General features: G+C 34.3%; 3 protein-coding genes, 3 long non-coding RNA genes, 4 other non-coding genes and 1 pseudogene across 13 annotated transcripts; 5 read left to right on the top strand and 6 right to left on the bottom strand.

Annotated features, from left to right (window-relative positions):
- Window positions 1-6,021: 6,021 nt before the first annotated feature.
- LOC145587929 (uncharacterized) lies at window positions 6,022-9,058 on the top strand. The gene is made up of 4 exons (XR_014101497.1): window positions 6,022-6,407; window positions 7,508-7,748; window positions 8,128-8,311; window positions 8,732-9,058. It is a non-coding gene; the product is annotated as an uncharacterized LOC145587929 (long non-coding RNA).
- Window positions 9,059-11,049: 1,991 nt separating this feature from the next.
- On the bottom strand, window positions 11,050-12,880 carry LOC145587928 (uncharacterized). The gene is made up of 2 exons (XR_014101496.1): window positions 12,544-12,880; window positions 11,050-11,328 (listed from the first exon to the last, which is right to left on the bottom strand). It is a non-coding gene; the product is annotated as an uncharacterized LOC145587928 (long non-coding RNA).
- A 4,641-nt stretch (window positions 12,881-17,521) lies between these two features.
- LOC145587927 (uncharacterized) lies at window positions 17,522-19,907 on the top strand. 3 transcript variants are annotated; one of them, XR_014101495.1, is made up of 4 exons: window positions 17,522-17,705; window positions 17,807-18,017; window positions 18,847-18,951; window positions 19,662-19,907. It is a non-coding gene; the product is annotated as an uncharacterized LOC145587927 (long non-coding RNA). The 3 variants fall into 3 exon arrangements; XR_014101493.1 differs by lacking the exon at window positions 18,847-18,951 and having other exon boundaries at window positions 17,845-18,017; XR_014101494.1 differs by lacking the exon at window positions 18,847-18,951 and having other exon boundaries at window positions 17,523-17,705.
- A 7,626-nt stretch (window positions 19,908-27,533) lies between these two features.
- On the top strand, window positions 27,534-32,078 carry LOC145587926 (uncharacterized). Of its 2 annotated transcripts, XM_081644571.1 has the most exons (8): window positions 27,536-28,021; window positions 28,453-28,520; window positions 29,411-29,477; window positions 29,564-29,712; window positions 29,803-29,873; window positions 30,483-30,551; window positions 30,693-30,793; window positions 31,695-32,078. In XM_081644571.1, the coding sequence occupies exons 1-8, from the start codon at window positions 27,752-27,754 to the stop codon at window positions 31,992-31,994; spliced, it is 1,095 nt and encodes a 364-aa protein (XP_081500697.1). In that variant the 5' UTR covers window positions 27,536-27,751; the 3' UTR covers window positions 31,995-32,078. The 2 variants fall into 2 exon arrangements, with proteins under 2 accessions (XP_081500698.1, XP_081500697.1); XM_081644572.1 differs by lacking the exon at window positions 28,453-28,520 and having other exon boundaries at window positions 27,534-28,021; window positions 29,451-29,477.
- A 541-nt stretch (window positions 32,079-32,619) lies between these two features.
- On the bottom strand, window positions 32,620-33,292 carry LOC145588939 (heavy metal-associated isoprenylated plant protein 2-like). The gene is made up of 3 exons (XM_081645522.1): window positions 33,281-33,292; window positions 33,090-33,165; window positions 32,620-33,001 (listed from the first exon to the last, which is right to left on the bottom strand). Exons 1-3 carry the CDS (start codon window positions 33,290-33,292, stop codon window positions 32,673-32,675), a joined length of 417 nt encoding a protein of 138 aa, XP_081501648.1. The 3' UTR covers window positions 32,620-32,672.
- Window positions 33,293-41,816: 8,524 nt separating this feature from the next.
- LOC145590455 (small nucleolar RNA Z103) lies at window positions 41,817-41,912 on the bottom strand. The gene has a single exon (XR_014102050.1). It is a non-coding gene; the product is annotated as a small nucleolar RNA Z103 (small nucleolar RNA).
- Window positions 41,913-41,960: 48 nt separating this feature from the next.
- Window positions 41,961-42,101, bottom strand: LOC145590471 (small nucleolar RNA snoR135). The gene has a single exon (XR_014102065.1). It is a non-coding gene; the product is annotated as a small nucleolar RNA snoR135 (small nucleolar RNA).
- A 388-nt stretch (window positions 42,102-42,489) lies between these two features.
- LOC145590454 (small nucleolar RNA Z103) lies at window positions 42,490-42,583 on the bottom strand. Its single transcript, XR_014102049.1, has one exon. It is a non-coding gene; the product is annotated as a small nucleolar RNA Z103 (small nucleolar RNA).
- Window positions 42,584-42,688: 105 nt separating this feature from the next.
- On the bottom strand, window positions 42,689-42,835 carry LOC145590470 (small nucleolar RNA snoR135). The gene has a single exon (XR_014102064.1). It is a non-coding gene; the product is annotated as a small nucleolar RNA snoR135 (small nucleolar RNA).
- Window positions 42,836-53,861: 11,026 nt separating this feature from the next.
- On the top strand, window positions 53,862-54,281 carry LOC145588938 (acid phosphatase 1-like). Its single transcript, XM_081645521.1, has one exon. The coding sequence runs from the start codon at window positions 53,862-53,864 to the stop codon at window positions 54,279-54,281; it is 420 nt and encodes a 139-aa protein (XP_081501647.1).
- Window positions 54,282-69,781: 15,500 nt separating this feature from the next.
- Window positions 69,782-71,706, top strand: LOC145589646 (acid phosphatase 1-like; annotated as a pseudogene).
- Window positions 71,707-72,089: the final 383 nt, after the last annotated feature.

The following is a 72,089-nucleotide window of genomic DNA, read 5'->3' as shown; positions in this document are numbered from 1 at the left end:
TCACAAGTCATACAACATTTTTCTTTTTTGGTGTGAAGAGAGCTAGAAGGATAAATGACTTAAACGTGATTTGATGCCAAATCTTGATCTGAGTATCATTCCTCAAGATTAGAACCAGCTAATATGCTAACTAGTTGCTAATCCATATACATATTTTTTGTAGTATCATATTGTACTATTTTCGTAGCTAGCATATGTGTGACTGTGTGTAACATTTTTGTAATGTATCCGTCTAAAAAAAACAAGAAAATAAAAAACATTTTAGTAACATATAGGTTGACCGGTTGATTAAGGATAATGAATTACTTAATATAAGTAATGTAGATGTTGATCGAATGATTACTCCCTCTCACCCTCTGTTCCCTTTTATTCGCACCATGAGTCCACTTTATACAAGAAGTTTTATGAGTTATTCGATGCAAATATAAAGGGATGGAGGGAGTGAAATTTATCAAGTTAAGTACGTTAACAGTGGTGACTGAAAAAATGCATGGATACTCCAAAGGCCAAAAGCCCAAAACCCATGCTATCATATTAACATTGCTACCATTGCAGGCTTGTAGCACGGCCATGCATGATGCACTGCCCTTGCAGTCGTTCCTATAATATTGGCCCCTTTAGCTGAAGCTATAGCCCTCTGGGCCTGGAATGTCTTCTTATGGCCATAGGCCCATAGCCCATGACATTTTCCACATTTTGATAATCTTCTAATTATTAAAATTTGCAGGGAGAGTTTTTTTTTTTCATGCATGGAAGATCCAACTTTTGATGGAAGAGATTAACATATCTACAGATAAGGCAACCGAGCAGCATACTAGTCACTTCCTTGAACTACTTTATACATGTCAAATCATCAAAATATATGAGTCTTTTCTATATATCAGTACCTCCATTTCATTTTATTTGTAATAATTAGACATTTTATACTCACATTTTATGATAAATCGTTGCAAATAATTTGAAACGAATTTAGTATTTTTTTTCTTCTTTTTGTTAAGTTGGGATTTGGGATATAGTCTTGATAGGAGACAATCTTAACTTTTGTTTACCTTTCTTTATCAAATCAAACAAAAATGATGCATTGGCCTAAAACAAATTGAAAAAATTCACTCTAATAATCCCAACATTAATTTGGTTGATTTACTTTGAATAGTCCCAACTTTTGATTATTTTGCAATAATCCGAATTTTCACTTAAATCTATACTAATATATTAAAAGGCGTTTATAAAAACGTCCATGCGCCATGTAGACTCTTCCAAATTACGCCATGACACTTCACTAACAATTCATGACGCCACGTCAGTTCACAAACACTTGATGACGCCACGTCACCTACCCAACATCGATTACAACATGCCACATCATCACTAAATATAAAAAATATGAAGATAAGAGGATTCGAACCCCAAACCACTTACAACTATTTAACCATCTAAGCTAATTATCAAACATGTTATAAATATAAAAAAAAAAATATATATATATATATACATATATATATATATATATATATATATATATATATATATATATATATATATATAAGTATAAACCACATGGTTTAATTATTTTTTTTAAAAAAAATACATGTTCATTCAAAGAAAATTAAATCATAAATTACAACGTATATTAATGATCAGTTAGTTTCATGTAATAATGCGGGGCATCGCCCGGACCAAAAAACTAGTTTTCTTTTTTAAATCCTGATCACCAACTACTTGAAGAAAAAGTAGAGTTGGACTTGCACATTTGCCAAGACACATTATTTGCCACGTGTAGCATGTTACTCCCACTGTTGTTTTTATAAGCTAGAGCTGAATTTGTACATTTGCCGAGACACAACTTTGACAATTAATATCTTTAATTAGAGGTTAGTTTAAATTATAAAAAAATTAACTTATAAAAGTAGACATTATGACAAATCCAACAACATATTATATGATCATATTTATATATTATATATTGTTAAAAAAATAAGAATTGTGGAAAATCCCAACTCTAGCTTATTAAAAAAAACGGAGGGAGTAATTGGTTAAAATAATTAAAAAAGAATTAAATTAAAAAACCAAAATAATTATTAAAAAAATAAAAATCACCTACCTGCCACCAAATTAAATGCTGGTGGCAACCCATCCTCCATCCGACAGCCTCACTCCCAAACTACCCTCTTCAATCCCCCAACCCCACATTTTAGACCTCCCTCCCTTCCCCCCATACTGAATTCCTTCCCTCACCCCTTTTGATTGCGTTTTCCGACACATGAAGAAGAGAGAAAAGGAATTGCGAAGGGGTTGTATTTGGTGGTTTAATTTCAGGGGTAGGGACAGTGATATCGAGGGTTGTAATTAGTGTTACAGGTGGTATCAGGAGTGGGGGGAGGGTAAGGCGACAGTTTTTGGGCCGAGGGCTTTGGTTATGGGTGGTTTCAGGGTTATGGTTGGCGGTTTTGAGGCAAAGGTTTTGGTTATGGGTGGTTTAGGGTGTTGGGGGGGGGGGGGGGGGGGGGGAGGGGCCAGTTTCACTGTGGTGGGGCTTGTGAGGGGGCGGATTTAGGGGCTGGGGGTAGGGAAGGGGTGGTTCGAGGTGGGCTGGGCTGGGGGTGGGCATCGCTAGATTGTGAGTTAATGGTAGTTGAGTTTGGGTTTTTTTTCCTATTTTTTTCAATTGATTTTTTCTTTAATTTTGTTTTTCGGTTTTTGGACGACTTGACACGTGTCAAGTTACCTAGAATATTAGGTCGTTGGTTTTTGTTTATTGATTTGGGATTTTTTTTTTATTATTATTATTATCATTATTATTGATTTGGGATTGTTAGAAGAAAAGACAAGTGAAAGTTTGGATTATTGCATAATAATCAAGAGTTGGGATCATTCAAATTACACTGGTTAAAGTTGGGATAATTTAAAGTAAAAAATTGGCCAAAGTTGGGATTATACTAAAGTGAATTTTTCCAATTTAATTTTGCCCCATGATGCACCAACAAATCCATCCTAAAATGAAAGAAGGGGCAATCACCTAAGGTTCGAGGACCAAAGGCACAGCTTTGCTTTTAAATCTTTGATAGATAAGCTTTAGCCTTTAGAGCTTTACAATTTGTGTGTTTTAATTTTATTAGGCTCAAATATTGTTAAGTTATGTAAACTCACTGCTTGAGAGAGGCAAGAAGATTAAAGGGTTTTTGGGATTGCCCTTTATTTTATTTTTTTTAAATGAATTTTAGTTCACATAGTTGTGTAAAGTATGTCACTAAATCAGTTCATCTTAGTACAATAGTTGTTTCCGGGTATACAAAGTGTTTTTAAAAGAGCAAAACCGATTAATCGAGCAAAATTAACCCTTGTGTACACCTAGAACTAAATGTGCTCAGGAGCAAGATAGAGGTGCTCTAATTTTAGTAGGATGGAATTCACAAATATGAGGTACGATGTTATCACTATTTATAAGAAAGAGTGTGCTTTGTTATTTACTTTGTATTTTACTAGGTGTCTAAGTGGTATGTCCTAAAGTGGTTTGTAATAGTGCTTGTTTAATTTATGAATTATGATGGAGTACTTGTACAATGTATGGATAGGAAAGCCAAAATGAAACTTGTCTTGAAAACCCTAAGCTAAGCCCAGAGAATTCTGTAGTTATGGTCACAATTAGTGCCAAGCCCTAGCAAGCTTACTGAGGCAGCTGAGCAACCTATGGGCTGGCAGTTCTTACACTCATTCGTACATTGGGTATTGACAATGTAATCTAGCAAGCTGCAGTAGTGAACTTTACAAACTATCTTAAATTCTTAAGTATAGCAGCAAGGCACTATGAAGTCAATGTTTCCTTGTGTTAGAATCCGCCTCTCTTTCTCTATGTATCCCCTTTCCTTTTCCTTGTATTTTCCTTATGTTGTACCGTCTAAGTCTTTTCTTTTTACTTTCTAGACTCTAGGGAGAATTATTGTGTTACTGTAGTTTAAGTGTTCACTAGTATCTCTCTATGCAATCAATATAAATCTCTTTAAGGAGTGAATGGTTAATGAATCAAAGCTCTTTACCCCATTGCTATTGCTTTAAGACTTATGTGTTGTTTTAAGCCTTTGTAGATATTGTGCTTGCCTTGTTTTAAAGCATCTCCCACCAAGCTTACTGAGGCAGCTGAGCAACCTAGGACCGTGACAGTTGGTATCAGAGCCGAGGCTCATCCTTGAGACGCCAAGCATGGTGATGCCGGAATATGCTGATACGTGGGAAGAAAGAATTTCCTGGCTTGAAGGCGAGTCAGAGCTTTGGGTTGTACTCGAAGAAAGAGTACCCAAGCTCGAAGATATAGTGATAAAGCAAGCTGAGCAAATGGAGAGGCTTGCGTCAAAGGTGGATGGGTTGACGGAGTAACTCAATTTCATTCAAGGAGTAGCGGACGAAGCTCAGGACAAATGTGCTACCTTGATGCGTGCCCAAAGAGGGCTCATGGGAAGTGGAAGTAAAATAAAACCTCCTAAACCTCGGACCTTTAACGGCATGAGAAACTCAAAAGAAGTCGATAATTTCATCTTCGATATTGAACAATACTTTCGCATATGCCAATTAGAAGATGAGCTTAAGGTCGACACGACCACAATGTACTTGGTGGACGATGCGAAACTCTGGTGGCGAACCAAGTATGCCGACATCACTAGTGGAAAAAATGCTATTAACAGCACCTTATTAGCAACTGACGTTAAATGCGTTTGTTACTAAAACACTAATTGCAATTGGCATATTTAATGTCAGTTGCAAATATTATACCACTTGCAACTGGCGTAGAAATGCCCGTTGCTAATAACAAGTACTTTAAAATTGGTATTATTATTAGTAGATGGCCCGTTTAATGACAACTACAAATACTAGGTCAAATAAAAATTTACCATAATAATTGTAACTAACCCTAAAGTGCCCGCTACTAAAGAAATTAAAAGGTTTTTTTTTCTTTTTTTGAGAAAGAAATTAAAGGTTAAAACTCCATTTTCTCACTCCTCCATTTCGCAGTTCGCTGAGCCTCACTCTCCTCCATTTCCCCACAGCTTCGCTCTCCTCCAATTTCGCGCATCTTCGCTCTTCAATTTCGCACATCTTCTCCTATCACTCTTAACCCTCTTTCTCTATTGAGGTCGTACTTTGAATTCTCTATTGAAGCCGCACTCTTAATTATCCATTGAAGCCGTAGGCTTAATTCTCCCTTGAAACGACTAATGAGCCTTTTGTTCTCGATTGAATCAGCTTCTCAAGTAGATTTTGTTTTTTTTCCTGTTAAATCGTCATCGACCATCATTTTCACAATCTAGGGTTTGCTTTAATTTTATTTTCATTATCTTTTTTAATTTTAGGTGACTGATTTGTAAGTTATTATTAAGATATTGCTGCAAACCTCAATTGGAGACTAGGGTTTATCGAACCCCCAAATTAATTTTTATCTGCAGGGTGTTCACTACTTTAATTGCAGTTGCTATCATTGAGGCTTGTTACCATATCTTCCGAGAGAAGTGAAATTGAGAAACTAGGTTTTTTTTTTTTTTTTTTTTTGGAAATTATCTTTAATTAATTTCTCTATGAAGCGCTTGTTTGTGAATTTCTAGGTGTCGCATTTGCTGAGTATTGGATCTTCTTCTTCTTAGGTTAAATGTTATGTGTTGTCATATGTTATTTAATCAATCAATCAATCAATCAATCAAAGCCTTAATCCCAAAAGTGGGGTCGGCTAACATGAACCAAATTTGATTATTCCGTGTAGTCATCAACATAAATCTTTCTCCTCCATCCCTTACGATCCAAAACTTCATCCTCACGTAAATCCATGCACTTCATATCCTTCCTCACTCCTTCCAACCAAGTCATCTTTGGTCTCCCTCTTCCTCGTTTAATCCCTCCATGGTCCCACTCTTCCACTCTTCGCACCGGTGCACCCTCGGGTCTCCGTCTTACATGTCCAAACCAACGCAGACGATTTTCCCTTAATTTATCTACAATGCCCGCCACACCTACTTTCTTGCGAATAAATTAGTTACTTCTGTTAACAGATTAATTAGTTACTTCTGTTTTAGGGTGTTTAAGATATTGAAGGTGAGGTATCAAACTATCAATTGTTTTCCCATCTTTTTAAACTCAATTTTGCTGTTGATTGCTATGCCATATGATATTAACACAATAATAACACAACTCATCCAAATTATCAAAGAAATTTCTTCATTTCCTGAATGCAAAAACACTTCCAAGAGATTATACTCGATTTTGGTGCGTAGAGTTAAGCTATTGAGCCCACTTTTCGAGGAATTAGTTGATAGAGAAGATGATGAAATTGAGTTGCTTCCTGTTGACCAAGAATCACTTTTAATCGTGCTGAAATCTGCCAAAGATTTGTTCAAATGGGTTCAGGAATCCAGTAAACTTATAAGGTATAATTTAATTTATGTGTCATTTTGTTGGGTTTTTGTTAATTTTTTATTTAATGATATGGGGTTACGGTTTTTTATTGAGTATTTTGATTTGATTTGGATTTTAATGCAATTCAATTAGAAATAGTGCATTTTTTAGGTGGTTTGAGAAGTACATATTTGCTTGATTATTGATGATATCTTCATTTAATCAATTATATTTGCACAATTTGATCCATGTTAGTAAAGTTATTCTGTGTTCTATGGAAAATTTGTTGTGCTTGATTTTGTATGTGAATAAAGGAGATATGAACTTGGTTTATGTACATAACACAAGGCAAATCTCGATCTAAGAATGAAGCACAATTATATTGTTCTAATCTAGAATGAACTGAATATGTTGAATTAGCTCATTGAAAGGAATCGGTATCATCTGAAGAAATGAAGAAATTTCTTTGATAATAACACAATGTAAGATTGCTATTATCTGTCTCTTTTTAGTAATTTATACGAAGATGTTCTCAATTAAGGATGGGCTTTTTCCATGCTCAAATTTTCCTATTTGGGTTAGCTTTAATAATGTCGGTTTAGCTGTAAAAACCTGTTGATCTTTATTGTAATTGCAATGCCTTGGTTTATGCCCACCAACTGTTCAACAAAATGCCCAAAATATTTTGTTTTTATGGAATGTTATGATTCATGTATGCGTAGGATAGGCAAAGCACATCCCTATTAAACCAATTCATGCCAAATTTATGCCCGTCATCATTCTACTCATTTCAATTTATTTAAGCTTCTTGATTAGACAAGTGTTTTGGTTTACTTCTCACTTTATACACTTATAGGTTATAGATACTCGATCGTTATCAAATATGTATATTAATTTATATTTGGTTTATTTGAAGGGAAGGGATATGGATCCCTCCCCTGCCCTCTGCCCCAAATTATTTCCCCTTCTCTCTCACGTTCTCTTCCTTTTCATTCCCTTATCTTTCTCACACTGTTATAGACTAGTTGTAATAAGATTTGCAGAGATTTATGATTTTATTCTTATATTTTATCTTATTCTTGAGTGACAATTTGACATTGATTATTTTTTATTTTAATGGTTCTTTATGCAGGCTAATAAATAGGAGTTGTAAGCTAGTGGGTAGTTGGGTTGCTGTACCCAAGCTGTAGATCTCTAATGATGAATGGATATCTACTCGAAATTAGGTGAAACTGAGATTCATCACTCTCAACTTCAGCAAAATGGGCACTTCCCATGTCTTCAAATGCTTCTCACTCCTCTGTTTCCCCTGATGTTTTAAATCCTCTCATTGGCTTTCTCTCTCTTTCCCAAGTTACCTTTGGTCCCAAGAGGTCTGCTTTCTTCTATCTCTTTTTTCTTTTATGATCATCATATTTGTGCTAATGTATTTTATATATTATATTTGTTTTTTTTAATTAATGTATCAAATTTATGTGCTCATCTCATTTTTGGGATTCGGGGGATAGGTTAATTAGATATAGTTCTTTTCTTTGGAAATATTAGCCACTGATTACTATAATTGTGAAACCATCTACTTTTATTTTTACTTTAATATGTAGGAAAATTGAAGCAATTTTATAGTATGTTTATACTATAATACAGCTTCAAATTCTAACTTGAAGGTGTAGTATGATAAAAATCAAATGAGTAGTATCTTACACTGTCCTGCATTGCCACAGAGGTTTTGTCTTATCAATGTTTTTCATGTAGAGAATATTGCAAAGGGCAATGATATAAAGATGATCAGAGTCAACGTCATGGTTTGGATGCAAGTGGCAATTGCCGATAGCGCAATCATCAGTTACAGCATCAACAGCTAATGACTTACGCCTCCAACATCAAACACACATCAATCTTGAAAAAGCAAGAGCTGCAGTCGAAGGTCTTGTACACAGTATGCATTCTTTTCCTTGTTACTTGCCTTCATCATTTAGTCATTTCTGCCTCTAAATTTTGTTTCTTGAATTGAGTTTTATATAGCAAACCCCATGCTACATTGAGTAGATATGATATATGCTATCTGCAGAAGAAGAACATGTCAAAGAATTGGATTTTAAAACATTCTGTATGCCCATTCGTTTAGTAATATGCTAATTAATTAATTTTGCTTGTAGTTAGGACTTGCTATTGTGTATACCTAACTAAATTGTGCTAGGTCATCAAGACCCTTGATCTGATTGTAAACTCATGAATTTCAGTAGGAGTTGTACTAGCTGAGAGAGATAGGGATTCTGGTTGTCTGCTTACGATTTATTCCTTGAATTATTAGTTTGTATACCTGTCCGATTTTTAGGTTTTTGTTTTTATATTGTAGGTGAGGATACCTTGGTAGGCTTGGCCACCGAACCTGCAAGGAATGCTCTTCAGATGGCAAATGTTGAGCTTGATGATATTGATCTTGTTTTAATGTGCACCTCTACACCCAAGTGCTCTTGATGTCAACTACTCTTGAGTTTATTTATTTCAACTTTGTTGGTTGTGTAAACTTTTAACATTCAACTTAATGTAACTGTTAGTTATTATCTGGTGGAGTATCTAAGCCTATTAAAAGCCTTGTAATTATTTTTTAATTTGTAATTAATGTATACTTTATAATTAACATAAATTTTGTTAAAATAGTATTAAATATAGTTTGTATATCATTTTGGAAAAATTGCATTTTTTTTTTTAAAAAAGAAAAGACTATTTGCAACTGGCATAGTCCTTAGCCAGCTGGCCTAATACTATGCCAGCTGCAAATAACCACTATTAGCAGCTGGCCTAATACTACGCCAGCTGCAAATAACCACTATTAGCAACTGGCCTAGCACTATGCCAATTGCGAATAATGACTATTAGCAATGAACAAGCGCCAGTCGCAAATAATACTCATTAGTAGCCCCTGCAATAGCAGCCCCACGTGCCAGTTGCTAAAAACCACTTTTTGCCAGTTGCTAATAGCATTTTTTCCACTAGTGCATACAAGCAAAGACGACGTCGGTAGATACTTGGGAGGATCTAATACTAGTAGAAAAATGCTATTTGTAACTGACGAAATTGACTTTTTGTAACTGGCATTGTTGGTTGCTATTGCCACCGTTACAACTAGTAAAAATTATTTGTAACTGACTTATGTTAGTTACTAATAATGTACTATTCGTAACTGACTTAACCTAACGCCAGTTACAAATAGTCTATTTTCCAAGTTAGAAAGCATACTATTCATAACTGACGTTAAGTTACGCCGGTTACAAATAGGGTATTATTGTAACTGGCATAACCTAACGCCAATTATGAATAGTGTATTATTAGTAACTAGCAATTGTTAATGCCGGTTACTAATAGTGCTTAATATTTTTTAAAAAAAAATTTAAATGGCAGCAGTAGCTGACGCCACTACTTCCACCACCCATATGCTACTTTTTTTTTCACGTAAAGCAACATAAATTATTAATCAACTCTTGTAATGAATATCAATATAACCAATGTAAGACCAAATTTAATAGACATCTAGAAATACATCAACTATAATTACAAACATATACATGTCACTAATTCTCAACTATAAAGGACATATTATTATCCTGCAAGAATGATAAGAGATGTACAATGAAATGAACAAAACAGATTAATCTGAGAAAGTCTTGTAATCATCCTCTCGTAAGCTCATTCACCCTTTTGAAGTTGCTTAATTGTAGAATAACCTTGAAATATTATTGACCCCTGCATCCAATACCTGCCTGCCTAATGGTTATCACACAAATCAATCTCAAAGAATCTCAAGAATCTTAGCTCATTGGATATCCTAAAAAGTTCTAACAATAAAACTTAAGTTTTAACTAAATCAAGTAGTGATAGTGGATTTCTTTACTTTTTGAATCTTGAGAAGCTTTGGTGTTCAGTATTAAGAGTGCCTAAATGCTATGTGATTAGAAACATGTAAACTATTCATGATGCATGCAAGGAACTATAAAATGCAATTAATCAAGTTGCATGATAAGGGGGGACATCACCCAAATGCATCATATCCAATACAGGCACACATAATAAGTTCTACCAAGAGCCATTATTATAAGCAAGTTCAGAGCTTAAATTCAACATTCACCTCTAGGGTAGATGCAACATAAAACTATACAAGTATATTCTCAGAATAATGGGATCTATCCGTCAAATAAAAAAAATTAAAAAAACGAATGATGGGCCCAACCTCAACATCTCAGGATATAGAGCACAAAGTATCAAACCGCGTTCATGGCACCATCATCTCACTAAATTTTCTGTAAAAAAATCTTGTTGAATAGAGAAAAGCAATACATGATTAGGAATTTAAGGTACATACTCGTAATCTCTATGTCTCTTAGTCGAAAGAAATTAATCATAATAGTACACTAATATTAGCATAATAAAGAAAAACAAATTCGTGTAATGTAATCACCAGGTCAATCTGAAAACTTATGCAAGTTCTTCATGACACACGCACTAATTTGTCTTTATGGCTTCAACTCATGTCTTACACTCGACACCACAATTTCTGTAGTTCATATATTCACTATAACAAAACAAACTAACACTTATTTGGTAGAAAAAAGTTTTCAGTATAGTGAGCAAATAGTTATAAAATAACACATTATATACCAGGAGCAAAGCATATAGTTATAAATTAACTCGTACATTTTATATCAAGAGCATACATACAATGAGCAAATAGATACTCTGCATTGTGCATAGTAGCTGCTCAAAATTTTACATTCAGCATTTTTATCTTACATGTAAAAACAGAATATTTACCATTCAAATGATGTAGTTTTAGCTCTTAAGAGCCATCCAAATTATCTATAAACTGCCAGCATTAATTGCCAGCAAACTGAATAGCTCAATTGTGGAAGCTAGCCCATCAAAACATCACCATTATCGCCCTCACCACATCCACACCTAATGCAACATCATAAAATAAAGAGCAAAAAGACTGGAGTATAAATAAATATTGACAGATTGGAGTATAAATAAATATTGACACACTACTTAATTTTAACTAGTAATTAACTTTTTTTACTATAAATGTTTGCACAGTTGCATGTTAATCTTTTACTTAACTTTCACAAACCCTTGATTATTTGTTCTTCAAATTATTTTTGAATTTATCCAACAAAAACATTCAAATGCCACGATTTAGTTCGAATAAAACTTAATATATTTAATGAACAAAGCTCCACCTAATTAAAACACAACACTTGTTGTAAGTACCTGAAAGAAACAGAATTAAGAAAATTAAGCAAGATATAGCCAGATTAGTACTGCCTTTGTTAGTTATGAGGGCAGTAAAACAGTCATACAGGAAAATGTCATCAATGATACAGGATAAATTAAAACTAACGAATTTTAATCATACGTCAATACTTAAGTCGTCTCAACTTATAATATCGCCTTCATACTGATTGAAATCATTTAACATCTGAACTCTAGTTATGTACTCCTATTTCTTGACTTCATTTTTAAGATATCCAAGTTTCCAAAACATAAATAAATTTCACTAAAGTTAATATCAATATACTATACATAGTTTTGAGTTTTTGACTTTTGAGGAATCTGAGTACAGAGATGTGAATAATATCTCCAAGCTCACATTTTGTATGGATTGTCCAATACTCCAATTCCTTTATTTTATTGAACTAGAAGTAGAATTTGTCTCACAAGAACAAGAACTATCAACATATCTGAATTCTAATCATTTAAGTGGTTAAAAAAAATTCTGAGCATTTGTCAGATAATGAAATTAATTATAAAATTGAGTTTTGAAGCAGGGTGTCTCAAACTCTCTACAGAGGTTCTAATCACGAATTCACAACCCAAGTTCATATTGATTCAACATTTTTGATTCACTCACGGCACCCTAGCACTAGCAAAGAAAAAATTGACTTAAAATTTTTCGAAACCTTATCAAAAACCACATTTCATCAGAAACTCCCAAAACATCAAAGCCTAAAACATACAAACTAATAATCTCAAGATCAAATTCCCGATCAAAATAATTTAACCAGCTCCAAATTCAATCAATTAGATGAATTACTGGAAATAATAATTTAACCAAATCCAAATTCAAAATAATGAAAACCTAATTACTGGAAAAAAAGGAGGGAGATCAACGACCATGTTTCCTGGCATGCTTAAGATGACGGCGTTCCTCGGGAAGAGCAACAAGGTAAGAGAAAGCCATAACACCAAAGCAAACATCGTAAAGAGGCATGATTGAATCAGTCTCGATGTATTTGGCATGGTAACTGTCGATTCCTTTGGCGAATGATTCCTTAAGGTAGGAGAAAGATAGCATCACCTTGTCGGGAACTTCCTTCACTGTAACACCTCGAAGCTTGTTGATGAATCTACGCACGCCATTGTTTGTTCGATGAAAGAGAAAGACAGAGAAATTGGGGATCGAATTTAGATGGTAATCCTAGGTCAAAGATCGAATTTTGATTGTAACCCTCCAGAAAGTGAATGATGGGGCAGTGCAAAAGGTAAAAAAGAGGGAAGGGGCAAAAATGTACTTGTACTTTTTGAGGGGCAAAAAAGTCACTACACTATTACTAAGGGATTTGCATATGGAAAACTTAACGCTTGTTTGGCATCATTTTTGGTTTTCAGTTTCCTATTTTTTGAAAACCAAAAACAGGAAACAAGAAAAAGGTGTTTCCACTTTTTTATTGTCAGGTTTCAAAATTATCATGATTTTAATAAGTTTAAATAATTTTTGATTCATTATAGGGCATATATCATATACTTTTAAAAAACAAAAAACCAAAAAACAGAAAACCACAGCAATGCCAAACGAATCCTTAGCTTCTCACTTTTAATAGTTATAGTTATAGATAAATATGTAAAAAGGGTTTTAGACAGATAGATTTCAACGAGAAATTCCCTTAAAAAAAATTCCAACGAGAAATTGTTTCCTTTCTTTTAAAAAAATAAATAAATTGTTTTCAGTAACTTAATATTTGTAACCGACGTTTGTAAGTTAGTTACAAACTTTTTGGTCAAAGTTTCTTTGACTTAATTTTTGTACCTGGCGTTTGTAAGCTAGCTACAAACGCTTTGGTCAAAATTTCTTTGACCTAATATTTGTAACTGGCATTTGTAAGCTAGTTACAAACTTTTTAGTCAAAGTTTCTTTGACTTAATATTTGTAACTAGCATTTATTTAGTCAGATACTAATAAAACTTCAAACAATGATAAACCACATATTAGTAACTGACATTTACTAAGCCGGTTACTAATGTCATGAAATACGCGGAAGCTCGCCCGATCTACGGTATCTCAACGAATGTGAAAGAAAAACTTGGAGAATGGAGTGGTACTCTTGACTTCACCGTGGCAGCAATGGATGACTTTGAGATGGTATTGGGAATGGAGTTCCTCCATGCTAGTAAGGTGGTCCCGATACCCCACCTGGGCTCCTTACTTGTTGTAGCAACCATCCCTGTCTCTTATGAACATGCTCGCAAGTTGAAGCGGGGAAAGGTCAGAAAGGACCCTTCTTGTCAGCGATGCAACTCAAGAAAGGATTGAAGAGGAATGAGCTAACATTCCTTGCTACTCTCTCGATGAATAAAGATGAGACGGCGATAAACCTTCCTCCTTCCATGGAAGGGTTACTCAAAGAGTTTGCGGACCTCCTCCCTAAAGAACTCCCGAAAACTCTCCCTCCTCGGAGAGCCATCGATCATACCATAGAGTTGGTGCCTGGAGCCAGACCTCCTGCGAGAAGCCCTTACCGAATGGCGCCTCCCGAATAAGTGGAACTACGTAGACAGTTGGATGAGTTACTCGAATCCGGGTTCATTCGACCCTCTAGAGCCCCCTTTGGTGCACCAGTTCCTTTTTCAGAAGAAACAAGATTGGAGCTTGAGATTATGCATCAACTACCGGGCTTTAAACAAGCTGGCGGTGAGGAATCATTTCCCCATACCTTTGGTGGCCGATTTATTCGACCAACTGGGTGATGCTATTTACTTCACCAAACTGGATCTTTGGTCGGGTTATCATCAAGTTCGAATTGCCCAAGGAGACGAGCAGAAGACAGCCTGCATCACCAAATATGGAGCTTTTGAATGGTTGGTTATGCCGTTTGGGTTGACTAACTCTCTAGCAACATTCTGCACGTTGATGAACCAAGTCGTCCATGAGTACCTTGATAAATTTTTAGTTGTCTACTTGGATGACATTGTGATCTTTAGCCGCACCCTTAAAGACCGCCTAGATCACTTGAGGAAAGTATTTTTGAAATTAAGAGAACATCCTTTGTTCGTGAAACGGGAGAAGTGAGCTTTTGCGCAGAAAGAAGTGAGCTTCCTCAGACATTCTGTGGGCGGAGGGTGCATCAGAATGAATCCGAAGAAAATTGAAGTTATTAGCGATTGGCAGGCACCGAAGAATGTTTCAGAGTTAAGATCTTTCTTGGGGATAGCTAATTACTATCGTCGTTTCATACAGGGATATTCGACAACCGTAAGTCCCCTCACAAATTTGTTGAAGAAGGACAGAAAATGAAGCTGGGCAAACAAGCAGCATGGAGCTTTTCTCAATCTTAAGGAAGCAGTGACGAAAGAGCCTGTCCTAACTCTTCCGAAAACCAACAAACCATTCGAAGTTGAGACTGATGCATCAAATTTTGCGCTAGGTGGGGTCCTTCTGCAGGAAGGCCACCCGGTCGCTTATGAGAGCCGGAAGCTAAGTGGAGCCGAGAAAAGATATGCTGCTCAAGAAAAGGAACTTTTGGCTGTCGTCCACTGCTTGAGAGGGTGGAGACACTATCTGCTGGGAGCCAAGTTCCTTGTTCACACAAAAAAGATTGCAGCAAGCCACTTCCTTACCCAACCGAAGCTAACAGGGAAGCAAGCACGATGGCAGGAAGTGCTCGCTGATTTTGATGTGGAGTTCACCTATAGAACAAGAGTCAATAATCAAGTAGCGGATGCATTGAGTCGGCGAGCTGACCTGGATTCAGTGCAAAAGTTTTCCCCTCTGGCCGCCAGCAATGTTTCGACCTCAGTAAAAGAACAGGTTAAACAACACCTCCCCGAAGACCCCATGACGAGCACCATCAAGGGATTGATTGAAGAAGGGAAGACAAGACGCTTCTGGATGGACGTTGATCTTATTTACACCAAAGGCAACAAACTATTCATACCAAAGGCGAGAGGCCTGCGAAGGATGCTTCTGAAAGAATGCCACGATACCCTATGGGCCGGAAACCCCGGTTGGCAGAGGACATTGAGCTTATTTTCCATGGGGTATTACTGGCCAGCAATGAAGGAGGAGTCATCAACTACACCCGAACTTGCTTGGTTTGTTAACAGGATAAAGTTGATCGTCAGAAGCCTGGAGGTCTTTTAGACCCTCTGCCCATTCCAGCACGTCCGTGGGAGAATGTATCTATGGATTTTATTAGTGGTCTACCTAAGGTGGATCAATATTCAGTTGTAATGGTGGTGATCGACAGGTTTTCAAAGTATGCTACTTTCGTCCCCGTGCAAAAGGCTTGCGGTGCTAAGGAGACAGCGGCGCTGTTTTTCAAACACATTGTGAAGTATTGGAAGTTGCCTCAAAGCATCATCAGCGACAGAGATACAAGATTCACGAGCATATTTTGGATGGAGTTGTTCAAGCTAATGGGGTCGAACTTAAACATGTCTTCAAGTCACCACCCCCAATCCGATGAGCAAACAGAGAGATTCAACGGGATCTTAGAGGAATACTTGAGGCATTTCTTCAGCGCCAATCAGAGGACTGGGTAAAACTTCTTGACGTTGCTCAACTCTGCTTCAACGCCGAAAAGAGCTCCGCATCTAACAGAAGTTCGTTTGAGTTGGTGATGGGCCAACAACCTCTTTTACCTCACACCATAACAATGTCAAAAGAAGGGAAAAGTCGCGAACCTCGAGAGTTCAAGAAAAAGTGGCAACAAAACATGGAAGTTGCTCGCGCTTACCTGGAGCGGGCAGCAAGGAGAATGAAGAAGTGGGACGATCAAAACAGAAGGCCACAAGAGTTTGTTGTCGGGGACATGGTAATGGTTAAGGTCCTATTGGAGCAGTTGAAGTTCCTCAGAGGGAGAGATCGCAGACTAATCAGGAAATATGAAGGCCCCATCCGCATTACTAAACGGATTGGGAAAAATGCATATAAGGTTGAACCCCCAACATGGATGAAGATACACACTGTCTTCCACGTCAGTCGTCTCAAGCCCTATCATCCAGATCAAGAGGACAGCAACCGTAACACCAGCAATCGCGCCAACATCCGAACCAGGACGAGGACCAAACCGGCAACAGAAGATTAATCTTTTATGTTTTTTCTTTGTAAGTCGACGAGGTCGTCGACAGCTTAAGTGGGGAGGATGTTAGAATCTGCCTCTCTCTCTATGTATCCCCTTTCCTTTTCCTTGTATTTTCCTTATGTTGTACCGTCTAAGTCTTTTCTTTTTACTTTCTAAACACTAGGGAGAATTATTGTGTTACTGTAGTTTAAGTGTTCACTAGTATTTCTCTATGCAATCAATATAAAGCTCTTTAAGGAGTGAATGGTTAATGAATCAAAACTCCTTACCCTATTGCTATTGCTTTAAGACTTGTATGTTGTTTTAAGCCTTTGTAGATATTGTGCTTGTCTTGTTTTAAAGCATCCCCCACCAAACCAAGAAACCTCAAAAGACGCTTTCACCTCGTCAATCCCGCTTGTGCCCACTTTGAAGTATCAGCCTTCACAAGCCCCGATTCCACACCCGTTGTTGACGAGTGCTTCTTTGAGATACCCTTGGTCCGTGTTGCTGTGTGCTCATGAACCTTTTTCGCGACTAGTGGAAAAAACTTCATTTGTAACGCTTATTTGTAACAGGCATAATAAAATCCCGTTACGAAAAGACTATTCGTAACGGGCAATATGTATGACTGATACAAATAACAACTATTTGTATGGGAAAAATAATGCCCGTTACGAATATACATTTAATTGTAACGGGCAAATAAAGTCCATACGAATAACCATTTAATTGTATCCGGCAAAATATTGCCCAATACAAATAGACTTGTGATGGGGGCGGAATTCGCTAAAAGTTGTAAGCCCATTATATTAGAGTATTAGGGTTTCAACACATAGCCGTCAAACTTTCACTTCCTCTCTCATTTCACTTCTCTCTCTGTCTCGCTCTCTCTCTCCTCACTCAATCTTCTTCCTCTGTTTTTGTTCAGTTTTGCGCGATAATGTTAGAGATTCGAAATAACGACGAGAATAATTTCTTATCTTCTTCTGTAAGGTATGATATCTTTAATTATCCTTTTGAACTATAATGTTTTTAGCTTACAATATTTGGGATTTTGTGAAGTTTTTTTTTATAAATTTTGTTGGATTTTGAAGATCTGAGTTGATCTGATGAATTATGAGGACTGGATTAGTGTTGATTGGGATAATGAAGATGGTAAAAATAACGGTTCAATTGACGGTGTTCAATGTTTTCAAGCCAAATTGGAGAACTCCGCTTTTTCTTCGCCCTCTCACTACCCGGCTTCCCCCTTTCCATGCAACCTCTTCAAGAGAAAGTGTACAAACCATCCATCAAAGAAATTGGGTAATTATTCTCACTTTCTCTCTCCCCTTTTCTCTACTTTTTCTCGATTTTTATTTTCATTTTATATTTATGGGTGTCGTTATTAACTTGCAAATTTTCAAGGTTAAAATTTTGCAATTTCAACCAAAAAAAAAAAAGCCATTTTTAACAATTTTGCAATTTTCAACGCCAAATCTTTCATTTGTCTAGCTTTTCTCCATGGATCCGATCCAAGTCATCTCTCTTTCTCTCTCTATCTAAAGATTCAATTTGATTTGCGTATGTTAAAATTCTAAGGTTAATTTGATGAATTCAATTGCTGATTGAGTTTGATTTTGATTATGATTGTAATTTTTCATTACTTAGATCTGACATTGAACTTGGTTTGATTATTAATCTTTATTTGTTGCTAATCTTAGTGCTTCATCTTGAATTTTGCGCTAAATCTGTGTTTTACGATTATGATTTTGTAGTAATTGTAGCGTGAACGTTTTCTGAGAAGATAATGTTAGAAGTTTGGTCAATGTAGTAGGAAGTATTAAGAAATTTTGTTGATCTGCAAATTATTGTTTTTTAAGGAATGGATTTTTTGCTAGTAATTTGTTTTGATGCTATAATTTTGTTGTATTGTCTGTGTTGACCATGATAATTGACTTAATAGCTTAGATGTGTTTCGGGCAGGATAGGATAGTGATTTGTTAATGAATCTATATTAAGTTAGAGTGAATACTCCATATAGTTTTAATTTTATGCTGATTTGTAAACAATGATCTAATCTTGCCGCTTTATTAACATTTATAAGTTGGTGTTTGATTTACTTATATTGAGGTTTTTTGTATGCAAATTTAAGTCACCTTGAGAGTTTTGGTGACATGATGAAAACTAAGCTGAATGAGTCAACTCACTAGTCAGCCTGCTTTCAACATGCAATCTCCCTTGGATAAAAAGAGATGGGGTAAGAATTTGTTGTGTGATTCAATACAATAGTAACTTGAAGCAACTAGCAGCGTGCAATCTTATGTGATAATTGAGTAAATTGAATGATTTTAAGTGAACTTATTCTTGCAATGTACCGTTCTTCTGGATAACAGGGATGCCATGTTCTTTTTCCCTAGCTTCTAAGATTCTGAATAACTAGTTTGAGGTAACCTTGAGTTTTACCTCTGAAGACAACCCAATTTAGCTTAAAAAAGACTTCCAACCACATCCTTTTGGTAATAAAGCTAAGGATTTGTTGGTGGGTTGCTTGAATGAGTTGTACTCCCAAATTAACCCTCCTGGTTTGATATGTTCACTATGAGAGAGTTTTTGTGCAAGTACTCTTAAGCAAGGTTAGATTAAAGTAACTAGAATAATCAAAATACAGTATATGATTACATTGAATATTTAATGTCATGTGTTAGGTTTTATGAACTATGAAGTATATATACTAGTGTTATGAGTATCCTACCTAGCCTCTTAAAAGTTTAAATCTCATAGTCATTAATATGTATTTTCTGTCCTAGTCAATAATCAACCTTCTTTTTTGCTCTTATTACATGAACCTTTGTATTAATTAAGCTTAGTTAAGCTTTTCCTACGCAATGATATTGGTTTCCTATTTCAAATTTTGTTCATGTTTTTTATATAATTTTGAGTTCTGACTTTTATCATCTAATATTGCAGGGAAAGAAAAGGAAGGACACAATTTGCATTGCCCTTGCTGATGAAACATGTGAAAAACCTAAGATTCAAAACTACTTCGCACTTACCTTCAAAACTATTTCCTATTTTGCTACTTGAGCAGCACCAAGTTTGTAAATTTTACTAGTGTTGGAAGGAAAAAAAAAATTTGTTTCATGGATTTTTATTAGTTTTGTGGCCAAATGTATTAATTAAAAATTGTGGATAAATAAAAATTTGCATTGAATAATGAAGCACACTGCTAACCTAGCGATTTATGCTGGGATTTTTTTTTTTTTTTTAAATTGGGGCTAAATGTATTTGTAACGGGCAGTTGGAACTGTCCGTTACAAATAACCCATTATTTGTAACGGGCATTTCAATTGCCCGTTACAAGCAACCCGTTATTCGTAACGGACATTGCCCGTTACAAATAACATTGGCTATCCGTAACGGTGGCATATGTAACTCCCGCTGCCTGTTACGGATAGCTATTTTTCCACTAGTGCGCTCTAGGCTTGCGTCCTTGTCGCCAATAGACAAGAGCGCGCCGCACGATCCGGTGTCAGAACCCTCGGACCATGACACCTTGCCAAACCCTGTTTATGATGATGAGAAGAAGCTAATTAATTATAAAGCACATTGTGTCTTTGATGTTGGAGTCAGTGCCTCTTCTCAGCTTAGTGAGGCATTGGTAGTCATTGTAAAACTTGATTTTCCTTCACGGTGGCCAAAGTTGCTTCAGATGCTCAATAGTAGGCTTCCACAGCTTATTATGTAATACCCTGTATTTTTATATGTATTTTAAATTAAATAAGTAATTTTTAAAGTATATAAATAATTAAGTTAAAGTTGCTTCAGATGCTCAATAGTAGGCTTCCACAGCTTATTATGTAATACCCTGTATTTTTATATGTATTTTAAATTAAATAAGTAATTCTTAAAGTATATAAATAATAGTTGAAATGAATTATTTATGATACTTTATTAATTTAAAGAGTTTTATTTTTAATTAAAGGTCCAATTTATTTATTTAATAATTTTGAAAATACTTTATTTTATAATTTAAAAACATTGGGGCATATAATTTTATAAAAAGGAAAATTTTTAAAGTCAATGGTATTTAAGGAAAGTCAAAATGTTAGTTTAAATAGGAAAGGGATCAATAAGGATAGAAAGGGAAATTAAGCCTAGGAGGGTTTTAGAGAGGGAGTATAATTTCTCATCACATGGGCAAATTAAACTTTGCCCAAGGCGGAGAATATCCAAGGTAACTCTCTCTTTCTCTCTCCTCTTATTCTCTCTCTTTCTCTTATTTTCCCCTTCCCCTTTATTTTTATTTTGTTTCACCACCACACACATACACCACCGCCGGCCACCACCACACGCCGCCGGCCACCACCACAGCCACCGGCGACTGCAGCGGCACCACCAACAGGCGTGCGGCAGCAGCCATGCTGTGGTGTCATGCGCCGGTGGTCGAACAAAAAAAATCTTCTTTTTGATTTTTAATTTAATCCACCCTTGATATAATTATTGTTTTTGGGTTTTGTGATGATTTTTATGATGTTTGATTTTAAGTATGATATATATAAATTTTTAGATTTGGTTTTGAATTAAAAAGCCCCAAATTACAAACCCTAGGTTTCTTAGTTTATGTATATTGATGGAAATTGTTTATGGATGATTTAAATTATTGAAATAAGTGTTTTAAAACACAATTACAGCAATTTTAAATGATTTAATAAAGATGGAATTTTTGTATATAAGCTACATTTAAGTTTCTTGAAAGGATTTTTAATTACCCATTAATTGAGAATAAAAGTAAGTGTTTTAAATTAAATTTCAGCCTGTTTTAGTGGATTTATGAGTGGTTTAAGGAGTGTATATGACAGGGTAAAGTCGTATCCCCTAATCAAAAATATTACCTAAATCCTCTAACTAAAGTAGATAGGGAAGAAGGGTCGAACCACAGGGAAACAAGTCAATTTATTCCTAATTAATTAAAAGTAATCTAAATTATTAAGTAATAATTTGTTGTTATTAAAGATCTATACTACGAAGAATATGAGCAGGGAGAATAAAATAGGAGAAATCAAATATTAAAAGACCTAGGGCACAGGTTCACTAATAAACAACATTCCAGGGTAAAACATAATAATCAACCATTAACGCATCAATCAATCAGATCATAAAGGGCTTTCGCTACGTATTACAATCACAGAGTTAATTTACCGGTATTAAATCTCATCTCTCGAATCTCAACTTAACCATTTATAAATTAGTCTGCCTATTGAAACTAAGCCTAAACATTAATTCTCATCTCTCGAATCTCGAATCAATATTGCCAAACTCATACAATTAAACCAGGCCTAATCTAATTGCATAGCATTAAATCAATCAATAGGAAATTAATTAAGCATTAACAATCAGCAATCATAATTTACCCCTTCATATTATTTATTAGATCCCCATAAACCCTAGAAAGTAAACTACTCAGACATGATTAGAAATAAACTAAACAAAGCAATTAAACAAGTCATAAGAAATTGAAGGAATAAAAATACTGAAATTAATAAAATAGAAATCGTACCAAATCGACGGAATTACAAACGGAGTTTAAGAACAAGAGAAAGAGTAAAGGTTTATAGAGAGAAAATCTAAGTAGAGAGAGAAAAGTAGTAAGAGTGTGTAAAAGAAGTCCTAAACTTACTTAATTAAATTACATCAAATACTAAGCAAGAAAATTCTACGCTAAATGAAACTAATCGGAGCTTAAACAAACCCCCTAAAACTCGCGCCCGGTCAGGCGCCGCACCGCCCGGCCGGGCCCGCCTTTTTGTTGCTAAAATCACCTCTTGCGCCCGGTCGGGCGCGTGCTCCGGGCGCGATGTTCTTCTCTTCTTTGCTCGCCCCGCCCGGCCGGGCGCGCCTTCGGGCGAGGCCTTATGGCCCCGGGCGGAGCTCTTGGGCACCAATAATGGACTTTGATTGGGCCTTTACTCTTAAGCCCAATCGGATTTCCTCCTTGGGTCTTTGAACTCGGTCCAAACGCCTCGGGATTTCCAATACCGAGTCCTTAATCACCGATTTGCTTCTTCTAACCGGCCTTGGGCTTCAATCAGTGGCCGTGTTCCTCCAATGCTCGTAGTCGCTACTCGAAAATCCGGGAAAATGCTCCAAAAGTGCAATTTCCTACAATACTCAACCAAAACTACGAACACACTAGAAAACACCAATTAGTAATAAAAGTGGCTCGAAAGAGCCAAAAACACTACTAATTATGACCAAGGGACGGGGGTAAATCACTATATAAAATGGACATATCAGTATATATTGCTGGAAATTTGTGTGGAATAGGTATTAATGTCTCTTTGTAATTTTGGATTGTAGGAGATTTCCAAGTGAGTACCTTTATTTAGTCATGGCGATTTTGAGATCATATTCAATGTACGTTCGCGTACTTGGTAATTATTTGAGTATGTAGAAGCATGCTAGGCTTGATTAATTAATTCCAAGGTAGTATCATGGTAGATATTGGTTGGAATTTATTGTATGGTTGATGTTGGAGAATGATTTGTGATGTATGAATAATTTATGATGGATTGGTGATTGAAATTAAATATGATGGCATGTTGGTTATGAACCACACTTTTATTATTAGTATGATTGAAGGCATGTTTAATTAAACTAAATATTTAATTTGGTTTGGATTATTAAAAGGAAATTTTATTATGGTTTATATAATTTTATTGATGCTTTAAGCATGGGAATTGAGCTATCAAGTGTCTTAGTACGCAAGAATGAATTATATTGCGGTGCCTATGTGCACTTAAGGTGTTTCTAACACCGAGGGATAGGATTGTGGCGCATTATGTGTTTAAGGTGTCTTGACACCGAGGTAGATTAAAAAGGATTCAACATTAAAAGTTATATGGTTACTAATTATTCAAGAATTAATTTGGTATGGTTGATTGCTTGTATAATTATAATGTTTGATTATGTTACGGTTTGATAGTCATCACCAAGTTGAATAATATGTAAAACAACGTAAAGTGAAAGAGATTACGCACCAAAACTCTTGGAACGTATATACCTCGAGTATGAACATATGGGGGGAGTTATGGGGTTTTATATTTAGCCATAGCTTCTAATTGGAGTACAGGATGCTGTATTTTCCTTTTATTATTATTATGCGCAGGACGTCCGTCACTTCATGTACATTTGCCTACCCGGTTAGCTCCCGGTGTAGTTTACCTCAATTTATTTGGGGCAGGGATTTGGTTGTAAACCCGTTTGATGTGTAATAAATTAGATGGACATTGGTTTTTGTCTAGTTAATGTTGAATGTCTTGTATGCTTGTTTACAGGTGCAACAAGGTAAGTTGTGTGATGATAGGATGAAAGCATGTTAGTGTGTTTTATTTACGCTTATGTACGCAACATTGCTGATTGTGTGTTAGTATGTTTGTTTGACTGATTGTGTGTTAGTATGTTTGTTTGACCTGTCTATATCTTGGCTCTACGACGACCCATTTCTAATAGTGAGTAGTGGGGACAAGTAGAGGGAAGCTTTTCAGGTGATGAAGTTTATTCATGATAGGCATGTGTGAAAAGCGAATCATGCTTAGTTTCCATAAGAATATGATATGCTTTAATTGCTTTGAATATTATTTAATTTATTATGCTTATGAGACTAACGTAAAGGTTTTCGGTATTGTTTGGTTTTAAGGGCCTACAATGGTTCCAAGTTGTAGGTTGACTTCGTTTGACTTTGGTTTGACTTTACTTTTGTTTGGTTTTGACTTTTAAGTTGACTGGTTTTGAATGATTTTAAAGATAGTCTTCCATTGTGTGTCTTTGATATTTTGCCTTAGTCGTTTTCAAGGTGGCGGTATTGTCTTAGATTTTCCTATTTCGTATTTTTAAAACGGCAAAATAGGTATTTTAAAGGGAAGGAATTTCTAGGCTGTTACAAAGTGGTATCAGAGCAAGGTTGGTAATTATGCGCTATAAATGAGATTATTGGGACTGTCAACTCAGTACGTGTTTAAGAAAATTCAATATGGGTATAGGAAAAATGATCTAAGGCTGGATTTAAGGTTTTGTTTAAAATTGTCCCATTGCTGCAATTGTTTTCCCTTGCTTCATCCTGATTGACTAGCTCTAGTGTCAGTTTTGGTGCTTCTACGGAAAACCTATAGCATCTATTTGTGTCACAAAGGTTGTGTTGTAGAATATTTCATTCCTTTGATTTTCGGGAATAGCATGATCTCTTTGAAGATAACATGGGTCCTTTTATAAATGTTTTTTGAGGTAAGTAGACTCTTGTTGATAATCTATGTGCAGCAAATCAGCAATATGAGAAATTATGACCCTTTTATGGCGGGAGAACTCAGGTGCCTTTAGAAAGGTACACGGGTGAATATGAGAGAGGGATGCGGAGCCTCTTTGTCTGCATGTTGAGCCCATGAGAAACACATGTGAGTGAAAGTGTTATCCTACACTAAAAGAGTATAAAAGTGAAAAGGATTATTAGGATGTGTATCCTACATTGAAGAAAAGAGAAAGTCGTGCCTACTTATAAGGCTAAGGAGCTACTCTCCTCATTGACATATGGTTTTAGGTGGAAGCTCTTTGGACTTGTAAAGTGGACACTTGTGGCGGGTGTGGCCCCTGCTCATTTTATCATGGTATCATAGCCATGTTTGATTGTGTTGTGATGTGGGCTAGTATTATGGACAACTCTCATGTGAGGGGGAGTGTTGAGCCCATGAGAAAACCCACATGAGAGGTAGGCTACTCTCCTCGTTGTCATATGGTTTTGAGGGGGAACCTATTTGAACTTTTCAAGTGGACACTTGTGGCGGGTGTGGCCCAGGCCCGTTTATCATTGCATCATTTTGTGATCATCTTGATAAAACAACTATCAATAAGTTCTTGACAAATGGTCAGCACAATGATATACCCCAACAAACTACCGTGTATTTGACAATGCTATAGATTAGATATGTCAAAAAAGACTATTGTATTACATATTAGGTCATAATGATAATACTCATTATAATTTATATTTTATCCCTTCCACTAGATTACAATTACTATCCAAAATGCTTTGTATGCATATTTTTTTGGAAAAATAGAAACTAATAATCACACCTTTGCCATTTCTACTCAAAACAATCCCACATTTTCAAAATTTGGAAACGATCCTACCTTTGACCCTTATCTGCTCAAAACAGTCCCTAAGCTGGTTTGTAAAATTAGTAACCTGTTTTAGAAGGTGACTTGTCATGTGTCACCTTCTAATTGGTTTTTTTTAATAAATTTAAAAAAAGAATAATTAAAAAAAAAAGCTTTCTTCATCCCCGATTACCTCCCCTACCGGAGCCCCCCTTCCCCTAGCCAAGCCCAACCGCCTTTCCCCTGCCTTGCCAGCCCCACTTACTTCCTCGGCGGCAAACATCAATCCCCACCCCTAATCCCTTTCCACATCGGCCAACGAAAGCTCCCACCGCTAACCCTTTTCCTCGTTTCCTATTGACGAACAACCCCATCACAATCAATTAAACCGGTTGGGAATAGGGAATAGGCTGCCATTGTGGTCAGTGTTGGTTGAAATTTGGTTGCGATTAGGGCAGTGGCTTGATAGAAATTAAGTTGTAAAAATTGGTGAAAGGTGGTTGTTCGGTGTTGAATGGTTGCTATTTTGGTTGTTTGGTGTTAAAGTGTGGTGAGTGGCAAGGTGAAGATGCGTGGGTTGTTGTTGTAGATGTTGGGGGGGGGGGGGTTTGTGGGGGATATTGTAGTGGTGAGGAGAGAGAAAGAAGGTGGTCAGGTTGTTGGCGATGGTTAGAGAAAATTGTAGTGGCGAGGAGAGAGAAAGAAGGTGGTGGGGTGGAGGTTAGGTGGTGAATCTGGTGATGTGGTGGTGGCTATGGTGAGTTGCCATGAAAGAGGGTGGTGAGGTGGGACCGTGGGAGGAGAAAGATTAAAGGAAGAGAAAAAAATTAATAAAAAAAAAAAATAAAACAATTAACCTGTTAAACAAGTTGTAGGTAAAAGGGACTATTTTGAGCGTATAAAAGTTAAAGGTGAGATTGTTTCCAGATTTGAAAAGGTGGAAATCCTTTTTTTTTCTCCTTTTGAAAAGGTGGAAATCCTTTTAAAATAATTTCTAGTAATTTAGACATAAAATGACAATTTGTTTAGAATGAACAGAGTAACAAACAAAAGAATTTCTAAGAGATGAAAAGAGAAATATTATCCTATTCAATCAGTTTAAGGGCGTGTTCGGCGCTAGCGTTTGAGTAGCTTTTAGTGGTTTGACCAAGTCTAACCACTGCTTAACAAAAAATGTGAATGTTTGGTAAAGTAGTGGTTAGGGTAGCTTTTAGTGGTGGAGGCAGCTTTTATGAAAAGTTAGAAATATTAGCTTTTGAAAGTAGAGGTAGCTGTTGAAAATTTAATGTATAGTTTAAATACAAAATATTGATTTTTATATGTAACAGCTAGTCAACCGCTATTTTACTGAACACTCATACTTAAATTATCTATCTTCACAGCTACAGTTTGTTGACCGCTAAAAGCAACCTACACAACTAACAGGTACCTTCACAGCTATATTTTGCCGAACATGCCCTAATTCATAATTATTTACCTTTATTCAATTCATATTAATTCTGTTCAAAATAAACAACCGATTAAAAAATTTCTAGCAACTTCAAACATAAAACACGGAGTAACAAATTGTTTATAACTTAGTAAGAAATGAAGAGATACATATCCAGTTATCCACTCCAAACTCCAATCAAATTTAATTCATTGCAATTCATCCTCAAACAATTCAATTCATACTATTAATTCCGTTCCAAAGAATACAAGTCAGAGTAGTAATGTGCACTGCTAGACTGCTAAAATGCTTAGGAAGAAAGAAAAGTCCAAATTAAGAGTAAAAGTTGAGATTAAAAGACAACATTAGTCAACAAAACTTGCCTACGCCATTCCCAACTATCACCACCTGATTCTCATCGCACTCAAAGATCTCCTTCATTTTGTGCTACTTTTTTTTTTTTTTTTTATACAGAAAAAGGATGTTAATGTTTCGACCCTTTTTTCTATTTCTTGTAGTTTTTCATACCCTCTCATTTCAACTCGTTAACTCGCACAACGAATCTGGCGAGTGGAGTTGCGAGTCATCCGACTCGGCCACCCAACTAGTCGCTGAGTATCGACCTGGTGTTGTCGCTGTTGATGGGCACCCTGATGAATGGAAGGACATTGGTGGGTTTGATTTTCCTTTATTGCCTGCTCTTGACCCACATGAAGATGATGCTTATAAGGGTGGTAAAATGACTGTTAAGGTATATCTTGATTTGAAAATTTCATGTTTTTTGTGATTTGTTTTGGGGTTTTTGATTTGAGTATGAGTGTTTTTGCATTGTGGGTTGATTTTGGTTTCTGGGTTTTTGAAAGATTTGGGTTTTTGTTGTCAATTTAGGATTTTAATGCTGCTTAGAGTTGTGAAAGTTGCCAAGAATTATAGAAATTGGGTGTTTTTGAGCTTAAATGATCTGTATATTGTGGATTCTTGTGGTCATTGAATCTTGAAAATTCTGCTTTTCCTGGGTATTTGATTTGAAGTTTGATAGTTTATCCATTCTGGGCTCTTGGGTTGTTTGATACAAAGTAATATTGATTTGAATTGGGGTTTGGAATTCAGTTTTGATTTTCGAGCTGTGTTGTTCGAGTTTTGAGTGATGGTAGTGATCTATCTCTGATTTACATTTTGCAGGCACTACATGATGGCAAAGATGTCTTGTTTTTGTTACAAGTTGATGGAGAGTATACTTACTCTCAAGGGTAAACTGTTAATTATTAGGTTCTAATTGTCATTTCTAGAGTAAGGGTGTGTTATATTAATCACTGATTTTCTCTAACCTGAACTTATTAGAACTTATTTTAATTGTTGAATGGACTTGGGTAGCCTTAAAAATCCTTGTGAGAACTTATCTTTCCTGAACTGCTATTTGCTGAAATAAGTGAAATTAGGTGAATTGAATAGGGGCTTTAGTGCCATTTTTTCCCCCACTTAAGTGTATTAGCATAAGACTCGGACTAATTTTAGATGCGCTTTATTTGATGGGAACAATTTAATCGGAGATGCTGGTAAATAGGAATATTGATATATGGGGCAAATTATTCCCACACCCTGAGCTTAGTTACTTGAAAAACATGTTCAACCTATTTTAAACTTGAAATTGCTTCTTTGGTTCCTTGGAAAAGGCTTGGACTTTGGTCGTTTCATTCACTTGTAAAATTTGCATTGGCATTTGATATCTAGATGCATAGTATTGGACAATGATTGAGGCTAGTCTTGTTTGACGTTGTTGCTCAATAATATCATGTAAAATTTTATATGACTAATGACCTGTTATAATCTTGAATCTTGATGGTAGCAAGAGAGTTCTTAACTTTTAATTATTTCAGGATATGCACTGGTTTTTTGTCCTTAAAATTTTCATCTTGATTGTTTCTTAATGTTTCATTTTGTTTTGTTCATTTCTTTATTCTTCTAGTTTTTGTTTGGCTAATGACCTGTTGAGTCGGCATAAATTTAGTGATGTTCGCTGTCTAATTGAAATGAATTGTAAAGCAAAAACTGTATAGTGGGTTAAAAGTTCAATTGTTAGTTTTTCAGTTATTGACTTTTTATCAACCTGTTTGTTGACTATTTACTTACGTTAATGCAGCAATAGTAACAAATGTCCATCTGTTGCTCTCTTGTTTCAGATTGGTGAGAATGCTACCTATCATAATGTGAGCATCTTTATTGACTTGCTTGTTTTCCATTTTTTTCCTTTTATCATGTTAGTGTAACCACCAAAGATGTCTTTGTATATCAGATGGGTGGTTGTAAAGAGTCTCCTGATTCCTGTACCAATAAGACTTGCCGCGGCTATGAAGTTGACCTTATGCACTTTTCAATAGGAACTGCTATTCCTGGACGTTTATATGGTGGAAACTTGGTTGATGTTGGAACTGGCGGTGACAGGTGTAGTATTTATATTCTTTGTGTTCATTGTGAGTAACTTAGCTATTTGATGGACCTCATAATGAACCTCTTAATTTTTCTCTTGTGTAGATTTGGTCATTTGGTTGATGTTTATTCCTGGAACCCACACTGTCGATACCTTGATGGACTTGGGCCTTCAGGTTGGATGTTCAACTTAATAAATTATTTGCATATGACTATGAAAGATGCTTTTTTGATTTTTTATGATCATGGTACTTGTGGATTCTCTTCCGAGGCTCTGTCTGACAATTTCTTAGTTCATGTAGTGATCAACTATGGGGTTTTTTTTTTCCTCTGATCATATTTATAGGTAGCTTGTGCAAAAACATTCAAAGTTGAAAATTATTCTTTATTGACAAACAAAGGGGATGAGGGGGTAGAGGAGAGGAATCATGTTGAATTTCTTAGCAACTCCTAGGTGCTGTTTTTGGTTAAATAACCCTTTTTACCTTTTCGGCTGCTGAAAATACAGGAGACAGAATTCTTTCATCACATGCTCCTAGATTTAAATTCTTCTGGCTGGTTGATATGTTTTTCATGTTTGCCTTTTTATTAAAAATAAAATAAAATATTATTCCTCATAAAGGTCATGTTGAGTGGCATTTTATTGAAGATGTTCATTGACTTGCGTCTACCTGCGATATAGTCTTTTTTTACGTTCCCATGGCTTTTGCTTCTCTGTGATCTTCATCTGCTCCACTTTAGTAGCGTTTGCTTGAACATATTTTTTAATGCTGACATCTCTTCAGGAACCAATAACACTGCTCAGAATGACTGGAAAGGAGCTTGGTGGCACAGCAGCCTCAATGTTCACTCAGGTTTCATTCTTTCTTTCAATTATCTTCTCAAAAAATTTAAAGCACGTAATAGTTAAATTTATTAACTCATTAGATAAGCTTAATATAAGTTTGAACTTTTGAGTATGATGATTAAACCATTACTTGATCTTGCATTGATAGGTTTTGTGGATGAAGATAGTCCATATGCATCTAATGGAAAAAAAGGAACTTATTACTTTGAATTTTCAAGGCCTTTGAGGACCATGGATCGGTTTCAACAGGTATTTCATCATTCTCCTTGACTAATAAAGCATGCTTCTAGAACTCCAAAAGAAGAGTGACATATTTAAGTAACCTTGTGGTTTGGAATACTTTAGTTATGGTCTGTACTTGCGCTAAATTTTCCATGTCATCAAATTTCAAAACTAAAATTCCAGAAACTTTTACTTGGCTATTACCAACACACTTAACTTGTAGTTGGCTATTTTTAGCTCTGTTGCTCAAGCCTGTTGAATTGGTTTGAATTCTGTGATCCTTTTATAAGCTAACTGCTGTAATATGTATGATAATTTGAAGCGTAATCATTTTCCTTTCCAAAAAATCCAAAAGAATTTTTCAATTTGGCTTTGGATTATTATTGATGATGTTGATGGTGCATTAGGGTGTTTGGCATTTGTTTCGGATCAAGGGGTAGTTGGATACAACCTCTGTTATAATATGGTTATGGTAATATGCAATCGACTCCCCTATCCTGTCTTGATGGAGCCCTTTATTGAGGCTAATGAATGTTGATGTTGATGGATGTGGATGTTGTGGCTATGGAGCTCTGTGTGGACAGTTTGAGGACTTATGGTGCTATGCATGTGTGAAGCATGCTATTAAAGTAGCTGTCTTCTTATAGTATAGGTATCACCTCTTGTAGCTTATATTTAACAACACTAATTATGTTTCCCACCGTGTTTGTTATCCATTTCTTCAGCCCATTTGTGCTACATAAGTGCTAGGACTGCTAGCATCTTTGGAGGCATTTGATCCTTTTCTACTCTTTCTAGTAAAATTATGTGAATTTAGGGTCCAAGTAAAATGATGAAAAATTGGTAATTTTTGCTTAGTGGCAACAAGCCAACAAGTAAAATAAAATGTCCTTCAAAACTTAACGAAAAGTTCCTCTTGTGATGGCAGGATGCTCAGTTTAAGATTGGTGACACGAGCAAGTTCTCAGCAGCTTTTTGGTACCCAGAGGATGGCAAACCTTGGCATGGCTCGGGACATTACACGATAAGCTGTGATTGGCTACCATTGGATTTTATATCTGGAGGATCTACATTTACTGGAACTAGGACTGCAACAGCAAGCTCCTGGGATGCAGCTGTTGCCTTCTCTCTCCTATTCTCAGTGGTTGCTTTCTGTTTGTCTGTTTATGTGGTAAATCGAGTCTCCATGCGGAGAGATGCACCCTATACAGAGATGACCCGTCTTTAGGTTAATTGACGACTTGTATGTTGTATTATAATAATTTTGACCTTTCATTATTAGTTTGTCACACTTGGTTTCCATTCTTTGTTATATTCAAAGGTCTCTGTTATAGTCAATGATTCAGATTACCACTATATTCTAACGGAATGGAAGGTTGGAGTGTTTTTTTGGCATCATTTGTTTCTGATTGAAGATTAGTGCACCGAGAAGTAACCATCTTATTGGAAATAAGCTCTGTAGCAGATCCCAGCTCTGTATTGTTTGGTACGTTTCATTTGTGTGAGCCTTCAAACTTACGTAGTAGATATAATTAAACTAGGATTATGGGGAATTGAGGATGGCATTGATAGTCTGCTAGACATTGCAGTGGTTGTTTGGTTGACACTATGAAAATCATACTTAGTAGAGTTGCTTAATGCCTACTGCTTAATACTACATACCATAGGTTAACAACATTACCAAATCCAGCATGCATTGTATCATGTCTCCAAATATCTTTTCAAGGTGAGAGATGAGACTGACACATGAGACATAAGAATACTTGTCAAATACTGAATGTATTATATGTTTGTTGACATTTACGAGTATATGAATATGTACACCCTACTACCACACCATACTTCCAAAATGAAAGAAACGAGGAGTTGGAAATACTAAGTTTTTACATGAAACAGAGAGAATATCTCATTGAATTGAGCACATCCCTGATTCATAAGAGTAGGGAGGATACTGTACAGCAACCAACTCACAGTGCTTGCACCAAGATCTGTTGCAGGGTACTGAGCACGGATATGCAGGGTAGTTCCACCCTTCTTTCTGCTGCTGATCACCGGATGATCGACATGAGCTGCAGTAGCAGTATGGCCCACATCTTTGCGGTTTTGGCGGGCCTACATTCATGATTTCTGGGCTCTGTCCAATCTTCTTGAGTGCCTTAAAAAGTGGCACTGGCTCAACCTCTCCTACAACTGTAAGTGTACCCTTATTGATATCCATTTCCAGTTTTTCTACGCCTGCTTATAAATATATACAGATTTTGATATCAGATTTTATTTAAAGTTTTAAGCTTAAAATGTCACAACATAGTATCTGTTTTTTTACCTTCAACTTTGGCCACTGCTTTAAGTATCTCTTTCCGGCTTTTCTTGCTGTTGTTATCCACTTTCAGAACAGTTTTCTGCATCAATAAGTCGGAAAAAACTTAAATCATTAGAAGGAAAATAATTTTAGTAAGAAAAACAATATTACAAGACTTTCAATGTATATGTAAATACAAAATACATATGTAATACCTTTTTAGCCATTTCTCCTTGTTGAGAACGAGGCAGAAATCAACCTATATCTTTCCGGTGCCTTGTGAATCTGGAGAAGAGCATGAATTTAGCTATGGAATTGATACATGAGCTTTCCTTTAGGTCAATTTATATAAATTCTTGTGACTTCTTCAAGAAGGTTAATGAATTATTAAAGAATAAAGTAGATGAATGGCTTCATTTCTTTTTGTTCCTGAGTATACACTGATACACGGTATGTGATCATTATATAATATAGGCAGCCTCAACTCTCAAAGAATATACAATGTCTAATTTCTTGCGTAAGCTAAATCTACCGAGAGTTATAATATGATAGAATTATACCAAGTGGAGTGTTAATTAATAGCTTCTTTGAATGGTTCTAATGTGTATAGTAAAGAATGAAGTAGCCTGAAAGGGATACATAAAACAATCATAAAAGATCATTCCTACTTCTTTCCTTTTCTCTCTTTAGAAAAATAAACTATAATGCATCCGAAAGGAACTCGAAGTTTACAATTATTTTGGAGGAAAACAATGGGTTGAATTCACAATTCTGTTATTTGATATAAAGAAAGGCAAAGAACTGACTGTAAGGCGCAATGTGACATTGGAAATTTCGACAAGTTCTTCGTGTTTTGCGTGAAAATATTTTCTAAATATATGGAAAGCTACTCACCAACCTTACTATCAGATGTTTCCATCATCAAAATGTTGTCATATGTGACAGTTATAATATTCTTCTTCTAGTTTTCTTTCTTTATTCAATTGAAGAATATACTAACTTTCAATGATGTTGCTTTTAAGTTGTTACAAATTTGCTGTTACTCAGAGTCTCTGACAAAGAGAGTTGACAGTTGAAACCTGTGTTCGTTATACGGTTGAGCCTCCCTTTACCCTTCTTAAAAACATAGTGAAGCCTGTAGTGACGTCACATTATGTTCATAAAAAAGTAATACGAAGTACAAAATATCAATGATACAAAAATAAGAAAACAGAAGTCCTTACAAGAACTAGAATTGAGTTTATTCAGCTACAATCTTAAGATAATTCTCAATAAGTTGCTTGAGGAAGCACACCAGCTATTGGTAGGCTTGAAAAGAGAAGGTTGTCATTGAGGTCTTGATCTGAATAGCAGCTGTTTCAGTTTCCGAGGATGGCAAACTTTTAAGCAGTCGATAAGCCAAAAGTAGTTGAAGTTCTGTTGAACATGGACTAATATCACTTGGCTTATCAAAACCAAACTGTCAACAGAAAGTAAGATAAGGTCTTCAGATTCAGGTTCTCTGGTTGTGTAAGGGTCAGAGATAGGGCTTCTGATATGATCATAGGTTTTAAGCATAATCTGCAGCAATGGGAGCCCAATGTAGTAAATTTTTCGGAGAGATTTGGCCTGGTGCTTCCAATGCGACCTTTCAAGAATATGGGCTGAGAGAGGCAGATTACGAGAACAGCTTCCAAATACTGTCAGCAAACCAACCAGCAGTCCTTGGGCAACCTCCATAATGTGTTTTTCTTCCCTTAGTGGAAACAACAAGACGAATGCAAGAAAAACTAAATATACCAGAGTAAATCGCCGGATTAAGGTGAGAAAGTAGTGCCAATCACCAAAAGTAAGCAGTGTGTTGGAAGGTTCCTCTTCATTTAGCCTCTTTCTGGATTTAGTAACATTGCAAGAAAGCCTTGTGCTGAGAAAAAGAGCTGTTAATGCAAGAAGCTTTGCAGCATAGTCTAGCCCCTTTAACACTGGTTGATATGCAAGAAGATCATATGGATGATAGGAGATGGCTTCCTTTGAGGAAAATAGAATCTCTTTACCAATGATTAGCAGAATACAATAGCTAAAAATCCGCAAGGCAAACAAATAAGGAGATACAGAAGAAGCAAGGCCTGTATTTTGGTCCATGTAAATCTGTTGACTCCATATAATGGCAATCTCCACCAGAAGTACTGTAACCTGAAGAACTCATTCAAAGATCTTCCGGAATGCCACGTCTCCTTCATGACTGTCCTGTTTAAATATGTCGTATGCAATTGTTTTGCTATTGATTTTCATCGGAAGGAAGTAGAGGGGATCCTCAGTATATCTTTGGCTTTTTACATCAATTTCAATCGTTGGATCTCTCAACCATCGAAAATTATGTGGTGGGTACTGAACTGTTGTTTCCATCAAGCAATCTAAACCCTGTTCACCTGTGATAGCCGGTCCACACCCAATCAAATACATCATCCCAGTACGAGGATCATAGAGCCCTTCTGCAAACATAGTAGTCATTGTTCTTCGTCTTGTGCTTGAAGATTCAGGGGGCTTTTCAAAGACTGTCAGCTGCACTGAAACATTCAGGAGACCGCCATTATTCTGTGATCAGCACTAAAAGACTTACTCCTTGTTATTCCTATAGACATAACCCCACCTACACCAACTCCATTCTGCACGTCATCAAGTGACTTTACATCCTTGACCTCGAAATTTATCAGGCTTAAAGAGGCTGAGCCTGTTCCGGGGGGCAAATCAGTCGCATTGAAAGGCATTAGAGGGTATAATCCATTGTTCTCTTGATCCCAATCACCATTATAGAAAGAAAGCTCATTCTTGATACTTTCAACCTTAGCATCATTCAGTATCAATTTAGATCCTGAAGACAGAATACTGCTACAATGCCTTTCGATTTCAGGAAACCGTTTGTATTCAAAGACTAAAGGTTGAGGATCAAAATAGTCTGTGTAGTAATCCTCAAAGGAGAATGCAAAATTGAACAAATGACAAAAAAGTAGAATGTTCCAAAGTCCAAAAACCACATACTGTCGATACTGAATCTTCATTTTATATCTATTCCCAGCCTTGTATCACCCAATATCCCCCTTAACACCCTTAGAAAAAGGTTGACATGTTGAAACGAGAAACTAGACGAATCAAACAATATCCCACATGCACAAGTACGTTATTTATTCTTATATATTAATCGAGGAAGTATTAGATTCAATAAGCATAATAAGCAACAAATGAAAGTGGGAATATATTCAAAGGAAATAAGATTAAGCAGGACTTAAAATGAAAAAATATTAAAAGTGGAAAATGAAATATAGTGAGTGACTGACCTTTAGTTGGGTGTTTTTAGCAAGTTTATAATGTCTTGTATATGTGGTGATTCAGAAAATGGCTCAAAAGTTTTGGTTTTTTGTAAGAAAACAAGTGAATTTGTGCTTGAACTTCCAAGTTTTAGTTTCTGAACTTCCAAGTTGGCTAGCTGGTATACCGTTGACTTATAAGTTATGATTGAAATCAAGCCAAACCTTCACATGCTGACTTTATTATATTTGCACTACAGATAGTGATCAAGATCCTAATTATGACTGTATCTAATAATTTACTACATCCGTTCTCAATGCATATTTCATTTTAACTTTCACATTTTTCAACGCAGAATTTTCACCATTAATACCTTTGATTATACTCCCTCCGTCCTTTTATTAGAGTCTCATTTTTCATTTTTCACGGGAATTAAGATTTTCATAGATTTCTTAAACCATGTAATTGGAAGTATCAAATTACATTAATTGCATTAAATAACAAGTGAGAGAAAAAGAAAAAAGAGATTAATACATGTCAAAAAGAAGAAGATGTACCTAGAAAGAAGAAGAAAAATGAGGAGACAGAACATATATATATATATATATATATATATATATATATATATATATATATATATATATATATATATATATATATATATATATATATATATATATTTGATGCAAAAGAGGGAAAAATCCGAAATAAAAAGCAATTACACAACCATTCATGACAAAACCACTCCTACCATGTCCTCCCAGAGAATGTTTTTTATTTCGATAGGAGGATCATCGAAATAAACCACTCTCTTATGAAGGGCAACCCCCATATTAGCGAGTTTGTCCGCCACCCTATTCTCTTCCCTAAAACAATGACAAATACTAAAAAAAGAACCAAACAAACTACAAATACTAGGACAGTTTTCAATGATGTGCACGCATTCCCCTTGCGGCTGGGTTTCCTTGGTGATGGCTTCCACACAAGCTTTATTGTCCATCTGTCTTGTTAGCCTTGATATGCCTATTTGTCTTGCTAACTTCAGTCCATACTCGAGTGCAAGCAGTTCTGCTCCGTAAGCAGTACAAATACCAAAGTTAGCTGCAAAGCCTCTAATGAACTTGCCCTGCTCATCTCGAATAACTCCTCCACCCCCTGCAATACCAGGAGAACCCTTAGCTGCACCGTCTGTATTCAATGTCCACCAACCTGTAGGAGGAGCCAGCCATCTCACTTGCACTTCCTTTCGAGTTTTGGCAGCTTGGATATTACCTGAATGAGTCATAGCAGGTGTGGAAAAGATCCCCCAAACGTCCTCTGCCTGGCTTCTGATAAAGGACCCTGTATCAATAGGAATCTCATCTCCCCTTCCAAAAACAAAATTGTTTCGCCATCTCCATATCCACCACAACGAAATAGCAAAACAGGTAGGCCATTTTTCAGAGAACATATGACCCTCTGCCTCCAAATTTCTTACAATCCATTGAGACAAGTCCCCATTATAGAAGTCAGGACAAGCTGCTGAGCTGCCCACACTAACCCATATTGCCTTAGTAACGGGGCAATCACGCAATAAATGGGTCAAGGTTTCATCTACCCCAAGAGAACATCTTTGACAAAGAGGATCATCAGTGAGTTTGCGCTTGAGTCTATTCGAATAACACAACAGTCGATCATGGAGTGCCAACCACAGAAACGTGCGCACCCTTTGTTGAACTGGAGGTTTCCATGCCAATTCCCATTTCGGGTCCCTGGGAATAACATCATTCTCACGCATCAACTTCATGGCACTTTTTAAAGAGAATTTGCCATTGTTCGAACCCCTCCAATAATGTATATCCATAGCTTCTGGATTTTCCACTAGAGAGTGTGCAGCAATTTGTTTAAGTTGTTGCTCGGGCAGTAGATTAGCAAATAACTCCTATCTCCAGCCTATGCCTCGTCCCCACATTTCCCCAACTATAGCTCCTTCAATAGAGCTTGGGATGCTGGCAGTAACAAACTCACGAAGGGGCTTCTCAGTTGCCCAACAGTGCTCCCAAAATAATGTTTTGCAGCCATTACCAACAGCTACTTGTGATCCCTTTTTTATCCATGCTTCATTATCTGTGATACCCCGCCATACGTTGGACATACTCGAGGTGGGTGTGAACATATCAATGTCACACCTACCTTTGCAATACTTGGCTCTAAGCACTCTAGACCATAGAGGTTGAGGTTCGGTTAAAACCTGCCATCCAAGTTTGGTGAGGAACGCTGAATTAGCTTGCCTAGCCAATCGAACACCCAAACCTCCTTTATCTCTAGGAAGCTGTAATGTATCCCACGATAAAAGATGGATTTTCTGCTTTTCATCCGAGCTACCCCAAATAAAACGCCAAGCCTTTTTATCGATTTCATCACAAATTGATCGTGGAAGTTTGGCCTTTTGCATCGAATAATTTGCAAGAGTGGTTAGGGTGGACTTTGCAAGAGTGATTCGCCCTGCTAGAGAGAGATATTTTGTTTTCCACCCCGTGAGCCTCCGATCAATTTTTTCACATAGGTGAGCATACGTTTCCCTAGTGACTCGACTAGTCAAAGTAGGCATTCCCAAGTAGATGCCGAGATCGTCCGTGACTTGCATTCCCAGCTTTTCACTAATTGCATTACAATCATCCTGCTTCATATTTCGTGAAAAGCAGACACGAGATTTGGGTAGGCTGACTTTTTGGCCTGACGCACTACAAAACCGATCCAAACAATCCTTGATCACCAATGCTTGCTCCTCCGAAGCCTCTGCAAATAATGTGAGGTCATCCGCAAAAAACAAGTTTGAGAGTAAAGGGCCTCCTCGACTTGTATATATGGGTTTCCGCTAGGAGAGAGAACATATGTTGTCATGTTGGTGGATTAATAAATACCAAAAATATTTAACATAAAAAATCAGTAAAAATTGAGGATAATTTGGGAATTAAAATTAAGAGAATGAGGTTAAAATTTTTAAAAAATCACTTACTAAAAAAAGGAAATATTTTAACAATTAAACTTTAATTTGATTTGCCAAAAAAGAAATAGTAGACTCTAATAAAAGGACAGAGAGAGTACATTACTCGTAGTAAACATATTAATCCAATAGAATTTAGTCAAGTTAGTGTTTAAATAGTGCAAAATTTCAAAACAATACAGGTATTTGACAAACAGTGGAAGTAATACTCTTGAAGAGCTGAAACTTGCGTACTTGATTTAGGAAGCCATTTTTCGAGCTTGCCTCCATGCCTGAATTACATTTTAGTTTGATTTTATGCAGTGTGATCATCAAATTGCCACCCCAAGATTAGTTAACCCAACGTAGATTGAAATAAAACAAGATCAGTTTGTGATTTTCTGTTTGATGAAAAATTCATATAAGATACTAGCGTATAATACTATAATTAAGTCAAATTAGCTATTAAAATCTTAATGTCAGTCATGTGTAATTGGAATGTGAGGAAGGACAATGGTATACAAATAGGGTCCCGCTTGCAAATTAATTAAAATCGCAAGTATTTAGCTTACTATTGCAATGAAAAATTGATTTAGCTTACCTTGCTTCATTTTTCAAAGTCTAACATCTCTATTTAAAATATGACATGTGTATAATAAAAACTACTTTTTTTTTTTATTTTTTTTATTTTTTCTTCCAAACTACAATCATTGGACTACTCTGTAGCTAGAACTGGAAAATGGGTCATTCGGATCGGGTATGAGTCGGGTCATTTCAGGTCGGGTTAACTTCGGGTCAAAAAGTTATCGGATCAAGTTCGAGTCGGGTCATTTCAGGTTGATTTCGAGTCAACTGATAATCGGGTCGGTCGGTTTTGGGTCGGGCTAGTTTGGGTCGGGTCAATTTTCGGGTCGGGTCAATCTTCGAGTCCAATTTTCGGGTCAACTACGGGTCGGGTCATATTCGGGTTGATGCATTGGGTTAAATTCAAATCGTAAAAAGTATATATTTATATATTTTTTGTAGAGAAACTCACTATATTTATTAAGGCTGCTTTTTCATGGAAGACAATAATTGTTTGACTTTAGATTGTTTTGTAATTTCATTTGGCATTGAACATTATGTTATGTACGCATTATTATTGTACTATTTTTTTTTTCTGGACTTGTGAGAATTGTGACTTTTATTTCAAGCTTTAGTTAATTTTTTTAATCTTATGGACAAATTCCGTAAAATAGTCGTTAAATTTCAATCTTTTAACGATTTTTTAATAACTTATAGAGATAAAAGGCCGAAGAAATCGAGAAAAGTAATGCTCAAAATATGTAAATTACTTACACTTACACATTACAAATTAATACGAAGTGAAAAAAAAATTAAGTCAGTTTGATTGCGGTTTTTTTCTATTTCAGTTTGCTTAGGTCAAGTCTTTAGTTTAAATAGATTCTGGTCATTTAAGGTATAAGATAATTTTGATTCAGGTCACTTTGGGTTTCGAGTCTATTTGAGTCCATTAATTCAAGTCAAAAAGGTCGGGTCACTTTAGGTGTCGGGTCAACTTCGGGTCGGATCATTTCGGGTCTCGGGTCAACTTCGGGTTAGGTTATCTCAAGTCGAGTCGTTTTGGGTCGAGTCAATTGGGGTTTCGGGTTAAGGTCGGATCAATTACACTTCGGGTTGGGTATGGGTAGGGTCGGGTTAATTCGAGTTTTGGGTCAATTTCAGGTCATGGATCGGGTCATTGGGTCTGGGTCAAAATTACCAGGTCCATCTGTAGCTACAAAATATACTTATTTGAATATTTAATGTGGCAGGTAAACTACAAGGTATTGTAGCTTATTACCATTAGAGATGCTCTTAATCATTCTCCATTTCTTTTATCTTAATTTCTTGACTCGAAATTTCGAGTTGAATCGGCCTCAACCAGATAAACTTTGATAGTGGCTACATTTGTCTCTTAAATAACACCTTCCTTGTTCCTTCCTCGAATTTGGCATATACTCATTGGCATTAGGCAACATCATTTGGACTTTCATTTAAGTTACCTTCGTCTAGGAATTTTAGCATTGTCGAACTGGTCCTAGACAATCCTTAAGTATCACAAAGTCACGACAATCAAAATAGAAACAACCACAAAAGAACATAACTTGTCCAAGACACAATTCGTAATTCATTTTAATTTACGATAAAAATAAGGATCAATTGGTGTAATTAGCATTTTAGCATTTACTTGTAATTAATTAGGTTCTTATTCCCGTCAAAGAAAAAAAAAAAAAAAATTAGGTTCTTATTAAATCATTTTCCTAAATTTTCTTTAATCACTTGATTAAAGTCCTTTTCATTAATAAGATTACTCGGTTTCAAAAAAAAATAAAAATAAAAATAAATTACTCCATTTGATATTTTACAAAATTACAGTAATTACACAATTTAGTTATTTGTAAAAATAGTGAAATTAGATAAACCACTTTAAATTGAAGTTTTATAAATTCAAATTTAAAAAAAAAAAAACAAGATGGCTTGAATTCTCAAAAGAGAATAAAATTAGCACAGTTCAATCAGCTCCGATCATCTGGGGAAATAATCATGAAATCCATCTCTTTTCCAGAAATTCATAACAAAAAATTGTTCAAAAAAATAAAAAAAAATGTGGGGAAGAAGATTGTTGAAAAGAATCAACAAAAGAATGAAACACAACTGCCCATCCTCCCCTGAATATTGCAGGAAAATCTTTCCACTAATTAGTGCATAAAATGCACTATGTCAATACATTCAATTCCTGCTAAATTTTTCACTAATCCCCGCCGATATTATGTACAAAAGCTTCACAAATATTTCATTATACTACCTAACATCTAAGAGTTGTAAATAGTATAAATAATATAAAACGGAAGTATTATAATAGATTTATAGTGTAAAAATTCAATTGAAAGGATTTACTTTCGCCAAGGTTTAATATAACTCAATCCTATCCCAATCAAAAGGCCCAACAACTTACGAAAAATGTAACTGCTTAATTCTAAGTCCAAACAAAAACTGTAAAATCCTACTCAACTAATTAGACACTTTTCTTTAGTGAATTCTCGATTCTGTAATTATGTTAAGATTGTGATAATTATTTTATTGTTAAGTCTTTTAAAATCAATTTAAATTCGTAAATATTATTTAAAAAAGATGGATCAGAATTCTGGCTTGAATTCTCAAAGAGAATTAAAATAGCACAGTTTAATCAGCTTCGATCATCTGGGGAAATAATCATCACATCCATCTCTTATTCCAATTTTTCAATTGAAAGACAAATTAATTCATTCATCTTATAATTCACCAAATTAAACCCAGAAAAAACATAACTCATTTATTTAAATTAAATTAGAAATATAGGGAAGATGATTGTTGAAAAGAATCAACAAAAGGATGAAACACAACTGCCCATCCTCCCCTGAAATTAGATATTGCAGGAAAATCTTTCGACTAATTAATGCATATAATGCACTACGTCGATACACACAATTCCTGCTATTTTTTCTCAATATTAAGAAACCAAAAAATTGATCGAAGAAATTAGAAAAAGAGAGATAGAAGAATTGAAAACGGCGACTAAAAACAGAAGTGTAAGAATGCTGTCAATTATTTTGATTTTTGAGTATTTAAAGAAGATGGAAAAAATTAGGGTTTGTTTTTAGGGCCGATGGTTTTAATTTGATGGGCTACTACGAGTAAAAACTATTTTGGCCCATTATCATGGTTTATCTGGGTTCGGTCTACCTTTGTCGTTTTTCTATTTTTGTTAATTGCAATAGTACTCCTGGAGTACCATGAGCATGGTATTCTAAAGGGGTCAAAACTCAAAACGCTGGCGTTTTAATTGTAAAAAAAAATTCTTCCTCCAATTAGTATTATATACTCCTGGATCATAGTACTCCATACCCAATATACTTGAGTTATTTTGCCTAAGTCTTGCGTTATTTTGTTTAAAACCTTGTGTTATTTTGCTAAAATAATGTGTTATTCACTTATTTACTTCAACATCATGCATAAAAAAAAAATAAAAAAAAAAAACCCATGCATTTATAAAAATAGCATGTACTTATTTAAAAAAAATAACATATATATAAATTGAAATAATAAGAGGTTCACATCAAAATAACATGAATTTTATAAATCTAGAGTACAACGAAAGAATCAATGTTGAAAAAAAAAACAACATGCAAATATAAAATAACATATACTTATTTTAAAATAACATGTATATAAATTAAAATAATAAGAAATTTATATTAAAATAACATAATTTTTATAAACCTGGAGTACCATGCACACGGTACTCCAGGAGTAGCATAGAATTTGCGGTTTTCTTGCTCTTTCCTCCTTCTTACTTGAAAAATTGTTCAAATAATTTCAGAATTTTTGCAACATTCAAAATCTATCTTCTTCAATCAGTCTATTATTAAAAAATTTTGTTGAATTGAAGAGCTAATTGTTCAAATTACCAAAATAAAAAATGTTAAAACCCTAAAAATCAAATTGAGTGTTTTATATTTGTGAGAATCTGATTAAATTTGAACATACAAAATAAAAAATGTTAAAACCCTAAAAATCAAATTGAGTGTTTTATATTTGTGAGAATCTGATTAAATTTGAACATCAAATTGAATGACACGAAATTTGATGTAAAAATTAATTTAATGATAATTAATTGAGCTCTTTTTACGGAAAGGAATATTAATATATCGTTGTATAAAAATAACATACATTTGAAAAAAATAACAATAGGTTGAAGCAAAATAACACAAAGTTCAAGTAAGATAACACAATAATCTTTTAGCAAAATAACAAATGATTTCAATAAAATAACTCAAACTTTGCGTGAAATAACACAAGTTTATAATAAAATAACACGGGCTGAGGTTTACACAAAATAACACTAGAATTTATCAAAATAACACATGGTTTACGTAAAGTAACACAATGTTTTAGCAAAATAACATAAGGTTATTTTAGCAAAATAACACAAGGTTTGCGTAAAATAACATAATATTTTATCAAAATTACATAGTATTTTAATTAGTAAAATAACATAAAGTTTTCATAAAATAACTGTAGACACCCAAATGTGTCTCCCTAAAACCAAACCCAGTGATGAATACCTTTTGCGTCGAATGATTATCGAATAAGGTGAAAGTGTGAAAGGTCAAGTGTTGCGGTTGGTTTTTATTTAAATTATTTCTTTCTGTTTTCGAAAACAACTCTATTTCATGAAAAACAGCTAATCCAGTTTAGTTTGGTCCACGACAAGGGTCCAATAATAGTGTAGTTGGATGGGGCTTATAAAGAGCTCTCCAACGATATATTATAAGCTCAATTCCGATGAATAATGAGGAAATTATGGCCAAAATACTAAACTGGGCCCGGTTTGATCTTTACATGCGGCCCAATGATCTAGGGGAAGGCCCAATGTTAATTATTATTCCTAAAGTTATTAGAATTGATTATAGTCTTCTAGAATTCTCTAGAAGGTTCTCTTTAATCCTAATAGAATTAGAATTAATAATTATATTTTGATAAGTTTTATTTGGAATAAAATATTATTTTATGAAAGATACGATTTCAGTTTCATACGGACTTTAAAAATTGATTTTGATTCATATGTGGACTCCGTGTTGAAACCGCGTAGAAATCCAGGCTGTCGCCACGCGACAGACCCTGTCGCCTGGCGACAAGGTCGGTTTTGCACCGACAGCGTGGAGTTTTATTCCTTATCAAATTCTACTTATTTCCGGACTGTTTTCTTATAAATAGGGTCCTGAACCTCCGTTTTTTATCATCTACAATCTACAACAATCTCTCTCTTTCTCTCTAAAGCTAGAAGCTTTCTCTCTATTCTTTTTCTAAACCTTCCCTCTTACAAAATTCCGCATTCACGAGCACTAGATACACCTAGCCGAGTTCGAAGTTGCCTCCGCCCTAGACGTGAAAGGTTATAATTTCTGAGGGTTTGGTCCCTAATCTCTATTTCAATTATTTAATTTAATTGTTTGATTTATATTTTTCTTGAAGTTACTAACGCGTGTATTTTGTTATTAGAAAGAGATACAAGGCATCAAAGTATGTAATCTTATTGCTCTATTCTTGTAGAAAGCATGTTTAAATTTGTTTAATTCCTAGTATCATGTTATGATGTTATTATTGCTTTCTAGTATCATGTTTAGGGTGCTTCCTATGCTTTCTAATATCATATCAATATCATGTTAGTACCATGATAAGGTTAAAGCTTTAATTTTTATTGTTTAGTGACATGCTAGGGTTTGTTATTAATCTTGTTAGTACATGCCTAGGGTCTTGCTATTATATTTAAGCTTTATTATTAACATGATTATAATTGTTATGATTATCGTGGTTATTATGCTGCTTGATGATTATTATTGTTATTGCTTGATCACGCCTTTTATGCATGTTTAAAGGGAATTTGTACTTGTAATCACGCTTAATAAGATAATTAATAATCTTGTTTAGGGCTAATATGATTATAATTCAAGTGATCACCAATAATAGTTTTGCTTGTGCATTAAATTCAACCAACATAGATTAAACAGGTTTAGGGTTAATCTGTTGTTTGCATGTTAGTCAGAAAACGTACATGAATGCGAGAAGAATGAAGTAGAGGCCTATTTAGGGCAGGTTCAATCTCTTTTAGGTTGGATTTGTACCTTCATCCCCGAACCCTATTTGGTTCAAGAGCTTTTGGAGTTGACGATCTCATGGATCGTTAAGGGGTGTAATCTTCACCTTGTGAACGGTTTACAATTTCCTAAAACTTGTTGGCGACTCTTTTGCTCTAGCTTCCTTCCCTTAGGACGCCACCATGCTTAAGTGTATGATCACAGTGGGGTTCAAGTTTGGTTAATGCTTGAAATATTCCCTACAATAACACAACGTTTTAGCAAATTCAAAAATAACAAAGATTCGATTTAATAAAATAAAATGAACATATTTAGTTCAAATTAGCAGTACATGAAAGGAATGGTGTCCTTCGAACAAGTGTATTATTCCGATAGAGGGTTCGGAGCTATTGAAAAGCTATTTATTCATTAAGTTCAAGTGATCGTAATGACTAGGTGGAGGCCGCTTCCGATCAGTAATATTAATGTATAATTAATATTACAGCTTAATCTTGACTTAAACCTTCAGGTCACACCCAAGCAACTAACGATTCGACACGACATATTAATCCGAGAGGAATTAATGAGTTACTCGAGTATCGTGGACAAAGACATCATTCCGATCTTAGAGCGTCAGAACCGAATCTTAAAAGTCGATCAAAAAATTAGGAATTGGCGAGACAGAAGAATGCTTCAAGTAACAAGTAAAAACCCTAGCCGTGCGAAAGGCTAGGAAAGCGCGCCAAATAGAAGTGCGCCATGTGGCAGCCACCAAGTGGCAGCGTGCCACGTTGCAGTGCACCTAGGTGGCGGTCCAATTGAACCCAACTTGGGGCTCAAGGTTTGGGTGCCACATGGTTAGCTTACAATGGATGTGAGTTGCCTTGGGGAGCAAGTGAGGAAATGGTCTTCACCTAACCATGTGACACTTGTTACTTAGTTATTGCTTGGTTTATTTAACTAGGAATTTAATTCAACATTCTTTCCATGTGGGATCTTTTTGTGAAAAAATCCCACATTGAAAGATGAGAAGAATTCACAAGGAAGCACTCTTTATAAATAGACAAGGCATACCTTGGGATTGTTCACTTGAGTAAGAGCTCAATTAGGCATCTCCACTTGAGAGAAAACCTATAAACTCATTAATTACTCTGGTAGTGTTTTTGGTCGGACTTGGCTAACCTCCAAGTAGTAGACCGGTCGGGTTGCGTTGTGGGTGGAATTCGTCGGAGGTCCTCGCCTTTTGTGAGGCTCGGCTTTCTCAAGTAAGAGCTCCATCCGATTGAGCGAAGCACGCTACAAGGGTAATTTAGTCTTTCTCTAATCTTGTTATTTATGTATTTTGTTATATTAATTGTGAGTTTGTTCTTAGGCTCGGGTTTTATTTCCGCGGTGAGTCAGACTCATCGAAACCCAATAGTACATTTTCAATTACTTTAAGTAAAAACAAAAACAAATTAAATCTACTTACTATGTTTTGCTCATTCTTGTTCGCGATTGTCGTATCTTTATATTATTCATGAATATCATTCATTTTTTATGTAGTGAAATTGATTTTCAACTTGGATTGAGCAATTTTGTGCCGTTTGAGTGTTTAAAATAATAATCAAAAGAATTTTTGTGGTTTTTGTTGAGAAGAATGAAGGATTTGATGATGCTAAAATGGTGGTTTGGGAAATTAAAGAGAGAAAAGGTGGGGAGAGAGAAAGTGGAGTGAGAAATGAACTTGAACTTTTGATTATTTTAGGTTTATTTTCATTTATATACTCTCATAGATTTTTGTTATTTTGTTTTAAAGGTATGTTATTTCACTTAATATATTGGAGTACCATGAGCATGGTACTCCAGTAGTACCTAATACTAATTGGAAGATGTTGGCATGTTGCTACTACTTGCTACTTTGCTAGTATTTGTGGTAAAACTGATCATGGGCCGGGTCAATTCGGGTTTAGATTAAAAAGGTGACTCATTTTGAGTCGGACCTTTATGAAGGACCAAGTTTGAGCCGAAAAAGGTTATAACCAAATCTGCTATCTCCCAAGTAAAAAATAATTTTTTAGGATGTTCAAATTTCAAAAGTTTTAAAAATTGGGTTTAGTCGGCCCAAACTCGATAAATTGAATTTTGTACCCAAAGCCCAAATATTCTGCCCAAACATGCAATTTTCGAGGCTGGCTAACTTTATCACCTTTCCTAGATAGTTGAAATATTTTATACACGCCCAGGTGTTTCGTGCACCCAACTAAACCAAAATTAGTTTTTGCTCTTTATTTTATGATTAAATAAAAAAAAATAATCATCAAAATAAGAACAAAATGTTTATAGGTGTATTGTTCACCCAGGAGTATCTAATACTCCCTCTTCTCTTAGTCGTATTTTGCACTGACATGGAGAATTGGAGGGTGGACATATATAGCAAGATGATTTGGTGTCTAAGTCTTTTTTTTTTTTTTTTTTTTTAAATTGTTCATTTAATGTGCTTGTACTACTCCTATTGACAATCATTTTAGTAATACATGTACTCTTTTAGTGTTTTTTTAAGTGCTTTATTTTTATTAGCACATTCAATTCACTAATGAGAAATTTTGACCACTAAAATATTTAATTATTAATAATTACAAATTTAATAAATTAAAATTAACATTCAAAAACTATACATGGAGGTGATTCTACCAAGTATATATGATTGTTTTTTTAAGCTTATGTATAAGGTGCAAGTAGCTAGTATGCAACACATGTCAAAGACGTGTATGTAAATAGTATAAAGGTCAAATTGGGACTAAAAAAAGGTAGTAGCTATAAATAACGTCAACTAAAAGATACTCCGTAGGAGTCATTTTTGTGAAATCAAATCACGTTTATTTATTATGAACATTACACCTAATTATTACGAAGTATTAATTAACTAGTTCTCTATGTGCGCTGTGAGTAATGAGATAGTTTTTGATTTTGATTTTTGTAAGTGTAAACACAAATTTTAAATATGAAAAATATAGATTCAAAACAAATGAAATAAATTTCTAATTTTATTAATTTGATAATTTTATGGTACAATCTCTAATTTGCTCCTCTAATTTGATCTCCACTTTAGCTTTGACTTGTTTCACACGGGCTGACATGATTTTTGATCGAGAGCCGTTGAAGCTTGATTACAATCGAGATAGTTGATGCAGAACTATCACTTATGGTTGATGTAGACCTTTGACTTGAATTCTTGATTGAGGGCCAACGAGGCTTGATCTCGATCAATGACTATTTGATGTAGAGGTTGAACTGGTGATTTTCTTGATGAATTGAAGTTCTTCTTTCCTTCGTGTTGAGGGTCGTCGAGACTTGATCTCTTCCACGGGTGATCTTGTAGAGTAGAACGGCATGTCAAATGCTTGTTGTTCTTCTTCTAGGTTTTGAGATATTTTCTCTAGAGAAGTTTAGAGTTTTTGAGAGGTTTTCTGATTCTCTTCATTTTCTCTCCTTCTAAATGAAATAGAGAGAACTCCATTTATAAAGTGAGGTACCCCTAAGATTAGGGTTTGATGTATATTGGAGTTGGGCTTTCAATATTAGGCTGGACTATTATAACCTTATAACAATTTAATTAAAATATTTACAATAGGATAATTTAGTTTATTTCACCCAAATTTATTAACTTAAATAAATAGTCAAGCAATCAGATCATCTAGTCAATAATTTGACTTTGACCCGTATATGTCTGATGTATCACGTATATAAATTTTACGTGCCTACAGTGAGATGCATATAATCTAAATCTTATATAGACTAACAAAACAATTCTGTGAATTTACAGTAACTTAAGGGTAAAAGTGGTTGATGAAAAAAAATCCTGTAAGTGTCATTGTTGTCAACTTTAAGTTATACTCTCATGTCTCAAGGTTTTTTCCATTTTGGCCATTTTGAAACCTAATTAAATCATGAAAAATAAAAGTCGGTAACCCTTAAAATTTTATTTGTGAACAAAATTCACATTGTTGAACTACTCTAGATCTTTTAATCATTTACATGATAATACAACTTTAGATCAACCATAAAAAAAAAAAAAAAAAAAAAAAAAAAAAAAAAAAAAAATAAAAACTAGTTGTCTCCTCTCTATTTTTTTCTCTCTGGAGTTCTTCAAAAAAAAGTGTTTTATATAGGCCGAAAATAGTCAAATTTCTCCGGAAATTTGGCTATTTCCTACCCTTTTCCTTTACTTTCTTTATCTTTTTGTTATTGAATTCAATAAATCCACACTATTTGAAGGTAGTAAGTACCCCCAATAGTTGGTTTGAGTGTAGTAAGTGCTCCTATGGTAGGCTTTGTTTTTTATTTTTTGAGTTTAGTAGTGGTACATGTTTTATGGGTAAAGATTTGTGCGGGATCAAAAAAGAGGTTAATCATTCGTTTACAATCAGATGAATCAGACAAAATCAAACCGAAATATCTTTCATGAGTACAACAGAACGATAGACCCCCTCATCGAACAAGGCTATAAATCACAGCGATGTAAAGGAGGGTATGAAAAATGTATGATTTGCAACGACGATCATATTGTAGCTTTGCTGAAAGGATTTTTTAGTTGATTCAATTGTCATGTATTTATTAGATTTAAATCTCTATGTAGATGTTATATGACTTTTTATTTATGAATCAATCTTTGTTCAAAAAAAAAAAAAAACATTTACATGATTATTTTTGTATTTCAAAAAATAAATAAATAAATTATTAGTCAATTTACAATACAGATTATGCATTAAAAAAAAAAAATCACAAACATTGCATAAATAAATGGCTAACTAGATGTACGCTTAAAATAAATAAATAAAAAAATGTCATAACATCATAAGACCTCACCACTTTATAGATGTGGTGGACTAAGACCTTGTTTAGTTTACCTTATTTTCACTTATTTCAGAAAAAACATAAGTTCATATCAGAAAAAATAAGTTCATATCAGATCATCGTTTTATGTGCAGTTTTTTATCGCTAAATATCTTTAATTTCGTAATAAAAAAATATGAAAATCACATATAAATTAATAAAATACACATTATTACGATTCTAACAAGACCCCACTTGATATATTTTTTTCGAATAGATTATCGTATATTTAAGGTCAAAGTTTGGTCAAATCTGACATTCAGATCAGATCAGACCAGATCAAATCAGATCAGACCAGATCAGATAAGTTCAAATAAGCAAATATAAGACGAACTAAACAGGGTATAAGCTCTTCAGTAAAGGAAATACGAAAATAGGATCACGTGCTTGCAATGACTCACAAAATTAGTCTTATAATAACAAGATCACAGTCTTACACAAAAATTACTCCAATCATAGGATTACAATCACAAATATATCATGCAAATAATTACAAGAACATAAACATCATGGTGGGTTGCATGATTTGATTTCTTTGGCTGTTTATTTTTGTTATGTTTTTTGTACAACTTTGGCGATAATGGTTTGTCATTTTGGCGATATTGTTGTGTCATTTGTTTATGATTCGATCTATTTCCTAGTATGTTAATAATTTTATATGCTTTTCTAAATATAGAATTAAATTACATGGAAAGAGAATTGGATGGCCTTAGTTAACAGGTCTCTTATTGATTATTAAGAGACTTGTTTAATTGAGCAGGGTTCTTTATCAAACAGATCTGTGAGCTAGATATATATACCTCCTCTAAACAGGTCTCTTTTATGACTTTGTCCTTTCTTGTAGTAGGATCATTCACACTTTTTTTTTTCCCATGTATGTATCTTGCATAATTGTTTGCCAACACAATATTGACCTTATACGACTTTGTCCTTTCTTGTAGTAGGATCATTCACACTTTTTTTTTCCCATGTATGTATCTTGCATAATTGTTTGCCAACACAATATTGACCTTATACGAGTAATAAGAAAGAAACCTTCTACCTTTGAGGTTGGAGTTAAATCTTTACTAGATCAGAGATATTTTAAGGGTGGAGATTCCTTTATCCTTTTACTAGGTTAGGTCCCGTGTCATTTACGGTTATTACTATTATTTATTATCGGTTTAATGTTATATTTAATTGATAAAATATAGTATATAAATTTTCTAAATTTATCATGGACAAAATGGAAGTATTATATTTGACATAATGAAACATGGAATATCATGCTTAATTGTATTCTAATGTTTCAACCACATAAAAAAAATCTACATTAGCTGAATATATAAAGAAAAAGATTAAAATTTATTGTAGGAAAAAAAATAAAAATAAATTACTAAAAAACACATAGAAAAAAGAATTTTTTAAAAAAAATAAGAGGATGTGAGTTTTGACAAAACAATCTATACCTATATACTTATCAGTGATCATAAAGGGTTGTTTGGTTACACAAAGAAAATGGGGAAAGTGGAAAATCATGAGAATTTGAAAATGGATGAGTTGTTTGGTTGATAATAAAATGTGTAAATGAGAGAATTGCAAATTTGCAAATTCATGGTAATTGCGACTTCCCACAAAACATGGGAAGTTAATTACCCAACCCTCCCTTAGTAAGTCAAAATTTCCATGATTTTTTTTGCAACTTCCTTCGTACCAATTAAATAACTTTATGCAATTCCCATGAATTTGATTTAGGAATTTAATTCCTATGAAATACAAATTCTTATGGGAAGTAAATTTCCATAGCAACCAAACGACATTGTAATGTCTTGTTTTTAATCATTATTTTTTTTCTATCTCAATAGTATTTGAAGCGGATATTATATTTGCCACACAGAAACTTATAGTAGAAGATTGTATTTTTTAAAAAATATTACACAAAAATTATATTTTTCATATTAGTTAATTGAATGTCAATACATTAAAAAAAAAGTAATTAAATATCATTGCTATTTATATAGTAATTAAATTTTACAAATAATTTTTTTAAATAATTTTTTTATTATTTTTTTTAAAAAATACTAAGGACACACCAAAAAGGCAAAAACTGACATGTGTCATTGCTGATGTGTCTTATAATATATAGTTATTGATTGATGATTGATTAAATCTTATTAATTGGTTGAAGTGGTCTTTATATTTTGCAATACTTTCTGTTCTCTTAAATCTTACTTGAGCAATTGAGCCTCATTTAACATGCTCTTCAAGCCTTCGACAAATTTAAACTAGGTGATAATTTTATTTACTAAGTAGAGTAGTCTCGTGCGATACACGATTTGATCAAATAAAATTTTCTAAATTTGTTTATTTTTTCATATAAAATTTTTTTAAAAAAAATATTCCGAACACGAATAAAACATCAAATTACAAAAAAATAGAAATCATAGAATTGAATGATGAAAAGGGTATATGAGGAAGAAAAATTAAATTATTATTGTTAAAAAGAATAGATTGTTTTCAAGAATTTCATATTAATAATAACGTAGTTGATTAGAATATTAATAAAATAAAATTAAATTCATAAAATGATGACATTATTTATAGTTTTGGAGGAAAAATTTTTAAGGACAACCTGACATGTGTCTAATTTTAAAATAAAATAACGTCAGTAATTATTACTTTAATGTTAGTTATAGAATTTTTTAATTTTAATACGAACTGGGTGATAATTAGTTGCACGCACCTATATTTTATTACCAATCATGTCCGTAAAGGTATCAAATTTATTAAGTTTTGGCCGTCCTATATTTTGTCCTCAAACATTACACTATTTACACGTGAACAATGTTCAACCCCACAAATAATTGAAGGGCAAAGCTTAAATCACATTAAAGAATTGGCTCACTAGTAAATTGCTAACATAACAAGGGTCATTTTTGCACCAAAATCCTTTATAAATAATAAGCAACGTACTCTTAAGTCTTAAGTTCACATGAACAAAAATCTCCTATCATAACAAAGCCATACAACATTATGAGCTTCTTAAGAGGGTTCTCTATGATATTCCTCCTAGGGGTTGTAGTGACATCCCTCTTCTTTGATAATAATGTTTATGCTCATGAATATCCACACCCAATACATCTCCTCATGCCCCATTCTGGCTCAGCCGGCCATCGAATCGAGGGCCTAAATTGCTTGAGTTGGCGGCTGGCCGTGGAGACAAACAATCTCCAAAATTGGATGGTCTCAAAAGAATGTCAGGGTTATGTAGGACACTACATGATGGGTGCTCAATATCATAAAGATTGCTTGGCTGTTACTTCTGTGGCTTATGGCTATATTAAAAGCCTCTCTCTTAAAAATGGTCGCAACAACACTTGGATATTTGACATTGATGAGACTTCCCTCTCTAATTTGCCCTACTATGCTAGACCAGAAGTTGGATTTGGGTAAGTTCCATGTTAGCATTTATACCTTGATTCATTGATTTTCTTATATTTAAAGTACAAACATGCAAATGAGATTCTAAATTTTAAGTAAGATGAGTTGCAACTTCCTTTGATTACTAATTTACTATACATACCATCTTTGTGTTATTTACCTTGTGCAATACGATTTTTTTGTGTTAATTTTTGATTAAACCAGACTATATAGCATGTAATTCCATTCACTTATTTCAATTATATACACAATACACCTTATTCCTTGCATTATTCGCATCACTCAGCATGATTTTAGACACATTAAAATAATTCACTTTATGTTTAGGCAAAAAGGCAATTCAATTTTTAAGATGTGTGACTGTGCGGAAGTTTTTTTTTTTTAATTTTTTTTTATATATATATCCTCGAAAGTGCCAAATCTATTGGTTTCAAAGTAGGTGTGAGAAATAATAATAAAGTAATGGGTCATTTTCGCTTAAGAAAGTATATTATTTTGGAATTAATCAAGAATAGTGGTCCTTATTAGGCAAACTTCACAATGCATAACAATCAAGGCACTCCAACTAGGGGTGGGCATGGGTTGGGACATTGGGTGTAGTAGGACCCTAACCTTGACCAAACCTCAACAATTTGATGTAGACCTAGACTTGTAAGGTTTTAATTTAAACATGGTAGTTGGCCTCATATCCAAAACCAATTAATTTTAAACATTTGGATTCCGAATTGTCTCATAAATCAAACAAATCTTAAATATTTAATTTGAACCTGAACCTTCATAATTAAATGGAACAACACGTACGGTACGACCTATGCCCATCCCTATATCCCACTCATTAACTATGTAATTATATACTTCATAGTACGGTATTACATTATATTTCTATTGTAATAATTGGTGATTAAATGGAAAATATACAGGGTATACCCATACAATGATACAGCATTCTACGAGTGGCAAAAGGAAGAAAAAGCACCAGCAATACCCGCAGTGCTAAGCTTTTACAAGAAATTAGTTCGACTTGGTGTCAAAGTTATTTTCCTTTCAGGAGCTCAAGCTGAGTTAAGAGAGCCCAAAGAGCGTAACATGAAGAACATTGGCTATCATACTTGGGAAAAGATGATCTTAAAGTAAGTTAAGATTGCTATTAATATATATTTTGCTTTTACTATTTGTTTTTAGTGAAAATTCAAATTATTTAGGGGAACATTGTAATCTTTGATCACTTTAAACGAACGAAGAAACTATTTTACAAGAGTACATTCATTTTATGAAAAAACCATATTGAACACATCATTACTAGAGGAATATTTCATTTTAAAGAAAATCTAAATTTTTTCAATTACATTTTCATTTAAAGGATATTTTTCAATTACACATGATTACAAAGTAACAATTTAAACTGATACAACATATTAAGACATCAGTTGCTCTTTAATACGGATTTGTTCTTAAATTGAACTATATTATTTTTGAGCATATAATAATAATGTATCAATTGCATACTTATTTTCTCCAATAATTTTTAATTAAGGCCCTGTTCACTTCACCTTAAAAAAATAATATTAAGTAAAAATAAGTTCAGTTCAGTAAAATTAATTTCACTTCAGTAAAAATTATTTCAGTCCAGTTCAGTAAAATTCAGTTTTCTTAAAGAATATAATAGAAAATCAGTAAAAATAATTTCAGTTCAGCAAAAATAATTTATGTTCAGTAAAATTAATTTAAGTTCAGTAAAAATAATTTAAGTTCAGCAAATATAATTTTATTTTAGTAAAAATAATTTCAGATCAGCAAAAATAAGGTGAAGTGAACGGGGCCTAAAAGAGATATTTCTAGTGAAGTCACTCTAGAAATGGCAAGTCACTTTTAATTTGATATTATGAAATTTTCTACTTAATGAATCAAAATTAAAATAGTTAAATCGTACCACATTTTCCAAACATATTGATTCAACCTTGGAATATAAACCTATGGTAATTGATTGTGTTTATATATATTGGATTTGATACAAAAGGGAATTAAGTGAGTCACACATGAAAGCAGTGGAGTACAAATCAATGCATAGGACAAAGCTAGAAGAGATGGGATACACTATAATTGGCAACATGGGTGACCAATGTGTTGGGGATTTTCTAGTAAATAAGGGTCACAAAGAATGTAAACGAAATTATTGGAAAAACCTTCGAGGCGTGAACGGGATCACTTTTCCAAAAGTATAATTCCGACCCTATACTACAACCGGGTATCACGGAAATTACTCAGGAGATACAACGAAGAACAATTACTATCACTTGTAGGATAATAGCAATTCAATGTATAAAAGTGTTTGTGATTTTGTGAAAATGAACAATTGATAATATTTCTTTATGCCAAAGTGATAAGATAGAAATTATATTTCACCTCCATTCATCATATGAGGAGTTTCTCATATATATATAAAATAGTAGTACGTATTACATTTTACAAAACGTAACAATGCATTTAGTCATGCATTAAAACAATGTTTTATGTCATGCGTTGAACAATGTCATAAAACATACTTTTAACAATGCATTAAGACATGCATTAAGTAATAACAATGCATTAACCGGCCAAATGTTATCAAGAGATATGAAACTAAAGCAATGCATTAAAACATGTCTTAAACAATGTATTAAGACATGCATTAAACAATGCATAATTAATCATCAATTGATACACAATTTATAATGCATCAAGAAACTACCATACTAATGCAAGAGAAACCGAAACTGAAATCTTTTCTCTTGATTAGTTGTATACTACTACCTTAATCATATGAGTCTAAGTCATGACACCTTAACCAAATGACTTAAACTTAACATAACATGAATAATATCAACTAAATACTCTAAATTCTCCAACAATCCTCCCCCATTTAGAGTATTCAAAACGATTAATTGCATAAACAAATCATCATCACAAAAACAATCTTATGCATACATGAAAGTGTACAAAGACTTGAACTACCACTTAGTGCAACATACAATCCAAGAATCCGTATCCATTCGGTATCGTAAAACGTTTGAACCAAAAGCAATACATATTGGATACTTGAAGATATTACACACACAAGATTAATTACTTAAATACATATTACTTGACACTTAAGCCATATGTCCATATCTATTCATAAGTACATCGAAGCTATTCCCATAATAACTTCTTGAAGTGGCTAAACCTCATACTTATATAGGTAGATTTCCAAAACATGCTCCTGTGACAAAGCACAATATCAGGAATTCTATTAAGTTAAACAACCTCTTATACATCACAGAAAATCCGGAACTTTACCTTGGATGAATAAACAAGTTCCCAATTAGCAAATGAGAGAGTTAATCTTATTGAACTTAAGACCCAACGTCTTATTGGGCGTTAAGTTAAGACTCCCTCATTTGTAATTATTTAGGGCTCCAATCCTAAACCGATTGCCATCCTATTGTTAACATCTCTTGCCAATGCCTTTGTGAAACAATCGGCGAGATTAAGATTTGTTCGAACATAATCAATAGTGATCACACTATCCTTGATAAGTCCTTGGATGTAACTATGCCGTACTCCAATATGTCTTGACTTACCATTATAAACTTGGCTATAAGCCCTTACCAAGGTAGCATTGTTATCACAATGTATCACTTTTGGTGATATTGGTTTTGGCAACAAAGGAATCTCAAACATGAGATCCTTCAACCATTTGGCTTCTTTACCAGCCGAATGCAGTGCAATGAACTCCGATGTCATTGTGGAGTCCGCAATGCAAGTTTGCTTCTTAGAAGCCCATGATATAGCACCTCCCCCATAAAGGAAAACCCATCCACTTGTGGAGGAATGATCTTTATTACAGATCCAACTTGCATCCGAATAACTTTCTACAACCGAAGGATATCCACTATAAGACAAACCATAATCCATAGTTTTCTTCAAGTACTTCAACAAGCGTCGAACCGCTTGCCAATGTAGCATACTAGGATTACTAGTGTACCTACTTAGTTGACCAACTGCATAAGCAATATCCGGCCTAGTACTTGTCATGGCATACATCAAACAACCTATTACTTTAGCATATTCAAGTTGTGAAACTGCATTACCTTCATTAGGTATCAACTTTATGCTAGGATCCATAGGTGTTGAATAAAGAGAAGTAGAATCATCACTCACATTAAATTTCTTGAGCACTTTCTCAATGTAATGAGATTGTGACAAGATCAACTTTCCTTTTTCCCTCTTTATCCTTATGCCCAAGATGACATCTGCTTCTCCCATGTCTTTCATGGAAAACTGAGAACTAAGGAAGGATTTTGTCTTTTCAACTTCTGACAAATTCGTTCCAAAGATCAACATGTCATCTACATATAGACAAATTATGACACCTTGACCGTTGTCATCAAATTTGTTATATATACACTTGTCTGAATTGTTCAACTTGAAACCATTAGACAATACAACCTCATCAAACTTTTGATGCCATTGCTTCGGTACTTGTTTTAGCCCATACAAAGATTTGATCAACTTGCAAACTTTTCCTTCTTGACCTTTCACAACAAACCCTTCCGGTTGTCGCATGTAAACTTCTTCCTCTAGATCTCCATTCAAGAACGCTGTCTTGACATCCATTTGATGGATCACAAGATTGTGGATTGCCTCAAGTGCAATCAACAACCTTATAGTTGAGATTCTAGCAACAGGTGCATATGTATCAAAATAATCGATACCAGGCTTTTGTGTAAAGCCTTGTGCCACTAACCGGGCTTTGAACTTTTCAACCGTTCCATCAATCCTCAATTTCCTTTTGAAGATCCACTTACACCCTATTGGTTTACATTTTGGTGGTAAGTTAGCTAACACCCAAGTATTGTTTCCCATGATGGATTCCATCTCATCATTAATAGCTTCCTTCCAAAATGGAGCATCACGAGACCTCATAGCCTCATCATAGGTCAAAGGATCATCTTCCACATTAAAAATGTATGGAAATTGTGTCGAAATAGAATTCCTTGATCCTTCAACTAAGTACACATGAAAGTCCGGGCAAAAAGATTTTTCTTTCCTTTCCCTCTTACTTTTCCTAGGTTGAGATGATGATGTTGATGCCTCCTCTAAATGAGTTTGGTTATCAATTTCTTGATCAAATTCAATTTGGTCAAAACTTTGAGCATCAGTATTTGGAGTTATATCCTTTGGTCTGGAATTGATGAATATCTATTTTCATCAAACAATGCATCTCTAGACTCAATGGTGGTATGAACCGACCAATAGTCATTTTGTTCAATTACATAGAACCTATAGGATTTTCTATGCACCGCATATCCTATAAAGATGCATTCCACTCCTCTTTCACCTAAATTTTTACGTTTAGGTTTCGGCACTTTTACAATTGCCCTACAACCCCAAACTTTGAGATGACTCAAGTTTGGTTTCCTTTTATACCATAACTCATATGGGGTTACCTCATTCCTTTTCATTGGAACTCGGTTTAAAATGAAACAAGCGGTTAATACAGCTTCCCCCCTGTAGACACCCATTTGTGTCTCCCCAAAACCAAACCCAGTGATGAATACCTGTCACGTCGAACCATAATCGAATGAGGTGAAAGTGTGAAAAGTCAAGTGTTGCGGTTAGTTTTTATTAAAATTCTCTTCTTTCTATTTTCGAAAACCCACTCTATTTTATGAAAACGTCCAATCCAGTTTAGTTTGGTCCATGATAAGGGTCCAATAATGGTGTATTTGGATGGGGCTTGAAAAGACCTTTCCAACGATATATTATAAGCCCAATTCCGATGAATAATGAGGAAGTTATGGCCAAAATACTAAACTGGGCTCAAACCGGATCTTACCTACGACCCAATGATCATGAGGAGGGTCCAAAGGTTTAATCCTATTCCTAAACTAATTAGGATTGATTAGAATCTTCTATAAGTTTCTAAAATATCTTAATTATCCTTTTTTGAAAAGATAAGATCATGGAATTTGATTTGAATATAAACTTTCCTTTTTTAAAACTTTCCTAATTCTATTCGAATTTAAAGATGTTCAAAGATAGTCAGATATTATTTTCGTGCCTCATATTTTTTATCTAAATTTTATATGGTTGGATAGATCTTGAAATTATCTTTCCAATGATATATTATAATATTAATTCTGAGCTATAACGAAAAAGATATGAAAGATATACGAAACTCTATCCAAAACTGACACCCTTTTACTATTTCGGCCATATCTTTTTATCTACAAAAGATTTTAATCTGATTCCAACTGTATTAGAAATTAGACTTCAAGTGCTTTCCAACGACATATTATATGACTTATTTGGACTTCTAGATCAAAAGATATGATAAAAACAAAATCCGCAAAAACTGTTTCTGTCGCCAAACGACAGGTTTGTCGCCTCGCGACAAGATAAATTTCTGGCGACAAGGTCGGTTTGCTGGAGACAGAGTGGAGTTTTATTCCTTATCAAATTCTATGATTTTCCGGACTATTTTCCTATAAATAGGGTCCTCGACCTCTGTTTTTATTCATCCTTTCTCTTCATCAATTCTCATCTACAATCAACCTTCATCAACTATCAATTTTCATCAATTCTCTCTATCAACTCTCATCAAGAATTACTTAATTCTTATTCTCTCTCTTTTTCTAATCCAACCTTTTTACAAACAATATTCCGCATTCACAAGACTTAGAATCATCTAGCCAAGTTCGAAGTTGCCTTCGCCCTAGACGTGCAAGGTTTGATAATTTTTGAGGGTTTGGTCCAAAGCTAGTCAAAACTTTATTTAATTTAATTCTTTAATTACTTTTTATTATTTTCATTGAAGTTTACTAACTTGTGTATTTTGTTATTAGAAAGAGGTACGAGGCTTCAAAGTAAGTAGATTAGCTTACTCCCTATTTCTTTCACAATGTAGAAAGCATGTTTATTATTGTTTTATGATTCCTAGTATCATGTTAGGATGTTATTGTTGCTTTCTAGTATCATGTTTAGGATGCCTTTACTCTTTCTAATATCATGTTAGTACCATTTTAGGTTTAAAGCTTTGATTTTTATTGTTTAGTGACATGCTAGGATTTGTTATTAATCTTGTTAGTATCATGCCTAGGATCTTGCTATTATATTTAAGCTTTATTATGCCTTAACATGATTTTGACTATTATTATTGTTATTATTATTATTATGAATATTATGATCATTATTATGTTTATTATTATGTTGCTTGATATTATATTTTATTTGTTATTGCTTGATCACACCTTTTATGCTTGTTAAAGGGAATTTGTACTTGAAATCACGCTTAATAAGATAATTAATAATTTGGTTTAGGCTAATGTGATTTTAATTCAAGTGATCACCAATAATAGTCTTATTTGTGCATTAATATTCAACCAACATAGATAAACAGGGTAGGTTTAATATAATGTTTGTATGTTATTCGAAGAGCGCACATGAATACGAGCAGAACAAAGTAGAGGCCTATTTTATAGGGCGGGTCCTTTCTTTTGTAGGTTGGATTCGTACCCTCATCCCCGAACCCTGTTTGGTTCAAGACCTTATGGAGTTGATGATCCTTTTGGATTGTCTTTTGGGTTTACAAGTTCCTAAAACTTGTTGGCGACTCTTTTGCTCTTTTTTCTTTCCCTTTGGAACGCCACCATACTTTAGTGTATGATCACAGTGGGGTTCAAGTTTGGGATCTTAATGCTTGAAATATTCCCTACACCCCCAAAATCCATCACTTAAACCCGAATAGGACAACATGGAATTAACCATTTCTTCAAGAGTCCTATTTTTTCTTTCCGCTACACCATTTTTATGTGGTGTATATGATGCGGTAGTTTCATGTACTATTCCTATCGATTGGAAATAACTTGGATTAATATATTCACCACCTTTATCAGTTCTTAATCTTTTGATTTTACTGTTTGTTTGCAATTCTACTTCATTCTTGTAGATTTTAAATTTGTCAAGGGCTTCATCCTTAGATTGCAATAAATAAACATAGCAAAATCTTGAATAATCATCAATGAAAGTTGCTAAATACTTTTTGTTGCCTAAGGAAGGTGTGCTATGAAAATCACATAGATCACTATGCACTAAATCAAGCAAAGCATTATTCTTTTCTACAACATTAGGAAATGGTTTCCTTGTGATTTTTGTTAACATGCATGTCCTACACTTCTCTATCCTTGGATCAAAAGACGGAATTAATTCATGCTTTGACATAAAATATAACTTTTTATAATTAACATGTCCAAGTCTCATATGCCATAAAGAAGAGAAATCATTAACAACACACACATTTTCTTTCAAAGCATTAGAAATACTAAGCTTAAACATTCCATCACACAAGTAACCAAGTCCTACAAATAAACCACCTTTTGATAATATAAATTTATCCGACTCAAACACCATTTTAAAACCTAAACGATTCAAGATAGCACCGGACACTAAATTCCTCCTAAGCTCGGGAGCATACAACACATCCCTTAAAATAAGAGATTTGCCCGAGCTAAACATTAACTCAACTTGCCCCTTGCCTAGCACTTTTGCGGTAGAGTCGTTCCCCATGTAAAGAATCTCTCCATCGGTCACCTCAACGAAGGATTTAAACAACGAACGATCCTTGCAAACATGCCTCGATGCACCCGAATCGATGTACCAAGAAGTATCACCCTGCACACATAGGATTTCAGAAATCACACACAAATAATTCATTAAAGAACTAAATGAAATTTGTGCACAAGAATTACCTTGCTTGTCTTGGGATTGGCTTGAACCGTCTTTCCCACCTTGAGCTTTCTTGTTGCTCATATTTTTCTTCCAAATGGTACAATCTTTCTTAAAATGTCCGGATTTTCCACAAACCCAACAAGCTCGTGATGTTTGACCATCACTTCCCACTTTAGACTTTTTGCCTTTGTACTTGTTTGAATCAATTCCTCTCTTTCTCTCATTAGACTTAGCATCCTCCACCACATTAACCGTGGTAGAACTAGGATTAACATCCTTTTGTTCCTCTTGCACCCGGATTTCTTCCTCAATCCGAATATGAGAAGCCAAGCCCTCGAGATTGATATCATCTTTCTTATGCTTTAAAGCATTTCGAAAATCTTTCCAAGATGGTGGTAGTTTATCAATTATAGAAGAAACAATAAAGGTCTCATCAAGGTTGATATTGTGTTGTCTAAAACTCCCTAAAATTCTTTGGATTTCATGAAATTGTTCCATAACCGGCCTACTATCAATCATTTTGAAATTATTGAACTTACTAACAAGAAATTTCTTGCTAGATGCATCCTCGGCCATGTACTTAGACTCTAGTTCATCCCAAAGTAATTTTGCGGACTCATGAAATTGATAAACGTCAAACAATTCATTAGACATACCGTTTAGGATGTGACCACAACATATGTAGTTGTCATTCTCCCACTTGTTCCTCTTTCTAGTAGCCTCCAATGTCTCATTTTCCTCCTCCGATGGCTTCGGGGATGTGAGAACATAAGCCACACCGAGAGTTGTCAACAAAAACTGCATCTTCTTTTGCCACCTTCGAAAATCAACACCCTCGAACTTGTCCAATTTCTGGAAATTGGTCATCATTTCCTTCACATTTGCCATCTTTGTAGGAAATTATACTTTTGGACTGTTGGGGATTTTCTAGTAAATAAGGGTCACAAAGAATGTAAACGAAATTATTGGAAAAACCTTCGAGGCGTCAACGGGATCACTTTCCCAAAAGTATAATTCCGACCCTATACTACAACCGGGTATCACGGAAATTACTCAGGAGATACAACGAAGAACAATTACTATCACTTGTAGGATAATAGCAATTCAATGTATAAAAGTGTTTGTGATTTTGTGAAAATGAACAATTGATAATATTTCTTTATGCCAAAGTGATAAGATAGAAATTATATTTCACCTCCATTCATCATATGAGGAGTTTCTCATATATATATAAAATAGTAGTACGTATTACATTTTACAAAACGTAACAATGCATTTAGTCATGCATTAAAACAATGTTTTATGTCATGCGTTGAACAATGTCATAAAACATACTTTTAACAATGCATTAAGACATGCATTAAGTAATAACAATGCATTAACCGGCCAAATGTTATCAAGAGATATGAAACTAAAGCAATGCATTAAAACATGTCTTAAACAATGTATTAAGACATGCATTAAACAATGCATAATTAATCATCAATTGATACACAATTTATAATGCATCAAGAAACTACCATACTAATGCAAGAGAAACCGAAACTGAAATCTTTTCTCTTGATTAGTTGTATACTACTACCTTAATCATATGTGTCTAAGTCATGACACCTTAACCAAATGACTTAAACTTAACATAACATGAATAATATCAACTAAATACTCTAAATTCTCCAACACAATGGAGCGATCTATTAGGATCACACCCTGGCTTGAGGACCTTCAAGTTGCCTGACCCGATGTACTACATTGGCTAATATTACTTCTAACTTTATTTATGTTGGAATAAATATGATGGTTGAAAAACATTGTGATTTAGATGTTACCATCTTTTTTCCCAATAAATATATATCTAAATTTCACTTTGGTTATTTTTTTTTTAGTATATAAGTATGTTTTTTTTCCATTTTTTATAATTACTCCCTCTATTTTTTTTTTTTTTTTTTTTTTTAAAATGCATCAATTTGACTAGCACATGTAAGTTTGACCATTAATATCTTTAATTGTCTATTAGTAAAAATTATAACAAAATTATATTATGAAACTAGACATTATGACTAATCTAATGATTCGTTATATAATAACATTTATTCATTTTAAAGTGGTGAAAAAATTAAGTCAACCATGGTATATCAATAGTGAAAAAGCCAAAGTGATGCATTTAAAAAAAAAAAAAAAACCGGAGGGGGTACATTGTTTGTTTTTGTTTTTGGACTATTGCATGTTTATTTTTTTTTACTAAGCATATTGTTAATTATTTTTAAGACGTGTTACAAAATTAACTTTTAAAAAAGGTTAATGCAATAGGGCCGCAAATTATAAGCATTAAACACACTTTCTAAAATTGTATAAATTTAACAATTTATACGAAAATCACGTATAGATCAGCTCAATTAATGTTATTTTCCTAAAAATATGGGTAGATTAATCTATCATGAGCATCCACTATATCCATTTTCTTAATACCTATGAAGAATCCCAAAAGTAAGGCCCTGTTCTACTATTAATAGTTTCATTTCAGTAAAATTAAGTTTAGTTTAGTAAAAATCAGTAATATATTAGAAAATCAATAAAATAAAATAATTTTAGTTTAGCAAAAAATAATTTCAGTTTAGTAAAATTTATTTAAGTTCAGCAAAAATAACTTAAGTTTAGTAAAATAATATTTGTTAAGCAAAAATAAAGTAAAGGGAATGGAGCCTAACTATAGAAAAGAAGGGAGGGAGTAGGATTTACTGATTTAGGAACCCAAAACAAGTTTAACATAGATAAGACAAATTAAATGCAAGTGGATGGACTAATTACTTATGTGAGACCTCAAATCCATGTAAAAGTATAAAATGCTTTGATTATTCGATCTTAAATAAAATGCAACTAAATAACCCCAAAATAATTAATTTATAAAATACAACAAAAATTTTAAGAGTTATCTATAGGCAATATAAAACAAATGGATATTCTAATTGTATGATTTGGGATATTATAACAAAAGCACAGTTGACTTAATGTAGTAAATGTTTAGTTATTTTCTTTTTTAATCTTCTTTGTTACATACTTACATGTAGTCTTTAAGGTTATGTTTACCATTTTTTAAAACTTAAAAGTTAAAACAAAACTATTAAGGAATTATTCAACGTAGGATGCTAAATAAATCATCACTACATTGGTGAAAACCAAGTATATTAACACTGTACAATTCCTAACTAAAAAATCCTTAATTTTGGACAGAGGTAGACATTCTCTAATCCATCAATCAATAAACTATACTTAAATAAAGAATAACGTAACACACAACATTATTGTTACATATCTTAAGCAAATTAACATTATCTTTGCAAACATACACATCAAAGCTATCTATATAATTGACCTCTTTTTTTGGTGCCATCTCAATAGTTATTTTATATTAAAGTGTTACATATAATCATGCATTATTGCTACCAAATCTGTATAATTTCACTAATGTAAACAGTCTTTCGCTTTTGCTTCCCGTAAAAAAAAAATAAAATAAAATAAAAATAAAAATAAAAATGTAAACAGTCTGAAACTAATCAACCTATATATGCGTTATAATTAGTTGTAATTTAGCTAATCTACCTTTTAACTTTACCTTCAATAGATCTAGAGTAGCATTATCGAGAAGTTGATCACATGATTAGACATTTATTCACCGTAAAATAGTTAAGGAAAAATTGCCCGGAATAATCCGACCTTTCCCTCATCCGCCCAAAATAATCCCACCTTTCGATTATTTTTAAATAATCCGACCTTTGTACATCATCCGCTTTAAATGGTGCCTACCGGTCATCTAACTTGTTATTACAAGTTATCATACACGTGTCAGTCTCTAATTCGTCAAAAAAAATTAAATTTTTTTTTTTAAATATAGAAATAAAATAAAAAAAAAAACAGAAAAAAAAATTATAAATCTAAAAAAAAAAACCCCAAACCCAGATTCGGGCAACCCCAACCACCGGTTCCATACCCAATTTCGGCAACATCTCGTTTTCCTATCCCAATTCCGGCCACCAACGCCCTTCCCTTTCTCAAATCCGGCCAAACCCTTCCTCTCCCTCCCCGTTTCCGGCCCACTCGACCCCAGCAGCAGCCCACAAAACCACCAAAGCTGCGCTACTGAACTGCTGCTGCTCCCCTTTTCGCAAGCGCACCACCCACAAACCCGCTTCAAACGAACCACAATCAGTCGCACCACCCACCATAGCCGCGTCAACAACTACTGGAAGGCACCACAAATCAGCTGCTTCAAACACCCTATAATTAGCTTCATAATCGCAAAGCCATCATAGCAACCCTCATAGGGGAGGGGGACGGTTTTAGTGGGATAAAATTGGGTAGAGGTGGAGGTTTCGGTGGGTGGGTGGGTGGGTTGGGTGAGGGAGGTGGTTTCGGTGGAGGGTTTGCCGGAGAGGGTGACTATTTTTGTTTTTTTTTTTTTTAAAGTTTTCAATAATTTTTTGATTATTTTTTTTATTTAGTTTTTTTTTTTTTTTGTCATTCACATATTGACACGTGTGCAACAAACCCCAAGTCACAAATGGTAACTTGTTTAGCCGGTTTCAAGTCACTTGGGACCATTAAGAGCGGATTGAATATAAAGGTCGGATTATTAAAAAATAATCGAAAGGTGGGATTATTTTGGGCGGATGAGGCAAAGGTCGGATTATTGGGGGCAATTTTTCCAATAGTTAATGTATAAGCTAATTGGTCATAATGTCATATGCTCAAATCTTTGACAGACGACATACAAGATTTCATGGAAAACGACATCTATGCATGATAGAGTAGACGTTTTGGTCTGCATTGCCCCATCCACTTGTGATTTGGTATAATGGTATTCATAATCGAATTCTGAATTTAAAAGACTTTGTTTAATTTGAGAATCTAGATTTGAAATAATGAAAATTTATACTATTACAATAAATTCCAATGTTTCATGTTTAATGCTTCGTTGTTTTATGTTTCTAAACAAGAGATTTCAAATGACTGTTTTTTCTTACATATAGACCTGGCAAACAGGTCATTCGGGTCGGGTTCGGGTCGGGTCAATTCAGGTCGGGTCAAGTTCGGGTCAACAAATGTTCGGGTCGGGTTCGGGTCGAGTCGGGTCAACTCGGGTTTCGGGTCAAATTCAGGTCAGCACTTCGGGTCAAGTTCGGGTCAGGTCAAGTTCGGGTCGGGTTAAGTTCGGGTCGGGTCAATTCGGGTCGAGTCTTTTCGGGTCGGGTCAATATTTAGGATCAATTTTCGGGTCAATTTCGGTCGAGTCAACTCGGGTCGGGTCTATTCGGGTCAAGTTTGTGTTGGGTCACCAATATAAATTCACTTTAAAAAAAATAGTTGGAAAATAAAGTAAAATCGTTAAAAAAAAAAAATCGTGAGTACCTATTACTTAGAAAATAAAGAAGTCTTAAAACAAGTAATTAACCATTTCATCCTATTCTCTTATTATTCGGGTCAATTCGGGTCGGGTTGATTGGGGTCAATCAATTCGGATTAAAATTGGGTCGGGCCACTTCGGGTTTCGGGTCATTTCGGGTCGGGTCAAGTTCGGGTTTCGGGTCAATTTCGGGTCAGGTCATTCGAGTCGGGTCACTTCGGGTCATCGGGTCATGTTCGGGTCAACTCCATTTCGGGTCGGGTTCAGGTCGGGTCGGGTTAGTTCGAGTTCGGGTCATTTTCGGGTCAATGATTTCGGGTCAACTTCAGGTTGCGGGTCGGGTTATTCGGGTCGGGTCAATCGGGTCGGGTCAGGATTGCCAGGTCTACTTACATATAATTAGAACAGAGGGTGTATCGTTATAAAAATAGCAAATATTGTCAGACAAAAAGGTATGGAGTAATTGATTTAAAATGTAAGAAACTTATGTGTCAATCGATATGGTTAGTGTATAAATGATACTATATTACAATAAATTCCAATATATTCCCAATATAATGCTTATTTCAATATGGTTAGTGTATAAAAGATACTATTTCAATAAATTCCAATATTTTTCCAATATAATGCTTATTTCGATATGGTTGGTGTATAAATGATACTATTACAATATAAATTTCAATATTTTTCCAATATAATGCTTATTTCCTTTTACGCGATCTTCAAGTCATGTTATTGACCAGCAGATCACTATCTTTAACATGTTATGTATATCTGATGATTTTTTATCAACATTTTTAAGATTTGACTATGAAAATAGAATTTAACACAATACATTACTATATATTATGGGACGGAGCTTGGAAGAGGCCAGAAGCGAGTGTAATAAATTTTTTTAATCATATACTATTTCATAGATGTTTATTAATAAAATGCCATTTTCATAAAGACATTGATTCTATTTTACAGCATATGTAGTAATGTATAGCTATATATTAATATTATGAGTACTTTTACTGGTGTTTGACTGATGAAGAATTAATATAATGCACGTAGCTTAGCGTGCTGCATGCATCGCATGTCATCCCATACAATATAAATGAAATTGAACGCGGAATTATTCCTTTTCAATTCTTTAATTTATTTGGGGTGCGAACACGAAATCTTGTTTTTACAGCTTTTACTTTGTAATCAAGCAACACCTACTCATTTTTCTTATAATAAACATTAACACTCACGTGAATTATGTTGGGCTACGTCTAAACAAATAATTGGGGGACAAAGTTTGAATTAATTAACAACAATAATTAACATAACCAAAAGACAAGGGTCACTTTAAGTCCTTATAAATAAGGGATACATTCCCTTAAGCTTACATAACATACATAATTAAACCATACAATTTTACAACAATATGAGCTTCTTAAGAGGGTTTTCTTTGATATTCTTCCTAGGAGTTCTAGTAACTTCTTCATTCCTTAGTAATGCTAAAGCCCATGAATATCCACACTCAATACATCTCCTCATGCCTCGTTCTGGCTCAGCCGGCCACAAAATCGAGGGCCTAAATTGCTTGAGTTGGCGGCTGGCTGTGGAGACAAACAATCTCCGGGACTGGAAGACAGTCCCGGAAGAATGTGAAGGGTACGTGGGACATTACATGATGGGTGCTCAATATCGGAAAGATTGTTTGGCTGTTACTTCTGCTGCTTATGACTATGTTAAGACCCTCTCACTCAAGAAAGATGGCAATTACGTTTGGATATTCGATATTGATGAGACTTCCCTCTCTAATTTGCCCTACTATGCCGATGTTGGTTTTGGGTAAGAACCTTAACTTCGTATTTCTTTACATAGTATTAGCTTCTTTCATATCGGTTCAATAAAGAAAAAAACTTTACAAATACTACATATACAACATTTTTTATAGAAAAGGTAAGGCGGAGGATGTTATTGAAATTTATGCATCAGTTTGACTTTTATTATACCTGCTCAAGAAAATATAAATATTACTCTCTCCATTTTTAAATACTAGTTATATTTTTTTTGGACACGTATATCGATGCTAATCTAGCTTTGATATGATCAATAATATCTCTAATTATCAATAGTTATAAATTCTAACAATTGAAAATTAATAATATATTCTAGGAGACGATTCAACAGGTACCTACAAGACTATATTTTTCTTATATAAATCACAAACATTAGTCAAAGTAGGACAATTGAATAGTACAAAAAATAAAAATGAAGCAAATATTTAAAAACGAAGGGAGTAATAATTTCTATTATGTATTTATCACTCCATAGTCCATACTATATTAATAATATAAGTATCATAAGAAGTTGAATTTCTTTTCTTTTGAAGCTAAAAAATAAAAATAATAATAAAAAAAAAAGTCATATCAAGATGAAGTTAATTAATAATTTGAAACTAAAAAATTCGAGGTGAATTTAATATTAACATTCTTCAGACGTGAATGGTGATTAAATGTGATATATGCAGGGTAAACCCGTACAATGCAACATCATTCGATGAATGGCAAAAGGAAGCTAAAGCACCAGCAATACCCGCAGTGCTAAGCTTCTATAAGAAATTGGTTCGTCTTGGTATCAAAGTTGTTTTTCTTACGGGAAGCTCATGAGGAGTTTAGGGAGCCTAAAGAGCGCAATATGAAGAATATTGGCTACTACAAGTGGGAAAAGATGATCTTAAAGTAAGTATAGTTTATTAATTACTTACTTTGTACTCCCTTCGTCCCTTAATACAAAGGCTCTTTCTAATATTTAACACTCACATAATAAAGAGAAATAGACTTTTAATTTAGGGACGGGGGGAATAATGAATAACAGGAGATCGATGTTACACAAATAAAATAATTCAACATGATTTTTTTAGTCAATTTACGATATATATTATACCATTAAAAAAAAAAATTAAAAATTTTAGGTCTTATACTCTTATATATGTAAACGTATAATTATTGTTTTATTTTTAAATACGATAGGCAACCAATCACTTTTGAAAAACACAGATGGATTAAATATTAGGTTTTATATATGTATTCGTATAATTATTGATTTTTTTTTTAATTTTTTTTTAATATGATAGGCAACCAAGTGAGTCACATTTGAAATCGGTGGAGTACAAATCAACGCACAGGACAAAGCTAGAAGAGATGGGGTATACAATCGTTGGAAACATTGGAGACCAATGGAGTGATTTAATAGGGGCCAACCCCGGCAAGAGGACCTTCAAGTTACCTGACCCTATGTACTACATCGGCTAATTATTAAGGAGTATTAATAATGAAATCAATAGAAAGATTAATTATTTTTTGGTGTTCCACCCATTTCACCCTTTGTGTTAATCTGGATTCAGGATCAATTCTAGGTGGTTAGATTTCAATCTCTCTCAATTGTTTTTCGGATATAGTATGTGTTGACATGTTGTGGCCTTTATATCATCTTGTCATGCAATTTTATATTTAGCTTAGCTAGGTATTTTACATTTTTGTTATGTGTGTAAAGTCTATATAAGATGTGGTAATTGTTTCTAATAAGGAATTGAATTGCAATTTTACTCCCTTGGTTTATTTCAACTTTATGTCATGTTCACTAATACTAAAGAGCAATGAAGGTCGAATTTGATCTATTGGTCTACATCTTGTGAT

This window comes from Chenopodium album, chromosome 17, assembly GCF_948465745.1.
Source record: "Chenopodium album chromosome 17, dcCheAlbu1.1, whole genome shotgun sequence".
Taxonomy (NCBI): Eukaryota; Viridiplantae; Streptophyta; class Magnoliopsida; order Caryophyllales; family Amaranthaceae; genus Chenopodium; species Chenopodium album.
The sequence above is the reverse complement of the archived record's forward strand: the minus strand, read 5'-3'. Positions and strand labels throughout refer to the sequence as shown.

Excerpts from the sequence above, each read along its gene's own strand:
- LOC145587926 (XM_081644571.1), top strand. The coding sequence starts at position 27,752 with ATGTTAATGTTTCGACCCTTTTTTCTATTTCTTGTAGTTTTTCATACC. Across the intron at positions 29,874-30,482 it reads TGATGGACTTGGGCCTTCAG|GAACCAATAACACTGCTCAG; the intron begins GTTGGATGTTCA and ends ACATCTCTTCAG. Across the intron at positions 30,552-30,692 it reads CAGCCTCAATGTTCACTCAG|GTTTTGTGGATGAAGATAGT; the intron begins GTTTCATTCTTT and ends TTGCATTGATAG.
- LOC145588939 (XM_081645522.1), bottom strand. Across the intron at positions 33,002-33,089 it reads AGCAGTGGCCAAAGTTGAAG|GCGTAGAAAAACTGGAAATG; the intron begins GTAAAAAAACAG and ends ATTTATAAGCAG.
- LOC145588938 (XM_081645521.1), top strand. The coding sequence starts at position 53,862 with ATGAGCTTCTTAAGAGGGTTCTCTATGATATTCCTCCTAGGGGTTGTA.